This window comes from Odocoileus virginianus, chromosome 9 (assembly GCF_023699985.2).
Source record: "Odocoileus virginianus isolate 20LAN1187 ecotype Illinois chromosome 9, Ovbor_1.2, whole genome shotgun sequence".
Classification (NCBI taxonomy): domain Eukaryota; kingdom Metazoa; phylum Chordata; class Mammalia; order Artiodactyla; family Cervidae; genus Odocoileus; species Odocoileus virginianus.
In genome coordinates this window covers 55,349,734-55,407,974 of record NC_069682.1, presented here as the reverse complement: position 1 = coordinate 55,407,974, position 58,241 = coordinate 55,349,734, and the positions used below count along the sequence as shown (strand labels likewise).

The 58,241-nt window shown below is 44.4% G+C and overlaps 2 protein-coding genes across 2 annotated transcripts; both read right to left on the bottom strand.

The window, feature by feature from the left end:
* Window positions 1–7,008: 7,008 nt before the first annotated feature.
* Window positions 7,009–19,350, bottom strand: SIRPB2 (signal regulatory protein beta 2). Its single transcript, XM_020905139.2, has 5 exons — window positions 19,123–19,350; window positions 12,794–13,159; window positions 11,397–11,738; window positions 10,795–10,860; window positions 7,009–9,830 (listed from the first exon to the last, which is right to left on the bottom strand). The coding sequence occupies exons 1-5, from the start codon at window positions 19,307–19,309 to the stop codon at window positions 9,733–9,735; spliced, it is 1,059 nt and encodes a 352-aa protein (XP_020760798.2). The 5' UTR covers window positions 19,310–19,350; the 3' UTR covers window positions 7,009–9,732.
* A 5,569-nt stretch (window positions 19,351–24,919) lies between these two features.
* Window positions 24,920–34,330, bottom strand: SIRPD (signal regulatory protein delta). The gene is made up of 5 exons (XM_020905232.2): window positions 33,957–34,330; window positions 33,122–33,258; window positions 27,396–27,743; window positions 25,556–25,906; window positions 24,920–25,187 (listed from the first exon to the last, which is right to left on the bottom strand). Exons 2-5 carry the CDS (start codon window positions 33,192–33,194, stop codon window positions 25,102–25,104), a joined length of 858 nt encoding a protein of 285 aa, XP_020760891.2. The 5' UTR covers window positions 33,195–33,258; window positions 33,957–34,330; the 3' UTR covers window positions 24,920–25,101.
* Window positions 34,331–58,241: the final 23,911 nt, after the last annotated feature.

Below are 58,241 nucleotides of genomic sequence, written 5' to 3'. Positions count from 1 at the left end.
TGGCATAGTCAATAAAGCAGAAATAGATTTTTTCTGGAACTCTCTTGCTTTTTTTCGATGATCCAGTGGATGTTGGCAACTTGATCTCTGGTTCCTCTGCCTTTTCTAAATCCAGCTTGAACATCTGGAAGTTCATGGTTCATGTACTGTTGAAGCCTGGCTTGGAGAATTTTGAGCATTACTTTTCTAGTGTGTGAGATGAGTGCAACTGTGCAATAGTTTGAACATTCTTTGGCATTGCCTTTCCTTGGGATTGTAATGAAAACTGACTTTTTCTAGTCCTGTGGCCACTGCTGAGTTTTCCAAATGTTGGCATTTTGAGTGCAGCACTTTCACAGCATCATCTTTTCAGATTTGGAATAGCTCACTGGAATTCCATCGCCTCCACTAGCTTTGTTCATAGTAATGCTTCCTAAGGCCCACTTGACTTTGCACTCTAAGATGTCTGGCTGGAGGTGTGTGATCACACCATCGTGGTTATCTGGGTCATAAGATCTTTTTTGTATATTTCTTCTGTGTATTCTTGTCACCTCTTGGTGTTCTTTCAGGGCTGGGCATTAGCAGGGAGCAAAACAAAGTCCCTGCCTTCTTGTTCTGGAGAAGGGAATGGCTACCCACTCCAGTATTCTTGCCTGGAGAATTCCATGGACAGAGGAGTCTGGCAGCCTACAGTCCATGGGGTCACAAAGAGTCGGACACGACTGAACGAATATCACTCTTGTTGTTCACGTTGTGAGAGCCTTGAACAAGGCACTGTCTCCCCTAACCCTTCCGTGGCTCCCCATCTCAATCTGTGTTAAAAAAAAAAAAAAAGGCTGAGGGCCTGGAAGACCCCTGTGAGGTGCACCAGCTAGCTCTCTATCTCATCTCCTAGGCTTCTCAGCATCTTCCTCTGCTATGGGCACACTGCCTTTCTTGTCATTCCTTGAAGGTATTTGCATCAGAGCCTTTATGCTCCCTTTGCCTGGTACACCCTTCCCTCGTGGCTCCCTCGCTTTCTTCGTCCTCTGCTCCAAGAGCACCTTCTCAGATACAGTCCTGTCACAGAGGTCCTCAGCTTCTTTGCCCTCTTTCCTCTTGCCACACTCCCTGGGATGCTCTTCTCCTCCTCCTCCCCTGGTCACTCTTTTACTTATTTATTTAGGCTGTGCTGGGTCTTCGTCACTGCGTGGGCTTTTCTCTAGTTTTGGGAGCAGGGGCTATTCTCTGGTTGCGGAGCACAAGCTTCTTATCGTGGTGGCTTTTGTTGCAGAGCGCAGGCTCTGGGGTGCACGGGCTTCAGTTCTTGGGGCACATGGGCTCATTAGTTGCGATTCCCCGACTCTAGAGCACAGGCTCAGTAATTGTGGTTCAGGGTCTTAGTTGCTCCAGATCATGTGGGATTTTCCTGGACCAGGGATTGAACCTGTGTCTCCTGCATTGGCAGGCGGATTCTTTACCACTGAGCCATCCACTGGACTTCCCAGGTGGCACTAGTGGTAAAGAACCTACCTGCCAATGCAGGAGACATGAGAAACAGGTTCGATCCCTGGGAAGATCCCCTGGAGGAGGAAATGGCAACCCACTCCAGTATTCTTGCCTGGAGAATCCTATGGACAGAGGAGCCTGGCAGGCTACAGTCCATATAGTTGCAAAGAGTCGGACATGACTGAAGCAGCTCAGCACACAGGAGCCATCCACTGGTCTGCTCTTGTTCATCCTTCTAGTTTCAGCTTAGGTAGCCCGTCCTCAAGGATACCTTTCTACATTCCTAGGCTCCATCAGACAGTTGCCAGTGAATGTCCTCTGGCACCATGTTAAGTGTCTGTCTTCCCCAAGGGCCACAATCCTTGTTAACAGCAGGGGCTGTGACTGTTTCCAACACAGTATGGCTTTAGAACACACATGTTACTGCTTGTGTAATCTTGGGCAGATTGTCTCTCTAAGTTTCAGTTTCCTGATGTGTAAAGTCAAACTCCTCATGCTTCCTACCTCAGAGAGGTATGAGGATTCAGTGTGAACTGCTGAGAGCAATGTTTGATGCTTAAGTGAAAGAGAAAGTTGCTCAGTCCTGTCTGACCTTTGCGACCCCATGGACTGTACAGTCCATGGAATTCTCCAGGCCAGAATACTGGAGTGGGTAGCCTTTCCCTTCTCCAGGGGATCTTCCCAACCCAGGGATCAAACCCAGGTCTCCCATAGTGCAGGCGGATTCTTTACCAGCTGAGCCACAAGGAAAGCCTGATGCTTAGTGAGTCCTCAGCAAATGTTAGCTCTCGTTTTATCTCCTGTGACATGCAGTCACTGGCATTACACAGCTGCTTACTGACTCTGCTGAATTAATGAAGGAGTGAATAAATAAAACCTCAAGCGTCTGCATATCCAGGTGAGAAATGCAGGGATGAAAATCTGAGAACAAGGATGCAGGGCACATACCAGCCTCCGGAGGAGGGTTGAGCAGGATGTGGGATATAACCTAATTTCAATAAAGAAAACTTTTCATTTTCCATAAAACAGATGCCTTGTGGCTATGAGAAGTGGCAGCCTTGAGACCCACAAACATACATTCTGGAGGTGTGGGGCTGGAGAGCAACTGTTCATCATGGTTGTGGTCTTGGTCTTGAAGAGACACCAGTGAGCAGTAGCTTAAAGTGAGATCTTAGTTCCCTGCCCAAGAATTGGACCTGAGTAGCCTGGATGAAAATCAGAAATCCTAGCAGCTAGACCACTAAGGGCTAGAGGCTGGAAGCAAAGTTGCCCTGGTTCTTGCCTTGTTTGAAAAATGAATTTCTAAAGGAGGAAAAAACTGTCAAAGCAGGCACAAGGTTTATTATTGGAGATGTGGCACAGTGGGAGAGACCACAAAGAAATGGTTTTGAAGTTTACCTCAGCTTGGGGCTTGAACCCATGTCCTGGGACTCAAACCCAGCCAAAACCGTGCTTGGGACTCGAACCCACATGTCTGGGACTCAAACCCAGCTGTAACCCACAGTACCTGGTTTCAGGAGGTAATGAAGCTCAGGTTTTTGGTGTCTCATCGCAGAAAGAATTCTGCACAAGACAAGTGATAGTTAAGAAGTGGATTTGTTCAGATTCAGAGAGAAGTACAGAGTGTGGGCCATCACAGAGGGCAAGTGCGGCCATGAAATGTGGTGTGGTTAGTTTTTATAGGCTGGGTGATTTCCTATGCTAATGAGTGGGAGGATTTGAGAAGGAGTGGAGATTTCCAGGATTTGGGCCATCGCCCACTCCTTCGTCTTTTAACAGTGCCTTGGAACTGTCCTGGCACTTCTGGGTGTGTCATTGCACTTGCTGATTGAGGATCAAGGTCTGGTCTTGTCTGCCATCTTGGTCCCATTTGATTCTAATTGGTTTTATGTTGTGTCTTTGGGCTATGCCATTCTTTCAAAAGTTGTGCCCTGCCCCTTTCCCTCCTGTTACAGTTTGTTTATTTGAGACAGAAGCAAGGCAGAGATACCCACCTGGAGAAAAAGGAGCTGGTTCCCACCTGATGAGGAGGAGGGCAGTAAAGAGGTGGTTGCATCATTTATACAGGGCAGTTCTTCTGGTCTTTGTTTACCTGGCCAGTTACCGCCCTCCTTTTTCTACACCTGATCTGTCCTAGGTCCCTCTCTCACATGTATGTACATCTTTTTGTCAAGACGGATTCCAGCACAGAGGCCTATGGGAAAGTTGACACCAGCTATTCTGGGGATGGCGCCGTCTCCCTTTTGGACCCCTAGGAAGTCTTTCTGCATACTTGTAGTCGGGGAGGCATCCTTGATCTCAAGAATGAGAAGTATGTGCTCTGTTTATCCTTTATCTGGGTAAGACTCAGCTCATTTCTACCCCTCCCATTACTGTCATTTTAAGTGTCCACCAGAGACCAAAGTATAGCTCTTTACCCTGTTCCTGTTGTTTATTTCTATATGTAAGTATAAACAGGAGGCTGATTATAAATGTCTAACCTGGAGCCCATCTATTTCTTGCCTCAAGAAATATAAAGAGGAGGCTCGTTGTAAATGTCTATCCTGGAGCCCATATATCTCCTGCCTCAGGCTGGGCTCTGAACAAGCTGGGTGATAAGAGCAGATCTCTTGCCCTCTCTGGGCTTCAGGGCCTACATTCAAGCAAAGTGGGTGGTGGAAAAGTGGGCCAGCAAGTGTTCACAGCCTTCTCAGATCCACTTTCATAACAAACATTTTGTATCACCCCTTTATGCCTTAAATGAAATTGAGAGATAATAAAATTTACTTTTATGCATTGACAAAACGAACATCATGTCCTAATTGAAGGGGGGGAAAAAGATAGTGATTGGAATAAAATGATCTGTATTTCGATACTCAGGTACAAGAACAGTACAAGGCAAAATGAAACAGCTGTTTGCCTGTATTGTTGACTGAAAACAAAAGCACACCCTAAGAGCTGAGAGTTATGTCTTAGGACTTCAAGACCAGGAATGCAGATTCCTAAGTAAGTTTGAACCGAGGCATCTCAGATGCTGTGCTCCTAACCACTATACCACCCTGTATCTATTTGGCCAGTAGGACTGTACTTCCATGGCTAGTTTCTGGAGGCAGTTCCAGCAATCTGACTGAAGGTGTTTAGAATCAGAATTTGATTAGAAGGGCTCATTAGGGTGTGAAGTTTAAACTATTGCTACATTTTTATAACATTTATCTAAATATACTTAACAAGGCCTAGTAGGGGTGGTGCTGAAGGCCTTGCCCCCTTCCAACTTCCAGGCCCTTCCCCCACCCTCCTTCCCCTGCCCTGCCCCTATCCCCAAGTCCCACCATGACTACCACCTCCAGACTCATCCCTACCTTGAAGATCCACCACCACCAGCTCCTGACCCACCCAGCCCCACCCTTTTCTCCCCTACCCCCACTCCCAGTACCACATGTACCCCTACCCTCCAAAGCCCACTTCCCCCTCACCCCCAGCCCCCCTCCAGTTTCATCTCCACTTTGGTTCCCCATCCTGACTTCATCCCAGTCCCACTCTGATTCTGCCTTCGACCACCTGCCTGGCACATTATCAGCCTTCAACTACTTTTTATGAATGAATGAAAGAGGCTACAATAGTGAAAAGTTAGGTTCCCGACCTTGGTGAACTCAAATACACTGTATGAGTGCTCAGTGGCTCAGTCATGTCCGACTCTTTGTGACCCCATGGACTGTAGCCTTGCCAGGCTCCTCTGTTCATGGGATTTTCTAGGCAAGAATATTGGAATGGGTTGTCATGCCCTCCTCCAGGAGATCTTCCTCACCCTGGGATCGAAACTGCGTCTCTTATGTCTCCTGCATTGGCAGGCGGAGTCTTCATTACTGAGCCACTTGGGAAGCCCACTCAAATTCACTAGTAAACAACTAATAATCATCAAGGAAATGAATACACACACACACTCACCTTTATGTGTAGCAGTAAGTGTTGTGCAGGAAACTTATGCTGCAAATGGGAAATGAGAAGGAAGACAATGCTGTCGTGGATGAGCTGACCTACGGAGGCCTCTTGAAGAAACAACTAAGCGGACTTGCCTGAATTACGGAACGTGTGTAGCCAAGGCCCAGGTGGGTGACAGGGAGTCAATTTAAAGGGTGTTGGAAGTGGGGGATAAGACGGGGGTGGGGGCGGTGCTTTCAGGGACCAGACCACGCAGGACCCTGTCTGGTGTCAACTACAAATTGGCCCTTGCCATGGGCACTTGCCCTCTGTCTCTACAAGGATTAAGTCACGTGCTGCTGCGGCTGCTGATTTTCAACCCCCACTGAGAGGAGCTGTTCAGAGTGGAGAACAGAAATGAGGCCCTCTGTTCTCCGGGAAAAACTGGCAGAACAGGTTTTCAGACATTATTTTCAGGAGCTGATTTTGTGAGGCCAGTTCTCAAGTCTCCTCATATCTAGAAAAACACTAAAATCCTCATGATCATGTCTGCTTCTTGTGACTAGTAGTAACCTTCGTGAGACTAACAGAAACCTTCTGCCAAAAATATGTGCTTGATTGCATTACTCCCCCTTGGCCAAAATCACATATATGCTCTCCTTCCCCTACCTCTTTAGAGTGGTTTCTCAGAACTATCTGAAATTCTCTCTCTCAGGTGATAGCCCTCACTTTGCCCCAAAGAAAACTTAACTCACGACTCTCATATTGTGCTTTTTTTTTTTTTTTTAGTTAGCACAGGTGAAGAGGTTTTCAGGGGCAGAGAAGGGAACTCCACCCAGTTATTTCAGAGGCCCAGTTCCACCCTATTAATAGCTTCCTGTGGCTGCTTTAACACATTACCACAAATTTCATGGCATTAAAACAACAGAAATTTATTCTCTCCTACTTCTGGAGCTCAGAAGTCTGAAGTATCACTGGGCTGAAGTCAAGGTGTCAGGGGGCTGTGCTCCCTCCAGAGACACTGGTTAGAATCTTCTCCTTGTGACTTCCAGCTGCTTGTGGCTGCCAGCATTTTTTACACTTCCATTCTGCCTTTGTGATCTCATTGCTTTCTCCTCCTGTCCTGAATATTCCTGTTCTGTGTGGATTCTCCCTCTGTCTCTCCCTCATCAAGACACTTGTGATTGCATTTAGGGCCCACCTGAATAATAAAGGGCTTCCCTGTGACCCAGATGATAAAGAAGCTACCTGCAATGCAGGAGACCTGGGTTCAATTCCTGGGTCAGGAAGATCCCGTGGAGAAGGGAATGGCTATCCACTTCAGTATATCTTGCCTGGAGAATTCCATGGACAGAGGAGCCTGGCAGGCTACTAGCTGCAGTTCACTGGGTTGCAAAGAGTAGGACATGACTGAGAGACTAACACCTTCACTTTGGATAATTCAGGACAACCGCTCCATTTAGAGATGGGACACATACACACAATCACATCTGCAAAGTCCTTTTTGTCACATAAGGTAACATTCACAGGTTCCAGGGATTCAGACTTGGATATCTTTTGTAGGAAGATATTATTTAATTTATTATATCTACCCTTTCTTCTGATGTCTGGTAATTCAATAATTATTCAGTTCTCAGTGCAGTGTAAACCTTGACAGTTTTTCTTTTTCCTCTTTTTTTTTTTTTTTTGTAATGCTATTATCTGATTTAAGTTTTGATTGCTGAGGCATCCATTCCAAAGAGGCATCCCCTTCAATGTGCTTATTTCTGAACACACTGCCAGTCACAGGGCTAAATAGTCAGGCCATCTTCCCCCACTGAGTTTCCTTTGTTTTAGAGATCTTGGTTGATTTCAATAACTGATCATTTGAGCTACTATTTCTTTTCTTCTTCCTGAGCTTTAAATTCCTGCTCTTAATTTTTATATTTACCAATAAAGAGTGAGCCCACAAATTCATCAACCCCAATGAAACAGAACCCCAGATATTCCCTCTCTGTTTTTCCCTTGTGACCTCACAGTGTGGCCCTAGGAATTCTGTGTAATTTCCAGGTCTTGTAAATAATAAACCTCTAGTTCTTCAAAGATCCCTGGTGGGTACTGCTGAAGGGCATCTTGTGCTCATGATAAGAACTACAAGAGCTGATCCAGCTATAGCACTGGTTATCCGTATGCTGAAACTGGCGCAAAACACTCAGGCTAAATTAGTGTTGGCTTAGTGTTGTTCCACCAACTTTTCTGTTTGTTGTAATGAAAAACATGCAGACTAATCCATTTCCTGATATAATGAAAGTGAAGTCGCTCAGTCATGTCCGACTCTTTGTGACCCCATGGACTGTAACCTACCAGGCTTCTCTGTCCATGGGATTTTCCAGGCAAGAATACTGGAGTGGGTTGCCATTTCCTTCTCCAGGGGATCTTCCCAACCCAGGGATCAAACCCAGGTCTCCCGCATTGTAGGCAGACGCTTTACCCTCTGAGCCACCGGGAAAGCCCCTAGGTGCCAATAAATGTTTGTGTTGAAAGAGAAAACGGAGTTCACATGTACTGAGAGTATGCAGAACACAAAGCTCATAGTGAGCCCTGAGTTGAATTGTTTCTTATACAATGCAGAAGTCTGCGTTATTTTCCTCCATGTTCCAAGAATGGCAATGACTGATTAGTGACCAATGGTGCACAAGGAGGGAGTGGGGGCTTCAGGATTAGAAATCGGGCATGTCTGACTCCAGGGAATGCATGCTTTCCACTATATCAGGGCTTCTCAACTTCTACTGATACTTTGGGCCACATAACTCTTGGCTATGGGGTCTGCCCTGTGCTAAAAGCAGCATCCTTGACCTATACTCATTAGAGGACAACAGTCTCCCCCAAGTTATGACAATCAAAAATGTCTCTAGACATCGCCGCATATCCCCTGGGCAGCAGAGTGTCCTTTTCTTTAGAACTACTACCCTCCACTATGCTGCCCTATTGGAGGCAAAGGTACAAAGGGGTGCATTTTACCTGGGAATGGAACTCAGGTGTGCCACACAGCAAGTAAGAAGCTCTCTCTACACCACAGGGGTAGAGATCGCTGGTCATCTACTGAGCTTTACTCTCTGGCTCTCTAGTAACAGATTTTAGCTAGGTGCACTCTTGCTAGAATAAAGACTACATTTCCAGCCTTCCTTGCAGCTAGGTGTGACCAAGTGACCACATTCCAACCAGTCAGAGGTGATATGGGCAAATTCCTAGCTGTGACCTTGAGGGGAAGTGTCATTCTCCTCTTCCCTGGTCTTTCTGCTTGAGATATGAACCTGGTATCAACAAGATCAAGGAATCCTGGGCCTCAGGGAGTCCCCAGATTGCCTGGCCTGTTTATGCTCAAGTATTAGTAGAGAAGCCAACTTTCTTCTGATTTGAGCTACTTTCTTCTGATTTAAGGGTTTTGTCAAAGTTGCCAAACCTGAATTCTAACTATTATAGCCACCTAAGCCAGCCAGGGTGAAGAAGGAGAAAGAAAAGGAGGAAGAAAGGATAAAGATGGAGGGGCACAGGTGGTCTGGCTGGGCCAGCTCAGAGTCACTCGGGGAAACCTTTCGAGAAGGACTCTCAAGTTGGATCTTGAAGGAAGAGAAAATGTGGGGTGGGGAGCAAGGGGGTGGGCCCACCAAAAGGGGCTGCAACAGGAACAGAGGCCTCAAGGAGAGACCTGGGCAAGACCTTAAAAGACAAGGAGGGTTTGAACAGGCTGAGAAGAGAAAGGAAGGCTGTAGGGAAAGAGCACATTGGTGAAGATGGAGGGATCGGGCTCCCTCACCCCACATCCTCTCACTTTTGCCCCATGTTTTGTAAATAATAATTACTTAACAGCTGAGGTCACTCATAGCACTGCACATGCATGTCAGGAGGTACTCTCTTGGCCACGGGCTACATTTGTTCTCTAAGCATATATACACTCTACCTGAGAAAGCCCTTGGGGCTATGGTACGGCTGCTAACATTATGGCAGTGAGGCTGCGTTAGGGCTTTGTCTGCTAGGTCAGCCGCAAGAGGAGAGAATAAACGTGTCTACAGTTCCTACGGCTCCTCACATCTTCTTCCAGCCTCTTAGCTCACTCCTTGTCAACCCTGGGTTCAGCAAACAGTGAAATACAGTGAGACAAAGGCAAACGGAGGGGAGCCCAGTGCCAAAGAGAGAATTCCACCAGGTGAACAGGAATCAGGATCCTGGAGTTCATCGTGAGGCTTGAAGGCAGCTGGGAGGCAGAGAAATGATCGGGGATTCCTGGGCCCTCTCTTAGAGGACCCACTCTAGGGCGGACCAGTCATTCATGACCCATGCTAAGACGAGCACACCTCTTCTGGGCCTTGGAGTTCTGATGTCTTCTTGTCAAGAGCTTCTCCAACAGATAACCAGGGCCAGCAAGAGTGCAGCCAAGGCCGCAGTTTTCAGTCCCAGGACCGCAAGTGTGAGGACAGACAGGAATCCTGAGGGACACAGAGGATAGCTCAAGAAGGGCCCCGGGTGAGTCCTCAGCAGCCCACAACTCAGTGCCCGTATGGTGAAGCTGAGCCTATAGCCTGTGGGGCCATATCCCTTCTATAGCTGAAGAGATCAAAGACCTCCCTTCCTCCTATTTCAGGCTCAAAGAGCCTTGGCCCAATATCCCACTTGTACCCTTAATCATCTTGACAGCATCCCTGACCTCTGATAAAATAGAAAATGTCTTTCATCATTTGCTGCTCAACTCCTCTGTCCCAGGGCCAGAGCTAAGCACTTCCTAAATGCTTTATATAATCCTCAAACTAATCTTGCAAAGAAGGATAACAATCCAATTTATATAGATGAGGAAACAGACCCAGAGTGGGGGATTGGTTTGCTCAGGGCCACATGTGTCAAAGTAGTGAGGGGACCAAGTGGTCTGGCTCCCAAAGATAGCAGGAACAGGGCCAAGCATCTGGGAAGCTAACTTGGTCACCTCTATTCCAAGTTCACCCCCCAATTATCAAGTGCCCTTGAGGTGATGTGACAGGCACAGTTCTGGGCACTTGCCCCATTGGATCTGTACATAGTCCCGTGAGGTAGGCTCACCAGAGACTCAAAGAGCTAGAAAGGGGCTCAATCCAGGGAGCCTGGCTACAAAGCCATGCTCTCCACCTCTGTTATGCACAGCCCCACCGTGTGTCCTTGCTCTGAATCAGGGGGAGCTCAAGACCTTGCAGCAAGACTGCCCACTGAGCAGTTCACACTGACTGTTGGAAAGTACTTCCTTTGATTGAACTTTACTCTGGTTCTCTGGGTTCTGTTTGGGCAGTTGAGGAGTCGTGGGAACCATCTTTGGGCAGGAGGGCCCTAGAAGTCTGGGGCTGCTCATCTCCCGTGGCCAAGCCCTCTCTGGCCCCACTTACCTGTGGAGGACTGGTTAATGCCACCGAAGGTAGGTATACTCACCTGATGGAAATACCTTGGCTGTACGTTCCTTGGTGAATTCTGACTCCTTGAGAGAAGTGTGATTTGCTGCAAGGAAGAAAAGTGGTCTCACACTCTCCTTTCTTTCTATCCCTCCACTTCCTGAGCCCCTGTGTTAGTAGCTGGGGAGATGAGCCTGTGAGTTTCTGCTTGGGATAGGGACTAGAAGTCAAGCCCAGTAACTATGAAGGACTAGTCAGACCCGGTTGAGCATCTCTGGAATAGGGACAATGTCTGCTCCATTTCTGTATCTGCAGCACCCAGTGTGTGGCTGTCAAAGGCACACATGCATGTTTGTTGAATCATTAAGAGTCTATACAAAGCTCTGTGGAGCCCAGAATGGGGAGAAATCGACTCTGCCTGGGAGAAGGAGAAGACTTCACAGAGGAGGGGCTATTTATGCTGGGCCTTGAAGGATGAGTAGAAATTCTCCACAGAAAAGGAGAAAGCATTCCAGGCAGAGGGAATAGCCTATATAAATGACTTTGGGGCTAAGAAGAGCTAACTTGTTTGTGACACGGTAAAAATTTCCTGGTGGTCCACCTCCCTCTGTCCCCCAACACCTCCTAGACTACCTGTCTCACCTTTGACTCTCAACCTGGTGCCCTGTCCGGATAGGTACTGCCTGTTGAGTTTACTCTGAAACTTTACACAATAGTAAGTTCCTGCATGCTCAATGGAGATGCCATGCAGAAGAATGCTGAAATCATTCTCGGAGGCCTGGACCGCAGTCACATTGGAGTAGGAGATGCCTCTAAAGTTGTAGATGGCCTCCCGGCTCAGACCAGTCCCCCGAAACCACCTGATGGGTCCTGGGGGACCAGCTCCAAGCACTGTGCAATTCAGAAAGACGGTGTCTCCAGTGGTTGCCAACACCAGTTCCTGGGGTTGGATGATCCAGAGGTCTGGCCCTGTGTTCCCAGGACCTAAAGCCAAAGAGAGGACTTTATTGTTCCCTCTCTCCCTCCAGAGTCCACTCATTTCCTCCCTTTCCTTCCCCTGTTTTTTTCACTCAGCTACTCCCTCCCACATTCCCTCATTGTTCAATAGCTGATTTACTCAGTAAAGAAGTTCTCAGTACCTACTATGTGCTGATGCTAGGGGTGGGGAAAAGTAAGCTCAGCAAAACATAAATGCTGTGCCCTAGAGTTCTCAGTCTGGTGGTGGAGGTGGCTCAGAAAATTCTTCTGAAGTTGGAAACCCAGAGGACTGCAGGACCAAAAGAAGCTTGGAAGAAGTCAGAGAAGGCTTTCTGAAATGTTTGCATTAAGATAAAATGAACCCTCCACCTTCATCTCCTACCTGACACACACACAGACACAGATACCCTCCAAGTCAACATTTTACAGAGGTTTCACAAACATCAATTCTTCTATTTCATCACTTGAATATCCCTTGAAATAGGAATTATGTTGCCTATTTCACAAATTAGGCACTTGAAGGATGTAGACCTGGAATGACTAAGTTAAGAACATATTCCTATTGAATAACAGGCCCAGGTCACCACTGGTGGACTTAGAGATGACATGACTGGCTACTTGGGGATTAAATGATCAGCCCCAGTTCTTGAGTCTCCTCTGATAGTGTTCCATACCCAAACTCTTACCGTGGCCTCACGGTGGTTGGGTATACTTCCTTGCCTCTTATCTTTATCCTTAGCCATGTGACTTCCTTTAGCCAATGGGCTGTTTTTCATTAGCAGCAGACACACAAGTAGAAGCTTGAAATGTGCTTAAGGTGTTGGGACTTTCCCTCTTATGCTTCTGCTATCTCCATGAGAAATATGTACTCTGGCCAGTCTGGGCCCTGGAATGAGACATGCAGCCCAGCTGCCTGTAAATGTGTGAGTGAGACGTATGAATTGTTGTGTCACTGAGGTTTTGCAGTCACAGCTTGCAAAGCTGTGGGTAAAGGTGAATGATGCGGGTAAAGAGAGATAGATCAGAGCAGAAGGTTGTGACCTGCAGGGCCTGATACTCACCCTTCACAAGCACGGAGGTGCCTTCATCCAGCGTCTTGCCTGAGTACTCACTTGAGCCATCAGATCTCACACAGTGGTAGGTTCCAACATGTTTCCTGGTGACATTGTGGATGTAGATGGAATAGTCACAATTAAGCGGCTCCAGCATCTTCTGGATCATAGGCATCACCCCGGGGAAGAAGCCATGCTTGAAGCTGTAAATTTCCTGCTGGTTCTGGTTGCTCACCTTGAGCCACTTTATCATGTCATCAGTGCAGGAGCCAACTACTGTACATCTCAGCAGGAGTGTTTCCCCTTCTGCCACCAGCATGGGGCCCTCGGGCTGTAGCACCTGCCACTCACTCCCCTTGCTCTGCTCAGAAAGTCCTGCAACAGAGGAAGAAAGGCCTTGTGCAGGGCTAGAGGAACTTGGAGTCCTAAGAGGCAAACTTAACATAAACTAGCCATTAACTGCTCAAGAACAATTGCTTAGAACCCTCGAGGGGTGTTGTTGGAGAGGGAAGTGAAAGAGGAGGTGAGGCAGCTGGCTGGAGAGAGAGAGAGAGAGAGAGCAGAGCTGTAAAATGGAGAACTTGTAAGTAATAAGCTCATCATGGGGTCATCACCTTTGTGCTCTGAGTTTCCCTTCATCTGTGCTTCCATCAGGCCTTGGGAATAACTCAGTCTCATTCCAGGTCTTAGGTTTGTATCATGGTGTTTCTTAGTTTTCAATGAAGGAGGGGAGTAGAATTGTGGAGCAAACATTCCCTTCTAAGAGGATCTGGAGAAGGGTTGTGAAATTAAAAATTCATTTCCCTCCCATTGTCAGCGAGGTATGTGCCATTAACCATTAAGAACTGCCTCACAGTTGTCACCAAGAGACACCCCATGTTCAGTCCCAGGGATTCTGTTTGTCCTTGGCGTCCTTAGTTCCAGGAAGTTCAGCAATACTCACCCCAAACAGCACTATATGAGTGGTGAGACCTTGTCCTCCCTAATTCTTGCTGGTGCTCATTTCCCTGCCCTCAGTTAGTTTCCTCACACATATGCACTAAATTGTGCCTGCCACTCAGCAGAGCATCGAGAATAATGCCTGTTCCCATCTGTGAAACTGGGAAAACTCCTGATCAGCAGGGTAATGGGTAGCCTACACAGAAGAGAGCACTCTGCCTAGAGAGAAGTGCTCTCTCCCACGAAGCAAACCTGAAAAACAAGGTCCCCAAACAAGAAAATATAATAACATTCTAGAGTGAGGCTTATAACGCATGTGTAAGGTTAAGATAACAATAGAATGATTGGAGTGGGAAGAATGTTAGTATACCATCATAAGTTTCTTATACTATATGTGAAATGGTATGATATCACTTAAGGTAGATGTTGATAAAAAGGTATTAATATATGGTAAATCCTAAAGCAATCACTAAATTACAAAATAAAATCATAGCTAATAAGCCAATAAAAGAGAGAAAATAGCATTATAAAAGTATTATATTACCAAATGAAGACAGAAAAAGAAGCAAAAGGGAACAAGGAATAGGACAGATAAGAAATTAATAGATTTAAACCCAATCATATAAAAAATATTTTAAAGGTAAATGGTCTAAATATTCCCAGAAAAAGTTAGAAACTGTCACATTGGACAAAAAATGTAAGATCCAACTGCATATTGCCTACAATAAATCCATTTTAAATGTAAAGGAGTAAGAATGTTAAAAGGACAACAATGGAAAAAGATATATGATACTAACACTAATCAAAAGAAAGTTGGACTGGCTATATTAATATCCGATAAAGTAGATTTTGGAGCAAAGAATACCTTCAGGAATAAGGAAAACTATTTGACAATGATAAAGAGGTAAAATAATCAAGACGACATAAAACTGCCAAACATTCATGCACCTAATAACAGAACTTCAAAGTATACGAAGAAAACCCAAGAGAACTGCAGAGAGAAACAGACAAACCCACAGTTGCCCTCTGAGATGTCAGTATCCTTATTTCAATAGTTGATATAGATAGAACTATATCAGGCAGATATAGTTAGAACAATGTAACTATAGAACAAACAGGCTGAAAATCAGAAAGAATACAGAAGATTTAAACACTATTAAGGACTTCCCTGGTAGTCCAGTGGTTAAGAATCCACCTTGCAAGGTAGAAGATGCAGGTTAGATCCCTGATCGGGGAACTGAGATCCCACATGCTGTGGAGCAACCAAGCCCTCATACTGAAAGCCTCATACTCCAGAGCCTGGGCGCCACAACTAGAGACCCGTGGGCCACAGCTAAAGAGCCCATGCACAGGAAGAAAAGATCCTGCCCGATGCACGCAGATCCCAGGTGCAGCAACTAAGACCCAACACAGCCAAATAAATTCATATTTTAAAAAACCACCATCAACTTAGTCTGATACTTACAGAAAATTGTATTCCCCAATAGAAGGATAGATAGTTATTTTAAAATGCACAAGGAACATTTAAAAAGATGGAGCATGCTGTGAGTCATAAAAAAGTCTCAATAAATTTAAAAGAATTCAAGTCATTGAAAGTATAAACTTTGACCACAATGGAATTAAATTAGTAGCATCAATAACAGACAGATGCCTGGAAAACTACAGATGTTTAAAAACTAAATAACACATGAGTCAAAGACAAAATAAAAGGGAAATTAGAAAGTATCTTGATCTAAATGAAAACACAACATTAAAATTTGTAACATGCTGCTTAAGCTGGTAGATATTTATAGCATTAAATGCTTATTTAGGAAAGAAGAAATGATTTAGATGAAGGACCTTAGTTTCACCCAAAAAATTAGAAAAAAGGAGCAAATTAAATCAAAACAAAATAAAAGAAAGGAAACCACAAATTTATGAGTGAAAATCAATAGAGTAGAAAACCAAAATCAATAGAGAAAATCAGTGAGAATAAAATCTTCTCAAAGAGCATTAAAATTGATATACCTCTAGTCCTACTAAAAAGGGAAAGAAGGAGGATGTGTGTGAGAGAAAGAGCGCCACAAACAGAAATTAGGAATGAGAGAAGTGACAGCAGTACAGATTTTACAGAGACTAAAAGGATAATCATATATTAAAAGATCAAACCAGTCAATCCTAAAGGAAATTAACTCTGAGTATTCATTGGAAGGACTGATGCTGAAGCTAAAGTTCCAACACTTTGGCCACCTGATATGAAGAGCTGACTCACTGGAAAAGACCCTAAGCTGGGAAAGATTGAAGGCAGGAGGAAAAGGGATGACAGAGGTTGGATGGCGTCACCAACTCAATGGATATGAGTTTGAGCAAAGTCCAAGAGATAGTGAAGGACAGGGAAGCCTGGTGTGCTGCAGTCCACGGTATCGCAAGGAGTTGGACACCACAGTGACTGAAACAAAAGGATAATAAGGCATTATTATGAACAATTTTCATGGCTATGTATATTTGACAACACAAGCACATTTTTTGAAAATACAAACTACGAAAGCTACCTCAAGAAGAGATAAACTTGACAGTCCTATTCTATTTAAAACATTTCATTTATATTAAAAACCTTCCCACAAAGAAAACTCCTAGCCCAGATAGCTTCACTAGTGAGTTCTATCATATTTAGTTCAGTTCAGTTCAGTCGCTCAATCGTGTCCGACTCTTTGCAACCCCATGGACTGCAGCATGCCAGGCCTCCCTGTCCATCACCAACTCCCGGAGTTTACTCAAACTCATGTCCATTGAGTCAGTGATGTCAGCCAACCATTTCATCCTCTGTCATCCCCTTCTCCTCATACCCTCAATCTTTCCCAGCATCAGGGTCTTTTCAAGTGAGTCAGCTCTTCGCATCAGGTGGCCAAAGTATTGGAGTTTCAGCTTCAACATTAGTCCTTCCAGTGAACACCCAGAACTGATCTCTTTTAGGATGGACTGTTTGGATCTCCTTGCAGTCCAAGGGACTCTCAAGAGTCTTCTTCAACACCACAGTTCAAAAGCATCAATTCTATCATATATTTAATTATAATACAAAAATCATGATCGATAAAAGGACAAATTGATAAACTGGAGTTCATAAAAACTAAGAACTCTTAAAAGGAGTTCAAAGACACTTGTGAAGGAAGAAAAGACAAGCCACAGAGTAGGAGAAAATCTTTGCAAAGCATACATCTGATAAAAGGTTGTAGCCAGAATATATAAACTCAGTCATAAGAAATACAGTTTAAAAATGGGAGTTGAACAGATCTTCGTCAACAGAGATGCACAAGAAAGATGTTTAACATCATTATACATCAGGGAAATGCAAATTATAACCACAATGAGATATTACTTTTTAGAATGACTAAAATTGAAGAGGCTGACCATACCAAATATTGGCGAGGATGTGGGGGAAATGTCATTCTCCTACATTGATGATGAAAAGATAAAATGGTAAATCACTTTGGAAAACTTTAAGGCAGTGTCTTTAAAAGTTAAACAATCACTTGCCATATGATCCAGTCATTTTATTCTTAGTATTTTCCCAAGAGAAATGAAAGCATATGTCCACACCAAACTGTGAACAACCCAAATGTCTGTCAATAAGTGAGTGGAGTAACACACTATGGTTTATCCATACAGTAGATAGAAAAGAAATGACTACTGATATGTGCAACAACATGAATGACTCTCAAATAATCACAATGAATAAAAGAAGCCAGGCAAACAAGGGTATGTACTGCATGTTTGTGTATAAATTTCTAGAAAGTGCAAACTAAACTGTAGTGATGGGAGGCAGAGGTGGGAGACAGATAAGCAGTTGCCTGGGGAGGGGGAGGAATGGAAAGGATGCAAGGAAACTTTTATGAATGTTAGGTTCATTCTTCATTTTGATTATCTTTGTGATAAGTTCACAAGTATGAAACATGTCCAATGCCCACAAAACGTGTCAAATTGCACACCTTAAACACATACAGTTTGCTTTATGTTAGTTGTACCTCAATAAAGCTGTTAAAATTCTGTGAAGATGAAGCTTCTGTGTGTTACGAGAAGGGGAGAGCTAACGGAGAAGAGGCAGTGGAGAAGGTGAGGACTCAGAAAGTCTCGTGGTTCTTATCCCAGCTGGGGCAAGTCTGGGAAAGTGAAACAGCAGAGAGGAAACTGGAGCCTGGAATATGGCCCTGTGCCTCTCACCCCTTCTCACTCCCTTTTTCTTGACTCTCCTTCTGTGTTATCACACAGACTTTGGGAAATGTCCGGGGTGCTTTGTCTCTGCCTTGTCTGAAGAGCTGGGCTAGTCCCTTCCCCACAGCTCTGGGATTCCGTCCCATGCATTTTCTATCTGCATGCTCTGGTTTTCATGACTCCTGTCAAGGGGTTCTCTTTTGGAAGTCTGCTAGAAATCACTATTTTCCACAAATATTTTGAATATATTTTACTCTGGTTAGCCTAGATATATGATTTCCTAACCTAGTGCCTAATACCTAAAGGACACTCAAAGTATTTATGAAATGCGTTACTAAGAATTATGACTCATACTTTACTCAAGGAAACCTCTCTTGGGGCTGACCATTCTGGGGGACCCAAGGTGTAATGAACAGAATCTAGATCTCAGTAGGGCCTGGGACCGAGACCCAGATGGGCAGGGGACAGAACGAGCCCGCTGAGAGCCACGCATCTTGTCTGGTTGATCAAAGGGTTCTGGGCTCCGAGTCTGAGCTGTACCTGGAAGCCCCCAAACTCAGGAGCTAAATCAGCCTGATCCTGACTTAGAGGAGACATGGGTATGATAGTAGTAGCCAATAGTTATTAAATCTTTGCATTGTGCCAGGTATTTATAGGTATTATCTCACACAAAGTCATGAGATGGGCCCTAGGATTAGTCTCATTTTTGGAGCCCCACTGACTTACGGATGTTTGATTTGTCTAGTTGCATAGGGCCCAAAGCTTAGAAGGGCCTCATGCTTGCCTTAATGCTCTACTATTGCTGTTTTAAAATTCTTAATATCTTTGGAACAAAGGATCTGCCGTTTCATTTTGCACAGGGCTGGGCAAATTACATAACCGGTCCTGGGCTGAGCCTCACTATTTTTATATTAATATTTAATAACTCACAGCACCCCTAGAGAAAGATCACAAAGAGCGGTTCTTTGTAGATGGGCATACAAGTGTGTGAGCCAAAACATAGTGTTGTGAGCCCAGAGCCTGCGAGTTTGGCTTCCCTGTGCTGCCCTACAAGTTCTGCTTCTCCAGACACTTGGTCTGAGTCCTGCGGGGATCAGAGATATTCTCAGCTTCTCCCTCCCACTCCATCTGGTAGGGGTCAGGCCCCTCCTGGCACCTGTCTCTGGGGTCAGCCAGGGGTGGATCCTCTTCTGTTTCAGAATCCTACTCACCAGAGAGGACAAGGAGCAGTGCCAGCAGCCAGGAGCAGGGAGGTGAGTGAGCCAGGCAGGTCAGGGTGGGCACCAGAGGGGGCACAGGGCACCTCCTGTGGTCACCTAGACTGGCCACCATTCTACTCTCTGATGGATGTTGGAGTCTCTGATGGGGTCCGTATACAAGGCCTTTTCTGCTTCTCATGGCCAGGACTACTTGGGGAAGTATTTTCGCTACAGCAAAACAAAGCTGCTGGTGCAAGAGGAAGAAGGGGACTGGAGGAGTTTCCGGCTTTCACATCTGAACAGTAGTTCCTGTATTCACTCTGTCAAAACCTTAGTGACCTCTCCCAGACCCTGTCCTTGCCATCCTGGGAGGCAGATGAACACGGCTGTCATGGTGTGGCCTCAAGTCAGCCTGACTCTGGATCAAGAGTTGAGTCTGCCTCTAGAGAAGAAGAAATGTCGTATGACATGCCTTACAAGTGGAATCTTGAAAGAAATGACACAGATGAACTTGCAAAACAGAGAGACACAGATTTAGAGAAGAAACTTATGGCAGCTGGGGAGAAGGGATAGTTAGGGAGTTTGGAATGGACGTGTACACATTGCTATATTTAAAACTGATAACCAGCAAGGTCTTACTATACAGCACAGGGAATTCTGTTCAGTGTCATGTAGCAGTCTGGATGGAAGGGTAGTTTGGGGGAGAATGGATACATGTATATGTATGGCTGAGTCCCTTCTCTGTTCAACTGAAACTACCACAACACTGTTAGTTGACTCTACCACAATATAAAATAAAAAGTCTAAAATAAAAACTGAGAATTGGGTCTCCCTGTTCCTGGTTGTGTGACCTTTCAAAGTCACTTGTCATCTTCAAGGCTTTGTTGCCTCATCTGTAAAATAGGGACAGGATCAATTTCTTCCTAAGTGCAGGAATGATATGACATATATGCATGAGGGCCTAGCATAATATAAAGGGCAAACATATTATCCATCATTATTCATGATATGTAGGAAATGAGGAAGTAACATTTGCTTAAGAAGGAATGATTATAAATAAAGACCCCTAGTGGCCTCCTTTTGGCATTGGAGGGTGGGCACAGACTCACTTCCTAATTGTATAATAGTGGGCAACACTCTAAAGCTCCATTTTCTGGGGTCCAAATGTAACATACTCAGATGGTGCAAAAATTTGTGTTTGTGGCATCTTAATTTTCTGTAACTGATCTAAACTTTCTCAAGAACCACCCCCTCCTCCATCATGCCAGTTATTAGGAAGGAAAAATTAAGTTTGCTAACTAATCCCAGGCTTTTCCATGTTCTGATAGCCTCTTTAGCTGTACTGTCTGGATTTAGAGCATGGCTTTACCCAGATCTGGCTGTGTGACTCTAGGACAATCATTGGACACTCCTGATCTGTAAAATTAAAATAAAAATATGGTTGCATTTATGGTGTACAGTAAGCACTGATATGCTGCCATCATTATCTCTTAGGTTAACTCATTCTTTTTTAGGGAAAAAAACTCAAGTTTTCAGTGCTTCCCTTCTTCTTTCCTTCTACAGATGGTCCTGGGTGCAGAGGAAGCTGAAGTGTCTTTCTGGATGGAATGGTGGGGCTTGGGTCTGAGCACTGTCCTGGGGTCTGAGTCTGTTTCAGAGGTGGTATGACCTGCTCCTTGAGCACTTTTCACCTGGGGTCTGTTGAGGTGTGGCTGGTCCTACGTGGCCTTTAGTACCTTTCATGGCACCATCGGTAAATCCCATTACTGCCTCTACATGTTCTCCTGTTGAGGACCCTGATATATTGAAACCTCTTTGAATAGACCACAGGCCTGGAAAATTCCACAAGACTCTCAGGACCTCCATGTCATCTTCATGAATTAGCCACTTATCTATGTGATTTCCTTTCTCAGCTATTTCTTAAGTTTTATTTTAAATTAATTTTTTTTATTTTAGTAGGGAAGGCATTGTGTTGTTTAGCTACTGTTGGGTAACAAACCACACCAAAACTGCTGTGGTTTAAAACAATAACCGTTTATTTAATTTGTGATTCTGTGGGTTGATAATTTCGTCTGGGCTCAGCTCCATACTTCTTCACATCTCAGCTGATTTATTTTCTTCTTTTTTAAATTATGAAAGTATAATAACACATTTACAGGAGACTTGGAAAATACAGAACAAGGTTACATATAGTTCAATCATTACAATTATAATATAATTATTTTTATATAATACAATTGTTTTTTTAAGTAGATAAATTAAGATTTTTAGTTGGAGTTTCAATATCAAACTCTCAAAATTAATAGAATGAATATACAGAGAGGTAGAAGGATATAGTAGACCTGAAGAGCACTATAAACCAATTTAACGTAATTAAGATTTATGTAATTTTCACAAAACAGTAGGATACAAATTCTACTCAAATTCCCATGGACTATAAACTAGAAGACACTGGAACATACCCAGGGATGTAAAACAAGGTGCAAAAATTTCATGGTTCAAAGGTATTGAAATCATAAAGAGTCTGTACTCTTATCACTGGGGAATTATGTTAGATATCAACATCAAAAGATATTTGAAAATAACCCACATATTTTCAAGGGCAATGTGACATTTACCAAGAGAGATTTGATTTAGCCATTAAAAGCCTCAGTAAAGTTAGAAGACTGAAAAAACACAGAGTGATTGCAAGGAAGAAAGCATTTAAATGAGAAATTAATATCAAAGATACTTTAAAAAAATTCCATGTATTTGATAATTAAATGTATGCTTTTAAATGATGGATATATCTAAGAAGCCATAACAAGGAAAATTAGAAAATAATTTTATGTGTGAGTCGAGACACAATCTGAGTTTCTTTAGAGTCAGTTTCTGGAGCTTTCATTTTTTTTCATTTGAAGAGGCCATGTTGTCCTAGTATGCTTTCTGGTCTTTGGTTGAAATTTGGACATTTGAACACACCATTTTTATGTCTTCCCAAATTCATATTTAAAATCCTATGCCCTGAATGTCATAGAATTAGTAGGAGGAGGCTTCAGGAGATACTTAGCTCATGAAAGTGGAATCATGATAAATGGTAGTAAGGCCTTATAAAACAGGCCACACAGAGCTCCTTAGCTGCTTCTGCCATATGAGGATACAATGAGAGTTTTTTGATCTAGAAGAGAGCCCTCACCTGACCATGCTGGTGCAATGATCTTGGATTTCCAGCCTCCAGAGCTATGAGAAATAAATTTCTATTATTTATGAACTTCTCAGTATATGCTGTTTTGGTACAGTAGCCTGAATGAACTAAAACAACCATCTCTTTATGGACTGGCTTTGTGCCGGGGAATGCCTTCTTCAATCAACCTGGCTAGATTCTGGGGCCTTTCAAGTCTTTTCTGGGTATATATCTTCTCTAGGCTGAGAGCCTCTTGATGAAGGTGAAAGAGGAAAGTGAAAAAGCTGGTTTAAAACTCAACATTCAAAAAACAAAAATCATGGCATCTGGTCCCATCACTTCATGGCAAATAGATGGGAAAACAATGGAAATAGTGACAGACTTTATTTTCTTGGGTTCCAAAATCACTGCAGATGGTGACTGCAGCCACAAAATTAAAAGACACTTGCTCCTTGGAAGAAAAGCTATGGTCAACCTAGATGGCATATTAAAATGCAGAGACATTACTTTGCTGACAAAGATCCATTTAGTCAAAGCTATCGTTTTTCCAGTAGTTATGTAAGGATGTGAGAGTTGGACCATGAAGAAAGCTGAGCACCGAAGAATTGATGCTTTTGAACTGTGGTGTTGGAGAAGACTCTTGAGAGTCCCTTGGACCGCAAGGAGATCCAACCAGTCCACCCTAAAGGAGATCAGTCCTGGGTGTTCATTGGAAGGACTGATGCTGAAGCTGAAACTCCAGTACTTTGGCCATCTGATGCAAAAAGCCGACTCATTAGGATAGACTCTGACGCTGGGAAAAATTGAAGGCAGGAGGCGAAGGGGACGACAGAGGACAAGATGGTTGGATGGCATCACTCAATGGACATGAGTTTGAGCAAGCTCCAGGAGATGGTGAACAACAGGGAAGCCTGGCGCACTGCAGTCCATAGGGTCTCAAAGAGTCAGACATGACTGAGTGACTGAGCAACAGGCTGTGTTTATGCTTAGCTGTCTCAAATTCCCCATATAGCTTGCCTGTTTCTTAGGAGTTCTCAATCTCTTATACCCCTTTGTGTCTTCCTGTGGAACTGCCTAATATCTGAAGCTCTAATGAAACCTCTTCAGTGGCTTCTGTTTTCTGCACTTCTAAACTGTGCTGCTGTTCCTGTTAGACTTCTGAGTCAGATGACACCGAAACTAATCCCAAGTCAGCCCCAAGACAAGTCACAGTGTTGGGTGAATGGCCCACTGTTTCCAAGGGCGGAGCAGGCGTGTAAGGTTTCCTCCCAGTTGTGCTACTACACCAGGTTGAAGGAGGAGTAAGAGTGTGAAAAACACTGCTCCCTCCTACAGCTTTCACTGGAATCCCTTCCCGTGACTGGAGGACAAAGGCTGGGGACCTTCCTAGTCTGCTAATGTCACTCCTTTAAATAATTAATTTTTTTTTTTTTTTTTGCCAATTGCACTGGCAAGTAGGTTTGTGGAACTCCTCACACTGTCACGCCATTTGCATAAGTCTATTCCTGTTGTTTTAAACCCTAAAATTGCGACAATTAGTTATAGCAAATGTATACTTAGCTCAATATTTTAAAGCTGTATGTGTACTTTTCATTTATCATGTCTAAATGGTATCTATTTGTACTTTAATAGGGAAATTGAACTCATTCACGATAATTTCCCTCTCAATCGCCCTCATGCACACCTCCACCTCCATCTAACTGGGGTCTTCTTATTAGGAAGAAGGCAAAGCCATAAACCCAAAGGATTATGGGAGTGAGAGAACTGCCTGTGTACCTTCCGGCAAGCCCAGCCTCTGGGTCTGAATGTTCTCCTACATTAAAGGAAGAATTCAGACCTTGAGGCAGACACATATTGCTTTTCAGTATGTTAAGCACTTGTTTCAATGGGTTGATGATTTTTCTACCTGACACCCCCTCTCCTTTGCAAATATGAGCAAGTAAAAGGCACAGGAAAGGTGAATTTGCGTGATTCACTGGGACTCATTTGTGGAGTCTGGGGAAAAAGGGGCTCTCTTCCCATGCTGGTTGCTAAGATAAGGGAAGGAATGTCAACATTTCCTTTATTGGATTGGTAAGGCCTACATACAAGCAAGAAAGACAAATCTAGGAGGAGACAGAGCTGAAAGAATTTCAGAGAGTAAGAGCCTTGGAGGCCGTGAGCCCAAATCCAGACTTTTTGTTCTTGATTCGTGCCTTGAACACGTGAGGAAGCTAGAACTCTCCTCAGGTATAGGATCACGCAACGCCTTTCTTTTCTTTGAAGGTGGGGAGGGTCATTAAACTAATGTATTAAGTTCCTCCTCCTTGTAAGAAAAGGTTCTCCACTAATATAAAGCATACTGAAGAGAGTCCAGACCAATCTCACCTCTATTCCCTATTGTCTGTACTCCTGAATCTCCTAGAGTTTCAGTTTACTCATCTGTGCAGTGAGGACAAGCATTGTCATGCTCAAGTTGCTATGCAAGTAACTATAATAATATAGGGAAAGTGTTTGAGATATAGTAGATGCCCAATAAACAGTAATGTTTTCATATCACCAATTTAATCATTCCTCGGGCTGGGTATAGCTCAGAGGTCATAATAAAATAGAAAAACAAAATACAGTAAGACTCTAGAAGCAGAAAAAACTGACTTGAAATTGTACTTCAATGCTCTATGGATGCTTTTTATCAGTTGGCATCCATTAGAACAGTGCTGACTTTAGCAAACAGGCTTAAAGGAGAGGTTTTCTCTCCTATATTTGGAGGTCCAGAGCTGGGGTTGGAATCCAGAACAATACAGATATTCAGTGTTGTCAACCCACATTCTTTACATTTTTGCACTTCTCTAGAGTAGATTTTTATTCAAGTTGGTTCCCTTTGTGGCCAAAAAATGTCTGCCTGGAGTATCCGGGACAAAATTATTTCTTGTTCCTAGCCAACAGGAGAGAAAATTGTATTAGTTTCCCAGATTTCTCTTATGGACACAAATTGACTTAAGTCAGTCTCATCTGAGTCACCTGCCAGTAGGGGACATGAAATTACCTTAATTGGTTTAGCCTAGCTATTGGGGGTGGGTTGAATGTTGGAATGTTAAACAAAATATCTCTCATCACTCAACATTTCTGACTCTCAGATTCTCCTCCCATAAAAGTCTTAAATCACAGGTTTCTGAGAGAATGACAAGATCAAGTGTACACTGTGCCTTTGACAGTATCTAGCAGAATGTAGTTGTTCAATGACTAGAGGACATTATTACTGTCACAGTATCACATGACAGAAGGTGAAAGACTCAAACTCACCAGTAACAGTCACCTTGGTGCCCCGACCTGATTGGTACTCTATGTCAGGTTTTCCCTCTTTGAACTTCACACAGAAGTACGTGCCGGCATCTTTAAGAGAGATTTCATTGATGCGAATGGAAAAGTCTTTGTTGCCAGCTTTGGCCATGTTTCCAACTTGGTTTACTCTGGGAAAGAGACCCCTTTGGAAATTATAAATTAATTCACGATTTGGTCCAGTCCCCTTGAACCATAAGACGGGTCCATTTGGAAATGAATCTGGTACGCTGCAACTCAAAGTGAGTGTTTCCCCAGGTGACACAGTCTGTGATATCTCAGCTTGCTGCACGTTGAACATCTCATTTGTGACTCCTGGAAAGAAACTCAAAATCATCTCCCATTTCCTCTGCTCTGACCTAGGCAGGATTAAGAAAACTGGATCCAGATCAAGGTTGGGCCTCAATCATTCATCATTTTAGTGACACGTTGGAGTACCCACACTGAGTTTAGAGTGGCCACTGCAAGTGCAGGCCGCTCTTTCCCCAAGCGCTAACAGAGGGGAGTCGGTTCAGAGGACTAGATGAATCACCTCCCCAATTTCATTCCTCAGCCCCTAAGTAAAAAAAGAGGAAGGTGGATAGGGAGGGCTGGGTTTGTGAATGGGTACTGTTCATAGAAATAAGTCTTCCTTCTTATCTAAATGCCCCAAATTGCTCAATACACTTGGAGATGGATCCAAGTCTCCTCTGCCCACCCCACACATCCAGAGAACTTGGCACTGGCCTTCATCTCTCCTCTGAAGGGTAATGAGTCACTGATTTTGCAGAGACATTAATGCTGACAGGTGCAGAGAAAGAGGAAGTAAAGAAATCAGAAACCTAAAAATCAGGTGGGCATATATTCTTGAAGGCAGAGTATGGGTCTTTTACTTACCTCCTCAAGAGGGAAAAGGGGGACAGTTGATTCTACTCAACAAAAAAAGAGAAGAGCTTCAAGGGATTGCATCAATTTTGAGGGTCCACCACTGACCCCTAACTCCCACTACCACCAACCTTACTACCCCACATGATATCAGATCCTGATAATAATCTCTCCTTTCAAGTTATCAAAGCATCAAATCACAGATGGCCTAAGATGTCGGTTGGGGAGACAAGGGAACTCTTGAAGCCAGGAAAGAATGGCAGGTAAGCTATCTATACCCAGATTTTCCAAGTTGAAATCAATGTGTGAGTTTTCCCTGGCCAGTTAGATGCCATGGAATGTGGCTGAACTTGAGGAAAACATTACTGGAGAAGACAAGTTTTCCCAGCAGAACAGAGGATACCCTAATCTCATTGTATTTCATGAAATTAATTCACAGTGGCAAGGAGTAAGAAGCACTGGCTGTCCTCTGAGAACAAAAGGACAACAGAACTTGGAGTGCAATGCTCAGGGCAGATTCTCAGGTTAAGGTCAAGTGCTAGGAGAGTGACTCAACCTCTCTGGGAGGTCTTTTCTAAACAAGTCTCCCAACTCTCAGTTTTCTAACTTTTTGGACATGTTCATAGAGTGTTCATAGAGTGCACACATGTTGTGCATTTTACCTACCCAACATCTTTTCAGCTGGGAATGTCCATTGTCCTATATTCAGTTTCCGGTGGCCATTAAAGAAGGGCATAGCCTGTCGACTCAGCCTGATTCAACATTGGGCATAGGATGCCAGAAGGATCAGAGGGCTGTCTGCAGAATCCCAGCCTACAGGGCAGATTGTGAATGAAGGGGTACAGTATCCAGTGTAGAGTAACGATTTGGTACAAGTCGAAGATTTTTAAAAACTTATCTTAAAAATCAGGAAGATGGAATTTGTCAAAACTGTACTTACCACTCACAGACACATAGGTGCCTGGGCCAGCTATATATGCCATGTCAGGATGCCCTATTGTTAACTTCACACAGTAATACATGCCAGCATCCTTAGGCGACACATCATTGATGCGGATGGAATAGTCTGTCTGGTTGGCCATTGGATTTACCACTTGGGATACTCGGGGGAATCGGCGTCCATTGAAACTATAGATTAATTTTCGTTCTAGCTTAGCATCCTTGAACCACAAAACAGGCCCTACTGGAGATGGTGCAGGAATGTTGCAGCCCAAGGTTATGACATCTCCAGCCTTGGCTGACACTGAACTCTCAGGCTGGTTCACCTGGAAATCTTCACTTGAAGTTCCTAGAAAGAAACTGTGTGTCATTTCTCATATTCCTTGTTTTGGTGCAAAATGTTCTGAGGGTCTGGTTCTAGATCAAGGTGGGGGTCTGACTGCACTGCACACTCTTAAGCAACATGTACTGGCACCAAAGTATAAAAATCACAAATTTGGTTTCCATGTGGAATGAGGAGAAGAGGACCAGTATAGAGAAAGGAAAATGGAACTTTCTTTCTCCATCAAGATATAAGGATAGCCTGGAGCATGTGTGTGCGTGTTAGTCACTCAGTCATGTCTGCGGCTTTGTGACTCCATGGACTATAGCCCACCAAGTTCCTCTGTCCATGGGATTCTCCAGGCAAGAACACTGGAGTGGGTTGCCATGCCCTCCTCCAGGGGATCTTCCCGACCCAAGAACCTTCGTCTCCTGCAATTCCTGATTGCAAACAGATTCTTTACCGGCAGAGCCTTTAGGAAAGTGCCAAACTGGAGCATATTGGGCACTAAATAAACATACAGTCTATGAACCCATGAATGGATTTATACTAAATAAAAAATGTGAAATAAAAGTTGAGTCAGATTTTTCTCTATGTACCTGTCTGCTTAGAAATTTGTATGCAGGTGAATAAGAAACAGTTAGAACCAGACATGGAACAATGGACTGGTTCAAAATTGGGAAGGGAGTACGACAAGGCTGTGTATTGTCACCCTGCTTATTTAACATCTATGCAGAGTGCTGTGCTGTGCATAGTCACTCAGTTGTGTCTGACACTTTGCAACCCCATGGACTGCAGGCTACCAGGCTCCTCTGTCCATGGGGATTCTCCAGGCAAGAATACTGGAGTGGGTTGACATACCTTCCTCCAGGGGATCTTCCCAACCTAGGGATTGAACCCAGGTCTCCCCCACTGCAGGCGGATGGATTCTTTACTGATTGAGCCACTAGGGAAGCCCTCTATGCAGAGTACATCATGCAAAATGCCAGGCTGGATGAATCACAAGCTGAATCAAGATTGCAGGGAGAAACAGCAACAACTTCAGATATGCAGATGATACCACTCTAATGGTGGAAATTGAAAAGGAACTAAAGAGCCTCTTAACAAGAGTGAAAGTGACTGAACAACAACCAGAATTAGAGATAAGGCCAAAAGCTAAGGACACTGTACTGATAACCAACATGCTATATACCGAGTGCAACTTTCAAACGCAGGCATCTCCCTTTCTTCATGGGGAGGCCCAGGTGCCCAGATATACACCGAGAATTGCATTCTCCATGAAATCTATATTTTCCTTAAGGGGTATAAAATTGGTTATTGCAATGTGAAAACATCTCAGTTATTATAATGTGTCATGTTTATGGATGCTCAACCCAATGCAACAAATTCTTAGTACTCAGTACTGCTCTTGTTACGTGTTCTTCAGTATTGCACAAGGAGCACTGACAATGAGTTCATGGAAGACACACAGAATATATGTAAGATAAGTTCTACAAACTATGGGAGATTTTCCCTCTTGAATGATTTCTCAAGCCTAGCATATTTCTTTTCTATCTCTGAATAACAAATTACCACAAACTTAGTGGCTTAAGAAACACCTATTCATCGCTTTTTGGTTTATGTGAATCAGGAATTCAGACACAGCTTAGTTTAGTTGTCATGCACAGAAAGATGATGCGAAGACACAGGGAAAACACCATCTACAATTTAAAGTATGTTTGCGGCTGCCAGAAGCTGAGAGAGGCCTGGAACAGACTCTCCCTCATAACTTATAGCAGCTTTATTCACAATTGTCAAAACATGAAAACAAGATCTTCAGTTGGTGAATGGATAAAGAAATTGTGGTAAATCCAGACAGTGGGATATTATTCAGCACTGAAAAGAAATGAGCAGATAAGCCCTGAAAGGATATGGAGGAACCTTAAGTGTTTATTACTAGTTTAAAGGATGAGCCCATATGCTGTAGGAGCTTCTCAGGTGGCGCTACTGGTAAAGAACCCACCTGCCAGTGCAGGAGACATGAGAGATGTAGGTTCCATCCTTGAGTTGGGAAGATCCCCTGGAGGAGGGCATGGCAACCTACTCCAGTATTCGTGCCTGGAGAATCCCATGGACAGAGGAGCCTGGTGGGCTACAGTCCATGAGGTCGCAGAGAGTTGGACACGACTGAAGGGACTTAGCACGCACATGCTGCAGGATTCTAATTACATGACAGGAGACTATACTACATGTAAAACTTAAGAAACAAGAAGAATATCAGGCTTGACAGGGGTTAGGATGAAAACAGAGAAAAATAGGCAGAGCACAGATAATTTTAGGGTGCGGAAACTACTCTGTATAATACCATAAGGTTGAGGGATGCCTATCATAATACATTTACCCAAATCCACAGAATATACAATGCCAAGAGTGAACCATCATGGAAACTCTAGACTTTGGCTGTTAATAATTTGTCATTGCAGGTTCATCAGTTGTAACAAAATGATCACTCTAGTGGAGGATGCTGAAAACAGAGAGGCAAGGGGCGGAAAGTAGTATTGGAAATCCTTATACCTTGTGATTAGTTTTGCTGTGAACCTAAAACTGTCTTGAAATATAAAGTCTATTATTTTAAAAGTCATTGCCATACCGTGGGTCATCTAGACTTTCTTCTACATCGTTCCGTGTTTTACATTTAGGTCTATGATTCATTTTTTAGTACTGCAACATTTTATTTTTTATTACTAGTGCACAGTCATATGATTCATTTTCAATCAATTTTTGTGGAAATTCACTTTGTTCTTCTCCAATAGTGTGTAGGCTATTCTGGATCTTTTGTTCCATCATATAAACTTCAGAATCAGTCTGTCGCTATCCATAAATTAACCTGCTGGCTTTTAATTGGAATTGCATTTAATATACAGATCAAGTTGGGGAGAACTGATACCTTGACAATATTTATCTTACTACCTACAAACATGTAGTACATATTTATATATAAATAAATATACATATTCAGTTCTTCTTTGATGTTTTTGATCAATTTTGTAGCTTTCTTCACACAGCTCTTGATACAAATTAGGTTTATACCTAAGTGACAGATTTTATTTTCTTGGGCTCCAAAATCACAGCAGATGGTGACTGCAGCCATGAAATTAAAAGACGCTTGTGACTTGGAAGAAAAGCCATGACAAACCTCAACAGTATATTAAAAATCTGAGATATTACATTGCCAACAAAGGTCCATCTAGTCAAAGCTATGGTTTTTCCAGTAGTCATGTAGGATGTGAGAGTTGGACTATAAAGAAAGCTGAGCGCCAAAGAATTGATGCTTTTGAACTGTGGTGTTGAAGAAGACTCTTGAGAGTCCCTTGGACTGCAAGGAGATCCAACCAGTCAATCCTAAAGGATATCAGTCCTGAATATTCATTGGAAGGACTGATGCTGAAGCTGAAATTCCAATACTTTGGTCACCTGATGTGAAGAACTGACTCATTGGAAAAGACCCTGATGCTGGGAAAGATTGAAGGCAGGAGAAGAAGGGGACAGAGGATGAGATGGTTGGATGACATCACTGACTCAGTGGACATGAGTTTGAGCAAGCTCTCGGAGCTGGTGATGGACAGGGAAAAGCCTGGCATGCTGCAGTCCATGGGGTCACAAAGAGTTAGACACAGCTGAGAGACTGAGCTGAACTGATTACCTTTCTTGGAGGTAATTTAAATGGTCACATGTTTGTTTCAGTATGTGCTGTGCTTAGTTGCTCAGTTGTGTCCGACTCTTTGAGACCCCATGGTCTATAGCCCACCAGGCTTCTCTGTCCATGGAATTCTCGAGGCAAGAATACTGCAGTGGGTTGCCATGCCCTCCTCTAGGGGATCTTCCAACCCAGGGATCAAACCCAGATCTCCCGTATTGCAGGCTGTGCCACCAGGGAAGCCCTTGTTTCAGTATGCAGAAATGCAACTGATTTTGTGCGTTGATCTTGTTTCCTGCCATCTTGCTGAACTCAGTTCTGGGAGTTGATCATTTGTGTATTTTTAGTAGATTCTTTGGGATTTTCTATGTAGAAACTCACAGCATCTACAGTTTTATTTCTTCATTTCCAATCTATATCCTTTCCTTCTTCCTCTCTCTCTCTTTCCACTTGTTGAATAAGAGTTGTGAGAATATATCTTTTTGCATTTTTCCTTATCTTGGAAAGAAAATGTTGTCTTCCACCATTGAGTATAGTAATATTGCTGTAGGGTTTTTGTGGATATTATCAAGTTGAGGAAATTCCTCCCTATTTCTAGTTTGAGAGTTTTCATCATTAATAGGTGTTAGATCTGTCAAGTACCTTTTCTGCATCAATTGACATTATTATGCAATTTATTTCTTCTTTAATTTGATGTGATGGATTATAATGATTGATTTTCTCAGTACTGAAAGTAAGATTTGACTTAGTCATAATATGTAACATTATACAATGTTAAATCCTATTTGCCAGTACTTTGTTGAGGAATTTTGTATCTAAGTTCATGACATATATTGGGCTATAGTTTTCTTTTTTATGTACAATCTTTATTTACTGTTGCTATCAAAGTAGTAATTTCCTCATAAAATGAGTCACATAAAATGTGGCTTCTTTTTCTAATTTTTTGAAGAGATTGTATAAAATTGGTGTGAATTCTTGTTTAGATGTCTGTTAAAATTCCCCAGTGGGTGTGAGTGCCTCACATACTTTACTCCCTTAAAATCCAAGCCTTCCCACCTCTTCCTCACTCTCAGATAATGGTCTGCTTCCTCTTTCGTCTCATCTAAACCCCTCAAGCCATCTTCTGTGGCAACTGGGACTCAAAGCTTCTACCAACATGGACCAATGTCCTTGGGGGAAAGACTCTCCAAATTTTTTTTTTTTTCCAGCAAATAGAGGCAGAACCACACAGTTAAGCTAGGGAGACTACAGGGCTCAGCTTCCATCACTGACCCAAAGAGACCTCTAGTGTGCGCTTCTGACCAATGTTCTCTGAACACTCAGACCTCTGCAAAACTTTAATACTGATTATCTCCTAATGGGGGCATTGCGGATTTTTTTCTTGCTTTTATAATCTCATCTTTTCTAAGATGTTTTTCTTCACTTAGTGGGTAGCATATGTGTGCTGGTGACCAATGAAAAGACAGACCCTGTGTCCCCAGTGGCTGGGGGATAAGAGCTGTCGCATTTGCTCTGTTCAGCCTGCTGATCACGGGGACGAGTCCACCACCTGACCCAAAGGGGTGAAACAGACACAGTCACTGGGAGATTTTGTGTGCTGGAGGCCATTCAAGTCTAGATCTCTAAATTCTGCCTGTTTTACGATGGACCAAGGAAATCCCTCCTCAAAGAAATTCTAGGGAAGCAGGTGGGGAGGAAACAGTAACCAAGCGAAGGAGGTCCCACTCACCTGTGAGTTTCAGCAGCAGAGCCAGCAGAAGGGAGGGCAGATGTGAGTAGGATGGGAAATCAAGGACAGGCATCACGGTGGCCCTTGGAGCCTGCTCGGTGTCAGTGTGGTCCTGGAGAGGCCTGGATGCCTGTGCTCTACGGAGAGAAGACAGTTCCTACTTTCATGATGTCAGAGGGACAGGATTGTGATGAGAGAAGAAACTGTGGGACTGGGACACTTTTTCTTTGAAATTATAAACAGGACAGACAAGGTTGCTACAAACAGACAAGTTGCTGCTGGAAGCGTTCAGGGTCTCCAGTGCCAAGGGGTGCGACGCCCAAAGCTTGTGCTCCTTCCTGTGTCTCATCCCATCTGAGAGATTTTCCCTAATCCTGAGCCCTTGCCTATCTAGCATCCTCAGAGATGCCGTCTGGGCCAGAGACGTCTGGAAGCTCGTGATGGGCAGGTGGGTTAAAGCTCCGGCACGAGTGGAATAGCTGGGCCTCCCTGAGCCGCAGAGCTCCAGGAAGGAAGGTAGACTTCTGGCCTCATCCTCTTGGCTATATAGTTGAGCTTTATGAGAGACTCCTCCTCTTCACTCCAGAGGGGTCAAAGGTATAAAACGAGTCCCAGCGCAATGTCTGGTGTGGGCTCCTGGCTTTGCTGTGGATCCCTGCATACAATACAGGAAGTTGCCTCTTTTCTCCTCTTGCAGAGAAATTGTTTATGACAATTTGACGGAAAGAAGTTAAGAGTTTTCAAGATGGTGATTGTTTGTACATTACAGAATGGGGAAGGTAGAGCTCTGAGGAACATTCTCAAAGAGGTAAAAGCAACACACATAGAAACATACCTGGGAAAGTGAGGTCTGCCTCTCTCCTGTCTGTGCTGGGTCTGGGGCTAGCTCTGTAGTAAGGAACTGGAGGGGCAGAAGAAAACACGCTCAGAAATAGAGAGGAACTATCATGTTCACCTCCTTCTCTCTCACCTCTGGAATGGGCTCAACCCCAGCACAAGGGTTGTTTCCTGGGACTCTTGGCCCACTCTCAACTGGCACCCCTTTCTCCAAGCATCCATAGTCAGGCACTGACTGTTTCCTTGTGATCCCTGCGTTTGCCTCAGTGACCGACTGGATGCCAAGGCCAGGAGAGGTGTTAGAAAAGCAGAATGCAGAGTAGGGCCCAAACATCCTCTATGAGATGACAAGACTCCCCCTCCCCTTGTGACGCCACCATTCTATCCCATTGTTCTGGAGTGATGAATTCCACACCTGGAAACCCAACAATGGACCCTGCTGAAGACTGGACAGCCTCTTATCTCTAGCCTCCATCATCCTACGCTTCCTTCCACCTCCAGCCATCTTCACACCTTCTATCGAGCTCTGAAGACTTCAGAGGGAGGGATTTATGGTGGCATAATGGTCAAGAGCACTGGCTTTGGAACCAGATACATTTTAGGTTCAAATCTTGATCCCATTTCTTAGTAACTGAATCATCTTGAGCCCATTATACAGACTTGTATATCCTTTGACCTGGAAATCTTCACTTTGCACCTCGAACATTCAAGGCTGAATTCATGATCTACGCTCAGACATTCCTTTCTCCTGCCCAACCCTGTTCAGTATGTGGCATATAATTTATCCATTTGGTTAAACCAAGAAGAGACCCATGCTCTTCATCCTCACTCATCCACTCATATCTATTCCCCATCAGACCCTGTTAGTTTTACCTCCTAAACATGTTTTAAATCTAGTTCTCTGTATCCACTGTCATCTTCTACATAAAGGAAAATGATTGCCTCCTAATCAGGCTACTCCCGTTTCTCCTGCCCTGCCCTACAATCTTTTCCTCTTTCTTTATCCATGTCTTTCAAAACACAGATCTGATTATACACCTCTTTGGCATAAACGCTTTTGTGGACTCTCACTGTTCTCAGGATAGTAAGGCCATTTGGTACATAGTAGTATATATAAATAATTCGATTCATCCATGACTGGTATGGCCCCTAGAAGACAAGGGGTTTCCCTGCCTTTTTTGGTATCCAGCACAACCTCTTTGTCTCAGGTTGATTTCCTTGGGATACAGACTCTGAGATGAAGATGAGCATATCATTTTCTCAAGAGGTACTTTTAGAATCAACTTCTGTGGAAGGGAGGGAGAGGAAGCAGGACTGGATAGCCCTATAGAAGAAGCTGAGTTGCAACAAAATCCTAATGAAGATATCAGCGGGGCTGCCATGGAGCTCTGATGCTAGGATGTTCCTTCAGGGTTGTCCTGAGCTTAGGGGAGAGCGTTGGACTTTCATATCACCCTGTTGATGAGTCAATGAATGTGGCATGTGACCAGGCAAGACTTTGGGCAAGCTGGGTCTCCTCAGTTGATGCAGTCACAAGGAGGATGACAGGCAGGTGTTATCTCTGCAACCTGTTACATAAGAGCATCCTCCATGCCCTTGGGAACATCTTCCACCCCAGGAGTCTTTGGACTCAGGACATGTATTAACTTCCCCACAATTAGATCCTCAAAGCCACTTCCCATCACCTGGGAAACTCAAAGTTCTCTGACCCTACTTGGCCTGATCTTATTGTTGTTCATTCACTAAATTGTGTCTGACTCTTTGCAGCTCCATGGACTGCAGCACGCCAGGCTTCCCTGTCCTTCACTATCTCCCTGAGTTTGCTCAAACTCATGTCCATTGAGTCATTGATGCCATCCAACCATCTCATCCTTTGTTGCCCCCTTCTCCTCTTGCCCTCAATCTTTCCCAGCATTGGGGTCTTTTCCAATGAGTCGGCTCTTCGCATCAGGTGGCCTGATCTGGACTTTACTAATCGGAAAAGTTCAGCATGAATATCATAGGGGCCTGAGATGCAGCTTTTTCTGGGATCTCTGAGTACCTGGGTTAGCAGTGAACTCTGGCAGAGGACAGAGGAAGCAAGAGAAGGGAACCTCAGACCTATAAGATGAGATAAAATGTGGGCATACTAACACAGAAACCTCCTCACCACGTATTTCCTTACACTGTTTCCCAAGGAGGTACAAGAAGACAAAATATTATATTTTGTTTAATAGGCTTTTCAAAAACAGTTTTAGATTTATAGAAAAACTTAGATGATAAAACAAAGATTTCCCATATACCCCTACACACAATTTCTTATTATTAGCATCTTATATTAGTGTGGTACATTTGTTGCAATTAATTATATTGGTACATTATTAGTAACTGAAGTCTACATTTGGTTTTTGTCTTAGCTCTGGCATTATAACAAAACTGTTGAAAGGAGAATACATTTTTCCCCCCTTAAAAGCAGGAAGGAGGATCTTGTGTACTCAAGAGGTAAAAGAGAACCTCAAAGTGTGGGGAGTTGGTGAACACAGGAACACACAAGACAGAATAACTCCTCAGTACAGGGATGCTGGTGTGTGGTTCATGGTCAAGTCCAAGGTGATAGACAAGAGAGAACCTGACCTGTGTTGTGCTGACTTCGTTCTCATATTTGTGAGTCAGTCTCCAGAGCTACTTCCCATGATCCAGGGATCATGGATAGAGACCATGTATAGAGACCCAGCTCTGGGGACCTCAGGGGCATATGGGCAGGGAGTTCTCCATGGATGGGAGGCATCTGGAAAGTCATGGAAGATTCCAACTGAGACGTCCTAGGCTGGGCCCCTCAGGGAGGGAAGGAGACAGCAGAGGCTGAGGGTGGCACCTAGCAGGGAGGAAGGAAGGAGCTGTGGGAAATGTGTTTATATTTAATTACCTGCTCATCAGTCAGGAATTGTTTTCTGCATGCCTGCTATGTGCCCAGGTGGGCTCTTCCTGGGATGCCTGTCCTGGCAGCCTTTGAGATAGGACTCTGCCCCCTTAGCCTTCTTCCCAGGCCCTGATTCCTCTTCCCTAGTCTTTCCACTCTGATTTCTCAACTTTATTCTAAATGGGAATTCCTTTATGACCTAGAAATTGTCTCTAGAAATACCACCCATTCAGCTGCCCCTCATTCAGCACCCTCAGCCCACAGATCAGCTAGGAGATACCCTTTGAAAACCCTTGATCGACCCCCCCTTTTCAAAACAGAAGACCACATACTTCCTGGGAATTGGAACTTCTTAGAAGGACCCTCCTAAGGGTATGGAGGGATGTGTGTCCCCTTCTCCTAACTACACGTGGGCCCTGACCCAGTCTGAACTGTGGACTGACCCTCCCTGTTGAACTTGCTTCCTTTGGGACAAATCTTGTCCTGCTCACCCACCCCCACACTTACAGTCATGCCCAAAGCTTCTTGTGGACAAAGATGAGGGCAACACTACCCACCAGCAGCACCATGGGGCCTAGGAGGAGAACTGCAAAGACCGTGTGCCCCCAAATCCAAAATATTTACCATCTGACCCCTTCAGAAAATATTTGCCAAATCCTGGCATAGGATTTCACAAGCCAAGTTAAAAGATCAAGCTTTAGCATAAAGATGATGGGCTACTGGATGATTTAAACGGAACTGACACAGATTTCTTCTCTGGTGGCTCATCGGTAAAGAAGCTGTCAGCAGTGCAAGAGATGCTGGAGACTCGGATTCAATCTCTGGGTCAGGAAGATCCCTTGCAGGAGGGCATGGCAACCCACTCCAGTATTCTTGCCTAGAGAATCCCATGGACAAAAGAGCCTGGTGGGCTATCGTCCATAGGGTCGCAAATAGTCAGACAACTGAAGCAGCTAAGCATGCACGCATGACTCAGATTTACAAATTTAAAACAGTCACTCTGACTACAAACTAAGGGATGGAATAAGGAGGGGAAGAACAGAGAGAGAGTCCAGTTGGGAGGCTGCATCAGTGATTTACAAATTTAAATTTAAAAGGTAAAAAACGGAAGGTAGCCTGGACTGGAAATGGCAAAGTTAAATGAGTGCCATTTTTAATCCCCAAAGCAGTTTTTGTTCTTGTATTGTCTGCAAGTACCACTAGATGGTGCCACCTCAAAGAGGAAAAAAAATCCCGCTTTTATCTTCATCAATATCCAAGTTTTTACTAAACTGGTCTAACCTTAGAGGGGCTCCCCTGGTGGCTCAAACGGTAAAGAATCTGCCTGCAATACAGAAGACCCTAGTTTGACCCCTGGAAGAGGAAATGGCAACTCATTCCAGTATTCTTGCCTGGAGAATCCCATGGACAGAAGAGCCTGGTGGGCTAGGGGCTATAGTCCATGGAGTTGCAAAGAGTGTGACATGACCGAACGACTAACACTTAACTTTATAGTAACTTAAGAGCTGTAATTCAAGTATTTCAGTGGTTTAACCCTTGGAGTAAGTTTTAAGAAGAATCTGCATCATACTAAGTTAAGTTTATGTCTATATTATGTGGGTTTTGCAGAGCAATAAGCAAGGATTTTACGAGAAACTAAAAGATGAACTAAATTCACCTTCAATTCTGCATATTCACTGACCAGTGAATTCACTGACTTCTTTAGACAACCAAGGAGACAGTCAAGCATGTAGGCAAAGGTTTCCACCAAAAATGTCTACCACGGTATGATTTATATACCTGAAAGCAATCTTAGTGGCCAATACCAGAAAACTCATCCATCAGGGCATGTCTACACTTGAGGGAATGAACAAATGATTCATGAGCCTCTGCCCCTCTCCAGGCACTGTGTTGAGTATTGAAGACATTGCTGAACACAATGGATCAGGTCCTCACTGTCCTAGAATGGACTTGTTAAAGGTGTGTTATTTTCAGAGACTATTTCACGAGCTGGGAAATAATTTGTTATATCATAACTGGAAGCAAAACAAGATTTTAAAAATGTATATGCAGCATGCTGCAAGCTTTTTTAATGTACATCATGGTAGAGTATGAAATGTTTCAGTCTGCAAATTCATGTATATAAAAAAAGTGCACACTTCTTTATCTTTCATAATTCAACTTAATTTTACCTCTGAATCCCAGTCCTGCAAAGGTGTTAAGAAATTCAGCCCCGGTTGGGCTCAGCCCTTCCTCCACCTATCCTCCAGGGTTTAGCCAAGGGTCTCACTGAGAACCCCAGGGTCTTTGCCCATGTGTGCACGGCAGGATCCCAAAGAAGTGCCCACTGCCAGGGCCCTGTGGTTCTGCCAGGTCAGCTGCTCCAGTCTTTGTGACTAGAAAAGGTTACAGGTCTAGGTGATGCTTGAGCTAAAACTCCCTGAAGCAGCCTCCGACACTGCAGGGCCTGCCACTCCAGGTGTGGTCTGAACCAGCAGCCTGTGTATCACTTGGATACCGCTGGATCAGAATCTGCATTTCAACCACATCCCTAGGTGATTTGGGTGCATATTACATTTTTGGAAACACCACCCTAAGACGCCTTACCATACCTACCTAGTACAGTCCAGGTGGAGCTCAGGTTGGGGTTGCTCTGGGAACCCTGGGCCAATCATCACTAGTCTGAAGAAGCCCCTCTTTCCTTCCATCCTTGAGCACTGATGTGAAAAAAAAAGACAACCAAGAAAGGGTCTCGTAGGCAATTTTAGCCAGCCACCCTACCCCTGCCACAGGGCCCTTCCCCAGTTACAGAAGATCAGGGCCCTATGCCTGCTTTAATGAATGAAAAGCAAGAGAAAAAACTCATTGAGGAGGGTGTAAATTCTAGTCACAAATATATCTTGTTTTTCACAAGATCAAGACTGAAAAGAAAATATCATAAAGAAGGTAGCAGTACTGTCATTAGGGCTTCCCTAGGGGCTCAGTTGGTAAAGAATCCACCTGCGATGCAGGAGACTCAGGTTCGATCCCTGGGCCAAGAAGATTCCCCTGGAGAAGGAAATGGCAAACCACTCCAGTATTCCCACCCGGAAAATCCCATGGACAGAGGAGCCTGGTGGGTTACAGTCCATGGAGTCTCAAGAGTCAGACACAACTGAGCGACTAAACCACCATCACCAGGACTGTCATTTATTTTATCTCTTCTTTAAACTTTTCTGTGTTGTTTTTCTACAGTGAATATAATTCAATTTACAAACAGGAAAAAATTAAACATCCCTTAATGGAATATACTCATGTGGACAAGACACAGAGATGCAAACAGAACCCAGAAAGAAGATGAAAAATTGGATGACTCAAATAGAACTGAAAAACAATGTTTTATTAATAGACCGAGGGCACACACTCATTGTGACCTCTGAAAGTCAGGCCAGATTACTCAAAAGTGGTGTCAGTGTCTTCTCAGTGCCTTGGAATTTATACATTTAATCCTATTTCCTGTTATAATTTTTGATCTCTTAAAGAAAAAGAAGAGGTTCCAAGGTAACTGTGAGAGGGAGAAATTGGCCAGCTCGTGCGTGTCTCTTTTAAAAATAATGCACAAATTATAAGCCATTCCAATAAAACTGAAGCTCTTGTTTCAAAGGACTCTCAGCGAGAATTACTGAGATAAGTGGCTGCTTAGAACAAAAGCCCTGATACCGATCACAAGCCCCTTGTTGCTGGGTTCTTGAGCTTTTACAAAATACGCTAATTGCCAGAGCCTCATTGAGATCAATGTAAGGGATGAGAAGCCTGTTGAATGGATGTTTCCTGTCATTTGTTCCAGAGGCAAAGTGCCCAGAAGGTTCAGTCTCAGTCTTCTGAGACCCACCTCCTCATCCCCATCCCCGTGTCAGAAGTCCATCCTGGGAAGAGCTGCAGAGAGGAGATGGGGTTAAACGGATAAACAGGCAGGCAAATGTGCACAGATGTTCATTTCAAGGAAAAGCTGGCAGACAGCAAAACAAGTCACAGTGCATCTGGCCAATTTATCCTTCCTTTGTTCAAGTCATGGTTCAGTAGATGGAGAAGAACAAGAGTATTTTGGATTCCAGCCCTGCCTGAACCTAGCAGATTTCCAGCTCATAAATGTTGAGCTTCATCACCCTATATCATTCACTGAATTAACACATTTTTTGAGTTATCTACTGTAGAGTGTCAAACATCCCCATTTTCTTCCATCTCACAGGAACTTTCCATGGATAACATTCTTAAGCCTCTGAAACCCACTTCATAAAGTCAGGAGACTTTCCATGAAAGAAAGCACTTTCTCAGGTACAGAAGTCAAGATGAGAGCTGTAGCTGTAGTCTCCTGGTCTCAGTATCAGTCAGGGTGACATTGAGGCTGATTAATGATGGCTTTGAACAAATAGAACTGTCCCGGCTCCCAAGTAAAAGTCCAGAGGCGACCAGGTAAAGTGGCTCTGTGTCAATAAGTCCTTAGGGATCCAAATTCTTTCCAGATTCTTATCCCTGGACTGTAGCACTAGTACTCATGGTCCAAGATGTTGGCTGGAGCTCCAGCCATCACAGTTATCTTCAGAGAGCAGGATGGAAGAAAAAACAAAGGGCATTCACCAGCTTACCTTAGGGAGTGTTGTTGGAAGCTGCCACACAAAGCTTCCCTTCCCATCTTACTGGCCAGAATTTAGCCACACGACACATCCAGCTGCAAGGAGGACTGAGAACAGAGTATTTGCTCTGGCTCGCTGTGTGTGATCTTATTATTATGACATGGTGGAGAGTAGATATTGAGGAAGGCAAACCAGCAGTCTCTGCTATCATGTGTCTGTTTGATCCTAGACGACTGTCAAGAAAGTATCTGATAAATTAAAACATGCTCATTACTTTAGTCCCTGAATTCTGAGTATTATTTGAAATTAAATGGTGACTTCTCACATTTCGTTCCCTCCCCAATCCCTGGGTTAATAAGGAACTTTGTCATGGTGTCACTCGTTACTTTAACAGCCAAGTTCTCTTGAAATTGCCCAGCTGGAAAGATTCTCAGCACTGCAAGGAGCCTTGCCTGCTGCTCTTTAACAATTTAGCTATCAGTGGAGACTAGGAAACACAGGAAGCAGTGAATAAGAGGGAATAGCAAAGTTAGTGGAAGCAACAAGAAAAATCACAGGGAGGCCACAGTTCATTGGAAAGAGTGAATCATTCATCTCCTGAGCTTTTTCTCCAAGGGAAAAGCTTCAATCTCCTCGGGGTTTAATTACAGCAAATCCTAGGACTGAGGAATATTTGATCCATGGAGAAGTTGAACCAGCACTTTACCACCAGGGCATCTAGAAAATTAGCAGTTGGAAGAGGAAACAGCATCTTTGGGGACCTATAGGCATCTGCTACCTGCAGGTTTCCCAGGTGGCGCTTTGGCCACGTGATGCAAAGAGCCGACTCATTGGAAAAGACCCTGATGTTGGGAAAGACTGAGGCCAGGAGAGGTGACAGAGGATGAGATAGTTGGATGGCAGCACCGACTCAATGGACATGAGTTTCAGCAAGCTGAAGGAGGACAGGTGAAGGACAGGTAAGTCTGGCGTGCTGCGTCCATGGGGTCACAAGGAGTTGGACATTACTGAGCTACTGAGCAACCACCACAGGTGGTTCAGTGGTAAAGAATCTGCCTGCCAATCTACCTGCCTACAGGAGGCACAGGTTTGATCTCTGGGTCGGGAAGATTCCCTGGAGGAGCAAATGGCTACCCACTCCAGTAGTCTTGCCTGGGAAGTCCCATGGACAGAGGAGCCTGGCAGGCTACAGTCTATGAGGTCACAAAGAGTCAGACACAACTGAACTACTGAGCAAATACCTGCCTTATAACTTAAGAAGTTGCTAGTTATCACCAGAAATTTCTGGATCAGATGAGCTCACCCAAAACCAGATGATCTGACTATCTGATATACCCTGCTGCTGCTAAGTCACTTTAGTCATGTCCAACTCTTTGCGACCCCATGGGCTGTAGCCTGCCAGGCTCCTCTGTCCATGGGGATTCTCTAGGCAAGAATACTGGGGTGGATTGCCATTCCCTTCTCCAGAAGATCTTCCTGATCCAGGGATTGAACCTGTGTCTCTTAGGTCTCTTGCATTGGCAGGTGGGTTCTTTACCACTAGCCCCACCTTAAACCCTAAGGGACCAGAAATAAATCTGAGCTTAGAGCTGAGTTTGTCAACCTGTGAGCATGACTGGCATCTGGAGTTGGAATGATTCTCTGTGGTGGGGGCTGTCCTGTGTGCTGTGGGCTGTTCAGCAGCATCCCTAGACTCTGCCCCCTCAATGCCAGTAATACACTCACCTAGTTGTGGCAACTGAGATGTCTCCAGTCACTGACAAATGTCCCCTGGGTGCAAGAGACTCCAGTTAAGAACTACTGGTCTTAATCTTCTTTAGAATTCTGTTAACAGAGACTCAAAGCTGGTAACTATGGATTCAGGTTTTATTCAGAGGCCACTGAATTCTTTCAGTTTAATATTTTCACTCCCTTGCTCTTTCATTCATTCAAGATCACTCATTTAGCACCCTTGGGACTCAGGAGTGGCCAAGGCAGGGAAGCCTATTCACCTGGCATTCAGCACACACTGGGGCCTCGATAAGCCCTGTGTAAGGATTGTCACGCCACTCCCACAGCTGCCCCCCAAAGCCCTTATTATGGTCATCTTCATTTCACAGATAAAATAACTGAGGTTCAGTAAGGTCGAGTCACTTGCCTAAGGACACACAGCTAGGAAACGTCTGGTGTCAGGAATTTGGACCCGCACGATCTGAACCCAGAACCTGCACTTTTTACCATTAATTTAATATCAATGGCATGCCAAGCACTGTGCTTGCTGCTTAACATTATCTCCAACCACCTGAGTGTGAGGGCTTCTGGGTCCCACGTCATGGTAAAGAACCGTGGCTCCCTGGGTGCCACTCTGAGTGACCGCAGGCTGCCGAGCGAGTCGGAGCCACTTTATGGAAAGAAGTCCTTGAAAACTGGATGCAGCAAAGCAGCTCTGCTCAAACCAGCTTGGAGCCTGGCATTTAGGTCATTTTAGGATTCTGATTTTCAACAGTTTGGCTGCATTGTCAGAGTTCACAGACCACCTGAGGTGGGATTAACCTCATACAAAAAATAAATGGAGGAAAATAACCCCATTTACCCCAGCAGCATCAGCAGCAAACATATAACACATAGTGAAAATTTTAAGCTATATGTGGAAAATGTCAATTTTATTAAGAAATATGAAGAGAGGCGATGAAACATATTCATTTAGATGGGAAATCTCAACATAATGAAGATGTCAGATGTCCTTAAACTCTACTATAAATTTATCTATGATAAAAAGTCCTTCTAGAGGCAAACATTACGTAGTATTGCAAAGTTTTGACTTCTGGAAAACCTACTGGAAATGTATTTTCTCTCTTTAGGAATGTGACTGAATGTATAGCACTTGGCACTTCATCACATCCACTTGTGATGTGTTACTGAGCAAAACACACCACTGAATACGAAAAGGAAAAAAGCTAATGAAAGTGGATGAGCAGGGAAGCACCAGGGAAGCAGAGGTTGGGAGCTAACATTCTGCAGATGCTCACCCGCGACAACATCTCAAGTCCAGGACAGCAAAGCCAGACTTGCACTCAGCCTTCACATTTGCTCTCAGGCATCACGTGCTCACGTGGAACACACCCACTTGGACGTGAAGTCAAGCCTGTCACATTATAGCTGTCACCTGAGTGCTCCCCATCAGGCAAATCTCAATTCTCAGAAAAGTGTGGGCACATCTGACAAAACCTAGCCTATTCATCACTGACCAGGAACCCAGTCTTTTTTTTTGAAAGGAATATTTTCCATAAAAGCCTTGGCTTTTAAAAAAAAGCCATTTGCAGCAAAGGAAACATTCATGTTACCATGGTTTAGATCACATTGGAGAGCTATTTTTCTCCCTCTGCTTCAGGGAGAAAGGTTCCAGTAGCAAAACAGACAACTCAGCTGTCCTTGGAGCATGCAAGCACCTCTTCCCCATTCCATCTCTGAGGTTGGCATCTATTTTTGTCAACCAATGTTCCTTTAAACTATGAGTTCAGCAAAACAAGAAAACCTTCATGATCAACCTTGTGGGACTCTGAAGGACTCTACAGGTTGTGACTTTTATATCTTACTCAATAAAACTTCCATGGCTGTGCCTTTCAATTATAAAAATCTGTTCTCAGAGTCTAGTTCGTTTCAGACGCCCAGTCGTGTCCAACTCTTTGCGACCCCATGGACTGCAGCTTGCCAGGCTTCCCTGTCCATCACCAACTCCCGGAGTTTGCTCAAACTCATGTCCACTGAGTCAGTAATGCCATCCAACCATCTCATCCTCTGTTGCCCCCTTCTCTTCCTGCCTTCAATCTTTCCCAGCACCAGGGTCTGGGTTTTCTCAGAGTAAAACCAACCAAAGTCACAGAGGAACCAGGTCAAATGGTCAAAATTAATTCCTCTAACTTGGTCTCAGGGGTTTCCCAGGTGGTGCAGTAGTAAAGAATCTGGCTGCAAATGCAGGAGACACAAGTTCGATCCCGGGTTGGAAAGATCCCCTGGAGTAGGAAATGGCAACTCATTCCAGTATGCTTGTCTGAAAAATTCCATGGACAGAGGAGCCTGGTGTGACTCTGTCCAAGGGGTCAAAGAGTAGGACACAGTTGTGCACAGTGCAGCAACCTGGTCTCAACTACTATGTTTTTACAGCACTTGCCACACTGTGTTTTATTTATTATATGTTCCCCCACATACACCACTTTTGGGCTTCTCAAGAGCAGAGCATGCAAGGATTATTGACAAGAAAAGTGTCCCAACCAGGGTGATACTTAAAAAAAGGCTACTGTTGGGGACTTCCCTGGTGGTCCACTGGTTAAGGCTATGCTCCCACCATAGGGGGCCTGGGTTCCATCCCTGGTCAGGGAACTAAGATCCCACATGCCGTGTAGAGTGGCCAAATAATTTTTTTTAAGGTATTGTTATTGTGTTGGAGTCACAGGACAAGCACATTTGACACATGCAAACACAACTCCACATGTGCTGGAATGTTCTACAGAGAGAAAGAGAAATCATCTAACTAGTGAGGGAGATTCTAGCCTCCGCGGCTGTCAGTCAGTATAAGCCAGGAGCCTGTGAGCTGAAGAACATGAATCTTCTCTTCCTTCTGTTGGTTTCTCTCGCCTCCTGGCGGGAGCATCTCTCTGGGGTTTGGGAGAAGGGATCTGCCACCCCATAATTTTCTCTTCATGTCTGGTTTTAGAACTTGAATGCTGCTTAAGCAGACCTGACTGAGCAGATGGATCATAGTGGGCTCTCAGGCATGTGCACAGTGTAGGTGCTGCAGACGGGGCTGTGATGGACGGGCTGGCACGCTGCCCAGTCTCCCTCCAGGACCAAGAGTGCCTTCCTCAGCTGCGGGGAGAGCTGGTGGCCAAAAGCAAGCAGCTGAGTCCTTCTCTGAGGCTCGCTGGCATTCAGCTGAAGATGGACACCTGCATGAGGCTTCACGGAGACAACGGACACCCATACAGATGACCTCTGGAGGCTGGGTTACAAACCAGCCCCACGCCCCGGGTCAGCCCAGCTCCGGGGCTGCTGCAGGACTGACCGAGGACCACATGGCAGGTTCAACTCCCACCTCTGCCCCACCCTGCTGCCCCCTCCCCCACACATGCCAGCACTCCTCAGAAAGTTCCAGCCCACCCACCCTCCATCCCGCAGAACCCAGCCTGCCACTGGGTTCTGTAGGAAAGCCTGATTCTGGAGAATAGGAGAGAATGGGCTACTCTTCCTTCCCCACAATCCTGCAGAATGGGGTAGAAGCTGAAGAAGGAAGTCAGAACACATCCTGGAGTGGGATTCACTCAGGGCTGGACACCAATCTCAGCCAAAATCTTCGTTCAAGGGGGAGAGAAGCCCCGCCCAGTCTGGGAGTGTCCGTGTGGGAGCTGGACCCGGTGAGCTCCTGGACTGACGACCTGACACCTCCAGAGCCTTTCCCCTCCTTCTCACCCCTGCTCAGGTGCCCCCCTACTCCATCCATGATATCTGAAGCTCTGACTCTCACGTAAGCCTGACCTCCCGGGGGAGACTGTACAGCCTCTGGAGGATTCTGACCTGGTACAGGGGAGGAAGTTGACCCCCCACCCCGAGAGGGTTATCTTTCTGAGTCTCTGGGCACAAGGGTCTGGCACCTGTCTGTCCCCACAGGAATAGCAAGGAGCTACCACAGCGGGTGATCTGTCACTCCATCCCAACTTCTGACTGAGAGAAATTCAGGGATGCGGTCAGAGATGCCAGGCGTCTGCCTGAAGCACCAGCCTCCTGCAAAATGAAGGGAAAGGGAGTGTGTGGCTGACAGATACTGTTCTCTGAGACAGCACACTCATGTCAGGAGAAAGGTGAGATTTTGCTTTACTTTGCGTGTCACCGAGGACTCCAGCTGCCTTCTCCTAGCTTCTGCTGACGGGGACTGGATGGCTGCTTGCAAAGGACAGTCCTAATCCTTCGGGAGCCTCACAAACAAACGCGGCTGTTCTGATGGATCGTGGGGAGGTGCCCAGGACCAGGATGCAGAGCAGAAAGCGTGTCCTAACCCAAGAGGTGTGCTGGGCACCACACCTGAGGGGCTGCTGAGAAAAGAACCCTGGGGTCCAGTCCAGCCCTTCCCCAGGAACAGGACAGCCCCTCTCGGTCTCTTCTTCTGTCAAATGAAATTGCTACAACAATACGGCCTCATAGGGGCATCAGGAAGTGGGGCCCCAACTAAGATGAGACAAGAACCTGGGAATGAGCCTCTCCTTAAATTCCACACCTTCAGCACCTTTCTGGATGCACCCTAGTCCCTGCCGGGGCATAAAGACTAAAGGAGGAAATGCAGGAAGAAGAAGTTCTCTGGTCTAGGGCCAGGTGCATCCCAACCCCAGGCATCCCCCGCCATCCGCTGTAGCCTCGGGGGAGGTTCTGAGCCTCTCCCTGTCCCACTCTCCTTACCTATAAAGTGGAGGCAAAAATGAATTAATTTCTGCAACGTGTTCACTGCGGTGCCTGACACATGGTAGACGATGTTCTTTTTTTTCTTTTTCTGAAAGTATTAGTTAATTTACAAAGTGGCAGGCTGCTTTCTGACGAGAGGCTCTGGGGCAGAAACCCCTCCCAAGGATATACAGATTGTTGGCAGAATTCAGTTCTGAGCAGCTGTAGGGTGGAGGTCCCCGTTTCCTGGGGGCTTGTCAGCAGGGAGCTGTTCTCAGCTTCTGGAGGACACCCATGTTCCTTGAACTTGAACTTCAATTGAACAAATGAACTTGTTTGTCTTCTAACCAGAAACTGCAAATGGAGCTTTCCTCCCATCTCCTCACTCCTGCTTTCTCTTCTAACACATCTTTATCACAGCAGTAGGGAAAGCTTGTCTAATCTTAAGAACTCATGTAATTAGATTAGGCTCACCGTGATGATCTAGGATAATCTCCCATCTCAGTGTCTATAACATTAAACACACTGGCATGGTCCCCTTTGGCCAAGTAAAGTAACATTCACAGATTCCTGGGATGGGAACATGGACATCTTTGGGAGTGGGGATGTTACTTTGCTGACCACACACGTAGAAAACTGTATTTAGTGTGTTAGCAGTTGTTGTTTAGTCGCTAAGTTGTGTCTGACTCTTTGTGACCCCATGGACTGTAGCCCACCATGCTTCTATGCCCATGGGATTTCCTGGGTAAGAATACTAGAGTGGGTTACCATTTCCTTATCCAGGAGATCTTCTGGGCCCAGGGATCAAACCTTAGTCTCCTGCTTGGCAAGAAAATTCTTTACCACTGAGCCACCTGGGAAGCCCCATATCAGCAGTTATCTAGGTCTAAAAGATGGTAGGTAAAGCTACTCATGTAGCTATTATTATGTGCATTAAACACCTATGATATTGTAACTCAACTGCTTGATGCTGCATGTAGCAGTGAACCAATCAGACAGGGTCCCTGCTCTCACAGAGTTTATAGTCTGGTAATAGTGATTCCCAAAATGTGATCCTCAGACAGATAGTCAGCATCACTTGGGGACCTGATGGGGACAAACTCTCAGATCCCATTCCACACTTGAGGCAGAAACAGAGCGGGTCAGGGCTTGGGGGATTTGTGTCTTAATAAGCCTTCCAGGTGAGTCTGACACATGCTAAAGTCTGAGAATCACTGGTCCAGTATGTCTCTGTCTCAGCACTGGCAAACATTTCTAGTCTGCAAGGCTTACTGTCTGGCAATGTTTGCCAATCGATACTCTATGTGAAGAAAATGAGTTCCTGCTCAGCTGGTAAAGAATCCCCCTGCAATGCAGGAGACGCATTTGATTCCTCGATTGGGAAGATCCCCTGGAGAAGGGATAGGCTATCCACTCCAGTATTCATGGGCTCCCCTGGTGGCTCAGATGGTAAAGAATCCACCTGAAATGCGGGAGACCTGGGTTCAGTCCCTGGGTTGAGAAGATCCCTTGGAGGAGAGCATGGCAACCCCACTCCAATATTCTTGCCTGGAGAATTCCCATGGACAGAGGAGCCTGGTGGGCTACAGTCCATGGGGTCACAAAGAGTTGGATATAACTGAGTGACTAAGCATACACACAGGCTCTAGAGGGGAGGTCTGTTTTCAAGACAAAGATATCTTACTAAACTTTCAGAGGACTCGGTGCCTCCCTCCCAACCATCCTACTTTCTTTTTTTCTGATTTCTAATTCATCACAGAACCTCTGAATAGTAATTTGCTTTCTCGGGAATTCCATAAAGACAGGGTTTTCTACACACAAATGCTTAAGTATTCTCTCTAAAGAAGAGAAATCATTATAAATGAATACATTAATCTTGAGTTAGAATGAGTCAGTCTCCAAACAACTGAGCATCTATGGGTACGCTAAAAATATTCACCAGAGGACTTGAAATACTGATTAATAAACATGAGTTAGATGGAATAATGCCCCCAAACGCATCCACATTCTAATCCCTGGCCTTGTGAACATGTTACTTTACATGGCCAAAGGGACTTTGCAGGTGAGATTAAGATAAAGGTCTATATATGGGTTATGGGGCTTCCCTGGAGGCTCAGATGATAAAGAATCTGCCTGCAATGCGGGAGACCCAGTTTCAATCCCTGGGTAGGGAAGATCCCCTGGAGAAGGAAATGGCAACCCACTCCAGGATTCTTGCCTGGAGAATCCCATGGACTGAGGAGCCAGGCGGGCTGCAGTCCATCGGATCGCAAAGAGTCGTACATGACTGAGGGACCAACACTTTTACTTATGCGTTACGGGTCACAGATGTAAAAAAACAAATTTATGATTAAATGAAAATCAACCTTGAATATTCATTGGAAGAACTGATGCTGGAGCAGAAGTTCCAACACTTTGGCCACCTGATACAAAGAGCTGACTCATTGGAAAAAACCCTGATGCTGGGAAAGATTGAAAGCAAAAGTTGAAGGGGTCAACAGAGGATGAGATGGTTGGATAGCATCACCAACTCAGTGGACATGAAATTGAGCAAATTCTGGGAGATAGTGAAGGACAGGGGAGCCTGACGTGCTGCAGTCCATGGGGTCACAAAGAGTCGGATACAACTTAGCAACTGAACAACAAGTGGTTACCGAAGGGGAAAGGCAGGGAGGGATAAATTGGAAAATTGGGACCGACATATACACACTACTATATATAAAATAGATAACCAACAAGGATGAACTGTATAGCACAGAAAACTCTACTCAGTACCCTGTAATGACCTATCTAGGGAAAGAATCTTAAATAAAAAAAAGAATAGATAAATGTATTTGGATAACTGATTCGCTCTGCTCTACAGTAGAAATTAATAGTTGATTGTAAATCAGCTATACTCCAATAATTTTTAAAAAATAAAATAAAATTTTTTAAATAAAATAAAAAAATTTTTAAAAAGGTGATGGGTCTAGAGATGGGAGTTGATCCTGGATTATCATAGCGGGCCCAATGTAATCACAGGGGTCCTTGTAGGGGGAAGTAACAAAGTCAGAGTTACAAAAGGAGATGTGATGACAGAAGTCAGCATCAGAGGGAGATGTACAGACACAGCGCGACCGACTGGCTTTGACACAGAAGGATGAGGCCATGAGCCCGGGCATACAGGTGGCCTCTAGAGGCTGAGACATGCAAGGAAACCGATTCTCTCCTGTCACCTCCAGCAAGAATGGAGCTCTGCCAACCAACCCCTTTTGGATTTCTGCCCTCCAGAGCTGTGAGAGAACACATTTTCTGATAGTTCAGGCTGCTAAGTTTGTGGTGATTTGTGAGAGCAGCAAAAGGAAACTAATATAGGTGTAACACAAAGATGCCAGAGGCACAATGGGCAGGCTTCCATTCCCTCATCAGCACAGACATCACAATATTGCTGTTGAGTCAATAAGTTGCGTCTGCCTCTTTTTCGAACCCCATGGATTGTAGCCCACCAGGCTCCTCTGACCATGGGATTTCCCAGGCAAGATTACTGGTGTGGGTTGCCATTTCCTTCTCCAGGGGATCTTCCTTACACAGAGACCGAACCTGGGTCTCCTGCATTGGCAGCTGGATTCTTTACCACTGAGCTACTTAGAATTCTTTTTTTCCAAATTGATGAAGCCTTGGGATTCTTCCAGATGGTGGTGGTTTAGTTGCTAAGTCATGTTCGACTCTTGCGACCCCATGGACTGTGGTCTGCCAGGCTCCTCTGTCCATGGGATTCTCCAAGGCAAGAATACTGGAGTGGGTTGCCATTTCCTTCTCCAGGGCATCTTCCTGACCCAGGAATCGAACCTGGGTCTCCTGCATTGCAGGCAGATTCTTTACTGACTGAGCTGAGAGGATAACCAATATCTATTGACCTGAACTAGAATGCAAGAGTGAGTCAAATTCTTGGTTATAAATAACAGAACCCTCTCTGGCTAATTTAAATAGAAAAGGAATTTACTAAATGATGTTGGGTGGCTCACAACCTCTCTGGGGAGGTCAGAACATTGAGCTCAGAGGCCACACAACAGGAAGGATGCCGGAGTTAGGCTTCTGGGCAGCCCCCTGTGTGACCGCCACTGGTCACACACTGAGTCCAGCAGCTGGGGCATCGCTGCTGCCTTTGAAAGTGGGGTGCTCTTCTCCCACATCAACATAGTGAACTCCATGGCTGGCTCTCTTTGCACTGCTTCTCTGTCAACACCTGCAAATGGCTAGATCTCTTTCCTCGATACTCCAAGTATAGTCCATGGACCAGCAGCATCAGCATTCCCAGATCCATAGACCCAGAATCTGGATTTTGATGGGATCTTTGGGCTTCCCTGGTGGCTCAGAGGTTAAAGCGTCTGCCTGCAACGCGGGAGGCCTGGGTTCGATCCTTGGGTTGGGAAGATCCCCTGGAGAAGAAAATGGCAACCCACTCCAGTATTCTTGCCTGGAGAATCCCATGGATGGAGGAGCCTGATGGGCTACAGTCCATGGGGTCACAAAGGGTCGGACACGACTGAGCGACTTCACTTTGGGTGATTCAGATGCACAGCAAAAGGCTGAGAAGCTCTGGTCTGAGATCATCCCATCCTGGTGTGAGATAATTCAGTGGTACAGTCCCCAGCTAGCATCATCAGGGTAATGTCCCCTTGCCAGGAAACACAACACTCAGAACATAGGACTCTGGTGCCAAACAGGCAAAGGAAACAAGGGGAGGTGAGGAGAATTAAGGGCACTCAATTCTATGATTGAAGAAAAGAATAAAACTATAAAGTGCTAAGACTGATTTTTTTTTCAAGCAAGAAATACAGAGAGAATATTTTGTATACCATGGAGGGCTTTGTATTCATCATATCTGGCTGTTTAACCAGAAGAACTGGGAACAACATGGATCATTTGTCTTCTAGACTCAGAAAACTGCTTTTTATCATTAATTTGACTCAGGTGCTACAACTGTCAATCAACCACAGGAAAATGGACTTGGAGAGACAAAATTTAACCCTAAGTTTCCAAAAGAGGTTCCAGCATAGAGCAAAGAAAGTTCTTTTTAAAAAACATACACAAGAAAGTACTTTGACCTGTTCCTTGCACTGAAGTGTTCAGAAAACAAAATAACTCACTCTCTATTTATAAGATCTTGAAATTCAAGAGAGTAAGAGCAAGAGATTTGAGGTTTTGTTGTTTTAAATGTTCTGATAACTTTCATACTGAATTTTAATACAGAAGATTTACACATGTTGGGTTTTTGTTGTTTTTGTTTGTTTATTGAAGTATAGTTGATGTATAATATTGTATTAGTTTCAGGCATACAGCAGAGTGGTTAGTTATATATATTTTTCAGATTATTTTCCATTATAGGTTATTACAAGATATTGAATATCATTCCGTGTGCTACATAGTAAATCCTTGTTGCCCATACATTTTAGCTGTAGTAAACATAATAGTTTGTATCTGTTAATCCCATACTCCTGATTTATCCCTCCCTGCTCCGTTTCCTTTTTGGTAACCATAAGTTTGTTTTCTATGTCCATGAGTCCATTCCTGTTTTGTAGAGTCATTTGTATTATCTTACATTTAAGTGGTATCATATAATATTTGTCTCTCTCTGACTGACTTCACTTAGCATGATCATCTCTAGGTCCCTCCATGTTCCGACAAATGAAAATACTCTATTCTTTCTGATGGCTGAATAATATTCCGTTGCACCACATCTTCTTAAGCCAGTCATCCGTTCGGGGGCACTTGGTTTATTTCCATGTCTTGGCTATTATAAACAATGCTGCTATGAGTACTGGGGTGCATGTATATTAAAATTAGAGCTTCTTCTTTTCTGGATATATGCCCAGGCAGGAGTGGGATTGCTGTATCATATGGTAACTCTGGTTTTAGATTTTTAAGGGCCTTCCATTTTCCCTAGTGGTGGGCCCAATTTACATTTCCACTTACAGCTGTTGGTTTTGCTTGTTTTGAATTTGAAAAATGAGAAAATGGAGACTTTTGAGACCCAGAAGATAAACACAGCTTCAATGAGCATATTTTGTACCATCACATAGGGACAGAAAGCAGATTAGTAACTGTCAGAAGCTGAGGGAAGTAGTAAACAAGGAGTGACCGCTAATGGACACCAAGTTATGAAAATGTCCTGGAATTAGACAGTGGTGATGGCTGCACAACCTCGTGAAGATGAAAAAAAAACCCCTACTGAAACACATGCTTCAAAATCATGAATTTTCTGGAACATATGTCTCAATTTAAAAAAAAAGTAAAGTGAAATGTACAGGTATAAAAATATTAGGAATCTAGAGTCGGAGTAAAAATAAATCTTAGGGAATTTTCTCTGACATTCCAATAGTTGGGACAGCGCACTACCACTGCAGTGGGTGTGAGTTCAATCCTTGATCAGGACACTAAGATCCCATATGCTGTGCAGTGTGGCCAAAAACAAAATAAACTTAAAATAAATAAATGAATCTTATTAAATAAAACTTTTTTCAAGGCATAGGATTAAAATATTTGGACACTTAGACAGAAAAAGGCAACTATCATATGATATCACTTACATTTGGAATCTAAAAAAGGGTACAAATGAACTTCTTTACAAAACAGAGGCAGAGTCACGGATGCAGAAAACAAAGTACAGTGTCAGTTTAAAAGCAGCTGTATCTGGGCTGCTCCCCCAGGAAAGCAGAGAGCAGAGCTTAGAGGAGACCGAATCAACACTCCTCGGGGATGAGGTGATGAGGGTACCTCTGAGGATACGGGTCTGAAGTGCCAGGCCCACCTGCTCGCTCTCAAGGATGCTTATAAACAGAGGACAGGTGCAGAGAAAGAGAATGAAGGTTGGTGCTCAGCCCAAAGCAGGGGAAAGACCTCGCAGTCTGAGCTTTACAAGTGCCCCCGGAACCACAGACCAGAACAGTATAAACACATCTCTGGACGTGACCCACAGGGTGAGGAAGAGAAACCCCCATGAGAATTAGGATTTTTTTTTCCCTAACCTGGGACATGAGAGGTTTAGCATCGGAAATGAAGTCACTTTGTTGAAAATAAATACAAGTGTTTTTCATGCCCCTCAGTTCGCAGACTGAGATCCACACTCAGATGCATTTTTTTTTAAAATTTTAGTAGAAATTGAAAATGATGAGACTATCCACAAACACTGGAAGTGTCATTCTCCCAGCACTCTCAGCTGAATTTGATATCTTTTACATCCTTGTCAATCTGAAGTTTGATTTGCATTTCCCAGACTCCCCAGAAGGGTGAACATCTTTCCATAAATTTATCAGTCACTTGCATTTCCTCTTCAGTGAATTTCTATTCTGTCTTTAGCCCCTTGTTCTAAGAGATAAATCATATCTTTCTTATTAATGTGAAAATATTCTTTGTATTGAAGAGATGGTAACCTTTGACTATGGCAAGGTTTTTCTTCCTATTTGTCTTCTGACTTTGTTTATGGTGCCTTTTTTCACACTTAATTCATTGCCTATCTTTTTTTTTTAAATAAACCTTTTTATTTTGTATTGGGGTATAGCTGATTAACAATGTTGTGATAGTTTCTGGTGGACAGCAAGGAGACCCAGCCATATGGATACGTGTATCCATTCTCCCCCAAACTCCTCTCCTATCCAGGCTGCCAAACAACACTGAGCAAATTTCCCTGGCTACACAGTAGGTCCTTGTGGGTTATCCAGTTAAAATATAGCAGTGTGTAACTTATGTAAAACACCTATTTTTACTTGCAAATTTGCGGTATGACTCAGGGAACTCAAACCCAGGCTCTATAACAACCTGGAGGAGTGGGAAAGAGTGGGAAGTGGGGGGGAGCTTCAAGAGGGAGGAGACATATGTACACCTGTAGCTAATTCACACTGATGTATAACAGAAATCCAACCAATATTGTAAAGCAATCATCAACCCATTAAAAATAAATAAATATAAGTATAGCCCTGTGCACATGTCCATTGCAAACTCCCTATCCCTTTCCCCCTCTGGTTGCCCATATTTTCAAGAAGACCTCTCCACCCCACACTTTCATAAATATTCTACGTTTTCGTCTACGTTGTATGCACATTTCTTCTGCCTAATACACACCCAGTCACACTCACATCCATAGTTAGCGGATAGTTGGATAATCAGAGCATCAGTGGACCAGTAATTGATGTGCAGGTATGTGGCAGGGGGACGGGGGTGGCAAGGGGACTCAGTGTGTCCAGAGTTTCCATCATCCTCCTGTCCAACCTCACATCTGACATAAACTAAGTATTAAAAATTGGGTGCTGAATATTACTCAGCCATTAAAAAGAATTCATTTGAATCAGTTCTAATGAGATGGATGAAACAGGAGCCCACTATACAGAGTGAAGTAGGCCAGAAAGATAAAGACCATTACAGTATACTAACACATATATATGGAATTTAGAAAGATGGTAGTGATAACCCTATATGCAAAACAGAAAAAGAGACACAGATGTATAGAACAGACTTTTGGACTCTGTGGGAGAAGGCGAGGGTGGGATGTTTCAAGAGAACAGCATCGAAACATGTATGTTATCTAGGGTGAAACAGATCACCAGCCCAGGCTGGACGCATGAGACAAGTGCTCGGACCTGGTGCACTGGGAAGACCCAGAGGGATCGGGTGGAGAGGGAGGGGGGAGGGGGGATCGGGATGGGGAACACATGTAAATCCATGGCTGATTCATGTCAATGTATGACAAAACCCATTACAATATTGTAAAGTAATTAGCCTCCAACTAATAAAAAGAAATGAAAAAAAATTGGGTGCTAAATTTTGCCTTTTATTGGGTTGGCCACAAAATTCGTTCGGGCTTTTTCCATTAGATGATACAGAAAACCTGAACGAACTTTTTGGCCCACCAATACATTTTTCCAGCTCATATGGCATCTCTGTTCTCCCAGTTATTTAAGAAGGAAGCGCAGGTGTTCCCTGCACTGTCCCACATCCCATCACATTCAAATCTCCAGGACCCTATATCCTAAGCATCTCTATCCACTCCTCCTGTGGCCACGTGGCCACCTCCTTTCTTCAGGACGCCATCATCTCCCTGTGAATCTCTGCAGCCCTGGCCCCCCAGGCTCCTGACTCATCCCCTCCCACAGCAGTCTCCGCCATGCAAAGAGGAATCTTTCTAAAATGCAAACCCCACCTCCTCTTTCCCACAGCCCCCCCACAGCCCCACAGTCCAAAACTCCCACACTCAGCTGAGACTGCCCTTCAGGAGCCTGGCTCCTCTTGCCTTAAAAAAAAAAAAAAAGCAGACTCATTTCTCAAATTATGTCTCCCAGCTCCACACTCTGGCCAGAGAAAACTAAAGTCCTTTGAAAAACACAAGCTCTCTTTTCTGTCCATCTCAACCTTGGCTCTGTTCCCCCCCACCCCTTAAAAACTGAAAAGGCACCTGCCCAGGTACTACCCCTGGGTGATTCTGTTTCAGAAGGTCAAATGTGATCCCCGGGAACACATTCTACAGATGATTCCCACAACCACGTGTAGAACCACTGCTTTTAGCCTCCAGGCTGTAAGCATGTTATTCCCTCTGCCTGGAATCCTCTTCTCTCTCCATCAACCCTAGCCCTCACCTCACCACTGGACATTGCCTCTGTTTTTTGAAGTCAAAGCTTAGAAGCCCCTTCCTCCAGGAACTTCCCTTGACCAGCAGGTTAGGGGGCCCCCTCAGATCTCCCCCAGCCCCTGGCACTCCCCGATTCAAGCATGCATCACACAGTAATAAAACGGCTGGATTTCTCATCTCCCACCCCAGACTCTGAGTTTGGGAGAAACGAGGATGGCGTGTCTGTCTTGCTCACCACCGAATTTCCTGCACGGGGCAGAAACCTAACACACGGCAGGTGCTTAACAAATGTTTGCCACCAAAAAAGAAAAAGAATGAACAAATACGTGGACGAAAGGATGGCTGTGGCCATTTCCATGACAAAAAACTGCTCAGCCCAGCCAGAGAACAGATGAGCGGTCTGACCTGCAGAGGGCAGTAGGCTGCTTTTGAATCTCTGGGTCTGATTCCTGGGAGCCGGTTCTGCTGTCAGTCAGAGAGACGTTGGATGCTCAGTGGTCATTTCGCCGCTCTGAAGATTAAGTAGGAGTTGTTTGCCTCCAGCCAATGTATAAAAACTGAGTGTTTCCCCCGCACTCCTCACAACAGGTACCACATCCCCTGTCTTGCTATGAAAACTGCTGGAACTGTAGCAGCCAGTGACTGGTTTTCTGTTCCCAGGTGGGGATGTGAGAGGGGGAAAGAGAGAGAGAGAGAGACAGAAGGAAGGTAAGAAGGGAGAGAGAGAGATAAGAGTTTCTCTAAAACTCATCATCCTGGAGAAGCACTGGGAAGTTTTCTGTA

Bases quoted from the DNA above. Each gene is read 5' to 3' on its own strand.
- SIRPD (XM_020905232.2), bottom strand. From the start codon at position 33,194: ATGCCTGTCCTTGATTTCCCATCCTACTCACATCTGCCCTCCCTTCTG. The intron at 27,744-33,121 runs GTGAGTGGGACC...GTTTCTTTCTAG, and splicing joins TCTGCTGCTGAAACTCACAG to GAACTTCAAGTGAAGATTTC. The intron at 25,907-27,395 runs GTAAGTACAGTT...GTTTCTTTCCAG, and splicing joins CACCTATGTGTCTGTGAGTG to GAGTCACAAATGAGATGTTC.
- SIRPB2 (XM_020905139.2), bottom strand. From the start codon at position 19,309: ATGAGAAGCAGAAAAGGCCTTGTATACGGACCCCATCAGAGACTCCAA. The intron at 13,160-19,122 runs GTGAGTAGGATT...CCTCTGTTGCAG, and splicing joins ACTGCTCCTTGTCCTCTCTG to GACTTTCTGAGCAGAGCAAG. The intron at 10,861-11,396 runs GTGAGACAGGTA...TCTTCCTTGCAG, and splicing joins CACCAGGTTGAGAGTCAAAG to CAAATCACACTTCTCTCAAG.